The 72,089-nt window shown below is 34.9% G+C and overlaps 1 long non-coding RNA gene across 1 annotated transcript; it reads left to right on the top strand.

The window, feature by feature from the left end:
- The first annotated feature begins 47,383 nt into the window (after window positions 1-47,383).
- On the top strand, window positions 47,384-64,574 carry LOC126941027 (uncharacterized). The gene is made up of 2 exons (XR_007721054.1): window positions 47,384-47,505; window positions 63,774-64,574. It is a non-coding gene; the product is annotated as an uncharacterized LOC126941027 (long non-coding RNA).
- Window positions 64,575-72,089: the final 7,515 nt, after the last annotated feature.

Raw genomic sequence — 72,089 nt, 5'->3', positions numbered from 1 at the left:
GTAGTTATGGGGGTACAGGTGGTTTTTGGTTACATGGTAAGTTATTTAATGGTGATTTCCGATATTTTAGTGCACCAGTCACCCAGCAGTGTACACTTTACCCAATACATAGTCTTTTTCCCTCACCTCACCTCATTCCCAGCCTCCCCCTGCTGAGTGCCTAAAGTCCACTACGCAACTCTTATGGCTTTGCATCCTCATAGCTTAGCTCTCACTTACAAGAACACACAGTATTTGGTTACTTCACTTAGAATAATGGCCTCCAGCCATCCAAGTTGCTGCAAAAGACATTATTTTGTTCCTTTGTATGTCTGAGCAGTATTCCATGGTGTATATATACCAAGTTTTCTTTATGTACTCACTGGCCGATGGGCACGTAGGTTGGTTCCACATCTTTGCAGTTGTGAATTGTGCTGCATGTGTCTTTTACAGGCTCAACAACAACACAAGATCAGGACAGAGATGGAGTAATTTGAATATGTTAATCATTCGAACATTAAATAACATGCATATTTGAACTTAGCACTAATTATTCTCTTGAACATCGGAGCTTAGCACATTCATTACACAGAAGTGTGTTAAATTTGTTGTCAGCACACAGGGTTTCACTTCTGGCTGTACCACTTTTGAGCTTTGTGACCTTGAGCAAGTTGCCATACCTATAAAAAGATGATAGCACAATCCTTAGACGGAGAATGATGATGGCAGTTTTGAAATATTAAATAACACTAACGCTTATATATCACTCAGCACTACATTTTGTACACAGTAGACACTCACTTGATATTAAACTGTTGCTTACACACTAACCCACTGTGTATCTGATTTTATTATTTATATAGACCTGTTATGTTCCAAGCACTTTGTAGGGCATGAGAATACAATGCTGCATAAAATACAAAACCCTGATGTTGTCACAAAGCTTACAGTAAGATCGGAAGGACAGACAACCAAATAAGAAATTATAATTCAGAGTATGAAGTACCATAGCCTAGCAGTAAAAGACAAAGTACAATTTTACCTCAGAGTCATCAGACTTAACCTAAATGTATCAAGAAAGAAGTCAATATGAAGAGACCTTAACAAGGGAATCTGAAGGACCAGTGGAAGAGTGAACATTATCTGAGCGTGAAAGAAACGTACGGTCATGGAGGAGTACACATGTCTATATTTATGACAGGGCACTTTTTCAAAAATTGCAAAATTCAGAAAGCAGGGATATATAATATGGTTAAAGAAATGATAATATATTATTATATTTAACCTCTACAACAGTAAATAGGGTAAGTGCATTAATGTACTACATGATCAAGAAAGTAAAGTTTAAAATTATAATAAAAATGAAGAGCATTCCTGCCATTAAAAATTACAAAATACAAAAGTAATTACTTAAGCTATTAAACTTTAATAGTTTATTAACTTTAAACTATTAGTTTGGTGCAAGAGTAATTGCACCAACCTCATAGTTTTCATAAGGCAAGGTAGCAACATTGAATTGATGATGGAAAACTGATATGTTCATTATATTTTTATCTAACAATAATCTCTCAATTGTTTTGTAATATCAAATCTTAAATTATATTTTTTCTTTCCTTTATACATTCCAACTTCCTTTAGCTTAGTGATTTAATTATCTTTATTTCCAGAGACTACCTGACAGCCCTCAGCGGATACTTAGTTGTTAAAGAAGTGAATGAATGACTCCCTTTTAGTTAATCTCAATGGAGATAATGAAAGAGGCCCACAAGGCTATATGGCTTATAGCTTAACAAGTCTAATTATTGAGTGTGATATGAACATTAGATATCATTTAGATAGGGCATGCATCATGATTGAGTATAAAAATGGTTTTCATCCTTATCATACAATTTAAAGCAAAGTCTTTATAATCAGACACCTGTCATTCATGCACTGTAAGGACAGGCTATAATACAGTGATGTATGAAATTGCCAAAGACATCTGAGATTTAAACATGTATGCATAGAAGATAATGCAAAGACTTTCATTCATGTATTTTTTTTTAGGAACAGAGGTGCAAGATGAAAAATCGTATTTCATACCTCCTTTGAAGATTCACGTGATCATGATGTATGCCCCAGAGTTGCTCTGTAAGGACAGAAGCCAACCTGGGAGCCAGCCAGTGGAGGCACATATGTTAAAAGACTCAGAACATATGGATATTACTGAAAACTGAAGCAGTAAATAAATAAACCATAAAGTGAAAATCGTATGTGGAAATGAGATTTATTAATCAATGCCTAATGATATAGAGGATAAAACTGTTTATCATCATTAATACAAGCACTTCGACTTCTTAGGGTATCTTCAGTAACTGAGCTCCGCAAGTCAGAAATCATCTATGATTCCAGAAGCCACCAGAAAATTAAATTCCTAGAGTATTTTACGTTTGCCTAGATTCATGCATAATTCAACTATTTCAAAATATGCAATATTGAAAGCAAAGCACCTAGCTGTAAATCCAGTTAATTTCCAACAAGCAGCTTAGCGAATAAATGCATGCAATAATAAAATTAATGTGAAAGTGGTCAGGAGAGCTTTAAAAAGTACCTAACCCTCACATTCATTTGCTTATCATCATTCATGACTTACCGTCATGAACACCCACTTTGTGCTAATCACTGGGCTAGACAAAAAATAAAATAAAATAAAAACTAGAAAAAATTGCTAACAATTATTTAGTGCTTACCATACACACAGCCTTTTGATATTGTACGTGCATTATTTTTTAAACCCCTCAATAACAAAATGAGATGAATATTATTGTTATTCTTATTTTACAAGTAAGAAAATTGAGGCACAGCGCAGGTAACATGCCTTAGACGATGCTGGTCGTGGGCAGCGAAGCCTGGCTTTCCATTCTGATGATGGGATCACAGAATCTCCACTTTTAAACAGTGCTTTATCCTGATCTTCAAAGCCAAGCACAGAAAGACAAACATGGTATGGTCTCACTTATTTGTGAGATCTAAAAATCGAAACAATTGAACTCGGGGTATAGAGAGTAGAAGGATGATTACCAGAGGCTGGGAAGGGTAGTTGGGGGCTTGGAGGGAGGTGAGGATGGTTAATAGGTATAAAAAAACAGAATGAATCAGACCTACTATTTGAGAGCACAAGAGGGTGACTATAATCAATAACAACTTAATTGTACATTTGAAAATAATTAAACGGTGTAATTGGATTGTTAGTAACTGAAAGAATAAATGCTTGAGGGGATGAACATCCATTCCCCATCATGTGTTTGTTTCACAACACAGGCCTGTATCAAAACATCTCCTGCACCCCATAAATATAGACACCTACTATGTACCCACAAAAGTTAAATAAATAAATAAAACTTTAAAAGTATGTTAATGGGCAACTATGATGCCAATTGTTATAACGGAACTAAACACAGAGGGAAGAGGAAACATAATAAATAAAAGTTAGTTTATTTAACATTAATAAAAGAGTCAGGGAAGCTTTGTCAGAAAAGAGGAGTGAACTCATCCAGCTTCCTGCAAAACAATTAGACCATTTTTAGCCAAATGATAAAAATGGGAGTCAAGCTGGCAGAGGGGCATTTCAGCCCAGTGACAGAATGTGTGTGAAGGCTTAAAAGTAAGGATGGATTTGGCAGGTTCAAGTGAAAACAGCAGCTCCACTGACTGCGAGCCAGTCAAAGGAGAGGAATGCCTTCTGAGTGGGGTTAGGAGGGGCTGGACTGGACACAGGCAGGGACCTGGCCACTAATGGGCCAGGGAAATGCCAATGTCACTTCAGGGGTGTCAGGTTCAAGCAAAAGAGAAAGGACGCCACATTTGGATTTTAGGAAGAACAACATACTGTGCATCAGAATGGATCAGAGAGGGCAACAATAAAGACAGAAAAATGACAAATTGTGAAAAATCCAAGTGTAAGATATTCAAGTAGTGACAGGGGAAATGGAAGTGAAAGTGTAAACAGATGTTGGGGATTGGAGATGTCAATTTGTTAGGTCTTGGGGCCAGTATGAGATTATAGGAAAGAGGGAGGAAGAGAATTCAGATTTCTGTCATGCGAAGGGGATGCGTAGGGTTTTCGTCAAGAATGTTTAGGATTCAGAAGGAAGAAGAGATGGTTGGGAAATGTGGGGGAAAGGGAGGATGTCACCTGCTCTCCAGCTGTCATTCTGCCCTGAGAAACTTGGATGAATATATCCCGGAATTGTGTCTTAATCTGGTTGGAGTGTGTGCAAAATGCCAAAGCACTGGTTAATTCAGACAAAAGCGGTGAAAAAATAATTGGTTAAATATCAAGTGATTAAAGTCATTTCAATCATTGGAAGTAAAAATAATTAATCAATTTGTGTTAAATAATTGCCTCTATACCAGTGTCATGGACTTGGTATTGCGATTACTTTTAAGCATTTTGACCCCTTGTGATTATGGCCCAGGTCTCAGAATTCCTTATGTCTTTACAAAGTAATTTTGGAGCTGATTAAAACGCTAGTAAGTATTTTCACATCTGTTTTGGAGTAAAAGACACAAGCAGTTAAAAACTAATTTTTGTTTTGAGAATTTTTAAATAAAATAAATGTGTTGGTTTTTATAAGCTACAATATTAAACATTACACAGAGTTTAAGTTTTTATAAAGCATGTTCACATTTTCTTAGTTAATGCTTAAAATAAGCTGTTGAGAAACGTAGTGTTACAACCAGTTTATAAGTGAGGAAACCGACTTTCTAAGATTTTATCTTATAATTTTTTCTATCCAAAATCCATCGGCTAATATGCAGAGTCAGGACATCACTTTAGTCTCAGTATTTAGGTCATATATTCTATTCTCTTTTTCTACCTGAGTGAACCTTTAAAGTATTAACGTGTTTATTTGGTAGTAGGACTTTTGATTCAAAATATTGTCTTCTGAAAACTCTGGGAAAATTATGGCAGGGAACTAAAATGGGAAATACATCTATGATAGCAAAAAAAAAAATGAGAAATGAGCCACACGGAGGAGAGAGATATCAAAGCATTTATGGAACACAAAATTCCATGGAAATTTGGAATTAATGGTTTATAGTGAAGACAACACTGGAGAATCCATCAGCAATGGTGATGTCTGCCAAGCTTCATGGTGGGACCGCAGGACAACACTTCGAATTTCTAAGGCTCCAGCGAGAGAGGAAGAGTGAAGCATGGCTGAAACAGGGGCACTAAGTGAAGGTCTACCCACAAAAACCATCTTTACCCACTGCGCATCATCCCAAAGCATTCAGGATGAACACAGGCACAAAATGAAGATGCCACATTTTGAGCTTTCGATCACGATTGAAATATTCTCAGTCTTGAAAATGTCAAAACAAATCCACAGTTGGCTAGGGTTGGACAGTCAGAAAGGATCGATAGTTGTTACAAGTGAGGCATAAACACCTTTATTTTGTGCAAAGGAAAACCAAGAGATACTTTCTACTATTAATTTGCCAACAAATAGAGGGTTAAGTAAAAGCTTAAAGCTAAAAGGTAAGCCGTAGAACTAAAAATAATATAACTGGCCAAAATGAGAAGGAAGAGATAAAGTCGAGGGGGATAATGTAAAAAGAAAAGAATTATATTTCAAAACTGGAAAGGGACAGGTACTGTTAAGAATGATTACATTGAGAAATTGATGCATGCTTGTATTATTTACAGTTGCTGAAGCAGCAACCATGAGAAGTAAGAAAGAGGAAAGTGGAAAAGTGTAGCCTATGTGAATGAAAACGGCGTGGGCACAAGTGAGCGGGAGACCATTGCTTTTTACAAAAACGTATCATTTACATCAAAATATTCCATAATGTACAAAAGTTTTCCTCATGTGCATAATATATTTTGATAAAAATAAAGGCATTAGTCACTTTACAAAACATATTGTCCTCTGTATATTCTTCTTCGTTTTTGTCTTGTGATAGTATCTACTGCTTTCTAACTTTGAAACTTAAACATTTTATCAAAAGCATAATGCAGTTTAAAAATTTTCAAGAGTTTTAACTGATTGGAGTCAGAACACAAAACCAGCTTTTCATACTGATTTTCCTTGTTCAGTGATCTTCATATATCCAACTCATCTTTGACCTCGTCACATTGCATAATATCCTTTGTGTTGTCTTTCTTATATTCTTTTACTGGCAAATGCAGAAGAAGCCAAGGTAATTAAAATAAACAGAAAGAAGCAAACAGAAGCAGCAGCTGAGACCAAGATACCTGCAGGGGTTGGGAGGATCCTTTGCCAAGTGTAGCCTGGGCCAGGACCAGCACTCAGACCTCAAAGACCAGCAGGTCTGCATGCAAAAATATGAACAATCAGAAAAATGGTCTAAGCCAATGAATTTAGAAGCATGATTTGTTTTAGAATTTGTCATTTAATTCCTCATTTTTTTAATTAATTGGAATAGTTACTTTGGAATAAGAGAGAAAATCCCAATGTACAAATTTTTGTTCATTTAGTAAACAGTCATTTAATATATACATATGTAAGCACTCTTTCAGGTTCTTAGAATATCTCAGTGAAGAAAACAGGCAAAGATCCTGTCTCAATAATGAATTAGCAAGAACTATGGCTGTCCTCAGATTATTTGAATATAGAGTCAAATTGTTAAAGTCAAATTATTGTGTCTTTACTGGATTTATCATAAACATACACTCACGATTATTAACTACACAGATATTATATACAACAAAGAATTAATACAGCTTAAAAGGCATAAACCGCAACTGATAAAACAAGTGTAATGATACAAGTCTTAGAAGATTAGAAATGGAACCATCACACGATGTTAATGAGTCAGAACAGCTGCTACCTGTTAATGAGTTTAAGAATAAAAAAAGAAGAAGCAATACTGACACTCTATCAATAGAGTAAATGGCTCAATCCCCTAGTTATTAAGCAATACATAGTAAAACAGCAATTAGATGATGAAATTTATGAATTTATGGTTTTAAATTTATTCAACAATCTCAGCTGTGGCTGTGTTTAAAAATGCCAGACATTACTTAAACACTTTACCAATATTACTACATTAAGTCTCATAACATTCTGAGGATGCGGTATTTTACACTCCCACTTTGCAGATGAGACAATTTAGACACAGTTTGAAAAACTTGACCAGAACACACCTCTAGTGAATGATGGAGCTGAGATTAGAATCCAGGTAGTTTAGCTTTAGTGTATTTTTTTTTTTTTTTTTGAGATGGAGTTTCACTCTTGTTGCCCAGGCTGGAGTGCAATGGCAGGATCTCAGCTCACTGCAACTTCTGCCTCCCAGGTTCAAGTGATTCTCCTGCTTTCGCCTCCTGAGTAGCTGGGATTACAGGTGCCCGCCACCACACCTGGCTGGTTTTTGTGCTTTTAGTAGAGACAAGGTTTCACCATGTTGGCCAAGCTGGTCTCAAACTCCTGACGTAAGATGACCTTCCTGTCTCGGCTTCCCAAAGTGCTGGGATTACAGGCGTGAGGTACCGTGCCTGGCCACTTTAGTGTATTTTTAACCACAACACTATACTTGGAGGAAAAGTGGCCTCTGACTGGTTGCTCTTAGGAGCATAAATTGTTACAACTTTTAAAAAGGAATATAACAGTGTATATTAACATTTATAGTGCACATCTTTTGAACGAGTGGCAAAAAAAAATAAAAATAAAAATACACACACACACACACCCCACCTCAGAAATAGGCAGACTGTTAAGAACAGGTAAAGTTTAAATAAATTATATCCACTCAAAAAGACCCATGGGTCTATTAAAATAAAGCAGGTTTGATATAAATGTGTATCCCAAGAGGTCATTAATAGCATATGATCAAGGCCCCCCCAAAAAGCAAACCAGATGCTAAAAAGTAATATTGAATATAATCTATTCTTACAGAAAACAAAACATCTGTGCATATATATTTGTACTCTGTGCACGAGCATAAGTAAAATCATGTGACAATGCATGCTACACTGTTAACATTGATTATTTGAAAGTCTGAGACTGAAGAAAAGAGTATTAATCAATAACAATATTAGCTAAAGTACATTGAGTACCTACCATGTGCTGGACACTGCTTTAAGAGACCAGGATAGGCTGGGCGCAGTGGCTCACATCTGTAATCCTAGCACTTGGGGAGGCCGAGGAGGACAGATCACCTGAGGTCAGGATTTCGAGACAAGCATGTCTAATAGGGTGAAACCCCGTCTCTACTAAAAATACAAAAAGAAATAGCCAGGCGTGGTGGTGGGCGCCTGTAGTCCCAGCTACTCAGGAGGCTGAGACCGGAGAATTGCTTGAACCCGGGAGGCGGAGGTTGTATTGAGCTGAGATCATGCCGCTGCACTCCAGCCTGGGCGACAGAGTAAGACTCTGTCTCAAGGAAAAAAAAAAGAGAGAGAGAGAGAGACCAGGATAAATAATACAGATAAGGACCATAATCAGTGAATGGGAGACAAACAACAGACAACAGAGAGAAGATTAACAAAGGCAAAATGAAAAAGATAATGAAACAGAATGATCTGTGCCAAGACTAATTAGAAAAAGACAAATCACATGTAAGTATGACATAGAATAGATTAAAATGAATTCAGACACAATGGCAACTAATAAAATCATGAGAATATTTTAAAGCAATTTATACATCAATAAATATTAATGAATTCAAAAATTTATATAATAAAATATTTTTATAAATATAAGTTTGGAGAGATTAACAATCAAAAAATGATAACAGAAGAACTTTCCTCAAAATAACCCAACTCTGGATAATTTTACAAGTATGTTCTATCAAACTTCAAGGAGACAGCCAATATCTATTTTTTACAAGTTGTTCCAGAAAAAAATCAGACATAGTTGCCCAGTGAATTTTAGGAAGATAATATATACTTTTCAAAATCAGATGGCAGAATACAACCAAAGATGTATTTAAAAGCATTAATAAAATATTATATAATATAATTTAAATTGAATTCAACCATCATTTATCCAAAGACATGCATTAGAATGAAATGAAAATTCAGGGTAGTTTAACATCAGAAGATCTCTTTATGTAACTGACGTTATTACTGTCTGAAGAAAAAATTATGTATTTATCTTCAACCTTTGTTCGCAGTTGATGTAAAATGATGCGGCCACTATGGAAAACAGTCTGGATATTTCTCAAAAAATTACAAATAGAACTATCATAAGATGCAGCAATTTTAATCTTGGACATATTTCCAAAGGAATTGAAACCAGGATTTCGAAGAGATGTACACTGTAATGCTCATGGCAGCATTATTCACAAGAGCAAGATATAGAAACAATGTAAATATCCATCAATAAAAAACTGATAGAGAAAATGTAGTATATACATAGAGTGGAATATTCTTCGGCCTCTAAAAAGATAGAAATCTTGCTATTTGCAACAACATTGATAAACCTGGAAGATGTTTTATTAAATGAAATAAGTGAGACACAAGGTAAATACTAAATGATACTACATAGATGAGGAATCTAAAATAGTCAAACTCAGAATGTGGAAGTGGAACAGTGGTTGCCAGGTGCTGGGTGAAAGGGAAAATAAATATCTGTCAAAGATTACAAAGTTATAAAGATGGATAAATCCTGGGGATCCATGGTAGAGCATGGTGCGTATAGTTAGAAATACTATACAGTTCACTGTATATTTATGCCAGTATAAATACTGGTACAGTTAACAAAAGTGCTACAAGGGAAGATCTTGTGTTAACTGTTCTTATCACAAAGTAATAATAATAAATAGTAAGTAAAGAGGGAGGGAAGAAAATTTTGGAGATAAGAGATACATTTATGGCATTGATTTTGATGATTGTTTTATGGTTATATACTTACCTCCAAACTCATTAAGTTGTACACATTAAATATGTACAGCTTTCTGTATGTCAATCAGTGCTGAATAGTGTGTTTCTTTTGTAAATCAATAAATAAGGCAGTCTGACAAGACTTCATAAAGAAGGTGGCAATTGAAATACAACTATTGGCTTATTTTTCATATCTCCAGCCTAAATTAAGCTAGAATAAATTATAACATCTTTTTTAATCACCAAGTATGTGTTGTTATTGAAAAGCACTGATGCCTCATCAAAGACAATTTTGACTAAAGTATATTTAGGATTTAGAATATCCTAATTTTGGGGGGATAACTGATGTTTTTTGATACATACAAATTAAAAATATTCTGAAAAAAAATCCAGCTGGAATAGATTAAAAAAAAAGAATTAAACCTTAACTATATCCTGAGATTGTTTTAACGAATTATGTTTAATTTCTTGTTTGACCTTGCCATTAGCTATAGTAAAATGATTTTGAAAACTCTCAAGGTAACATGGATTTTCAAAGCATCTGCAAGAGATGTTAATGATGCCTTGAATCATTATTCGTCAACATAAAGATCAGCCAGGATGTTTGTCAAACTATTAAATAAATTAGTTACAGACATGGAGGAAACTCAAGGCAACTAGCAATTTATTTTGGATTCTGTACATTTAGCAGATTTGAGTATGAAGTAAAATGGGCAGAGGCTATCTTGTAGAATTATTCAGTCTGGCATTCATATTGAACTGGAAATCCCAGCATACATCTAGTTTACGTCTAAGATTTTTGCAGTAATGACTTCTCACTTCAAGTATCGCAGTCAGGAGTAGTGGAGTTGCTGTAGCTGAAGCTGGACACAGAGCCAGCACTAACATACATTTTCCCTTCTTCCCCCTTTCCCTATGCCCAGTCCTCTTCCTTTGACTCCCTCCTCATTCTTCTCCTCCCCATCCTCCTCCTCATCCTGCCACTCTTCTTCTTTGTTCTACTCTGTCTCCCTCTCCTCCATTCTCTCTCTCTCTCTTTTTTTTTTTTTTTTTGTTTTTTGTTTTTTTACAGGGTCTCACTCTGTCACCCAGGCTGGAGTGCAGTGGTGCAATCCTAGCTCACAAAGCCTTGACCTCCTGGCACAAGCAATTCTCCCACCTCAGGCTCTCCAGTAGCTGGGACTACAGTCATGCACTACCATGCCTGGTTAATTTAATATTTTATATATATATATATATATTTTGTAGAGACAGGATCTTGCTGTGTTTCCCAGGCTGGTATCGAACTCCTGGCTTCAACTGATCTTCCTTCCTTGGGCTCCCAACATGCTGGGAACACAGGCATGACCTCTCCTTCTTTTCTTCTTCTCTTTTCTCCTGCCTCCTCTTCTTCCTCCCCACATTACCATTATACAATCATTTTGAAGACCCACTTACAGAAGAGTAACTCCTGTGAGCTCTCTACACATGTAAGTGACTTGGTGGCTGTCATCTTTTCTAGTTTGTTCCCAAGGTAATACACAATGTGGAATTCTCAGAAATAGACATTGCAACTATCATAGCAAATGGCCTATGTAAGCTGAGCTTATGATCCAGTGGCCCTGATTGCTGAAGCAATGGAAGCATTCTATCATTTCTTTTCAGATGCTTCAATTTTCCCAACTTTAAATCTGAAGCTGGTGACTACTTCTCTTACATTTCTAGAATGAGATAATATTTTCTCAGATTTGATTTTTCGTGTTTGTTTTTCTTTCCATTTTGGGGAGTAAGATGCTCTAGGACATGTAGTGGGAACACTCTTCTGTTTTTCTTTTATTTTGAGAACCAGGAGATGTTTTCCTCTTAAGGAGAAAAAAGAAAAATGATGGGGGATAGGGCAGGCCCTCTGTAGACAATTTTTATTTCTCAAGGGACCATATGGTGAACAAAGCAGCCTCATGCCTAGAGCAGTAGTAACAAGACCAAGATAATCTAGGAAAAGAAAACAGAAAAATGTGACCTTCTTTACAAAGCTATGAAGCAAGGGCCCGTGCAACACAGAAGGGAGAGGTTCGGGACACAGGGGGAAGGGGCCTGGTCCCAGGCCTGGCTCCACCCTCAGCTCTCACCACACAAGGTCATGACATGTCTGGAACTTTGCTGCCTAATCAAAAAATGATAGGTTGGTAAAAGGGTCTAAACTAAAATGCCAACAGCTGACAGGAATGAATTTTTTTTTTTAATTTTATTTATTTATTTATTTATTTTAATACGGAATCTGACTCTGTGGCCAGGCTGGAGTGCAGTGGTGTGATCTTGACTCACTGCAACCTCCGCCTCCTGGGTTCAAGAGATTCTCCTGCCTCAGCCTCCCAAGTAGCTGAGGATTACAGGCACACACCACCACCCTCAGCTAATTTTTGTATTTTTAGTAGAGACGGGGTTTCACCACGTTGGTCAGGCTGGTCTCAAACTCCTGACCTGAGGGGATCCGCCCGCCTTAGCCTCCCACAGTGTTGGGATTACAGGCATGAGCCACCGCACTCGACTGACAGGAACGTATTTCTATGCGTGATGAAAAATATAAAATAACATGGAGTGATCAGGCTTAGGAATTAGAAATTATGTACCCCATGTGAAAGGTACTTAAATGAAAAAGCAAAAACTAATGTGCAGGCCAGTAAAGCATCAGCCACAGCTGTAGGACAAATAAAATAAAATGTATGCTTTGGAAGTCAATATCTTTTAACCTCTGTATAGGCTGTATTTTGTGTTTACGGAACTATTTGCCAAGCTTACAGTACAGATAAATTTTTTTTTTTCTAATTTTTGCTTAGGTTAGCCCCAAAGTCTATGTACTGTAAACCAGCTATCTCTTGTTATAGAAATGTTTACCAAAATAGCTACAGACTTAGCAGCTACTAAATATAATAAATATAAATCTTTAAAATCAATGTATATCTAACCCTATATATATATACGTGCATGTGTGTGTTTGTATCCCTAAATAGAGATTGTTTGACCACAGTGAAATTTATGAAAACTTGAAAGCAGGTGAAATTATATTTTTGTCTTTGAGATGATCACTGGGGTTAAATTAAATATAACTAATTTTATAGCACTTCATATTTTAGATAATTTGGCTAATTTGTATTTAATTTTGTATCTTGTATTTAATTTTTAAAAATTGATCTTGTATTTAATTTTTTTAAACACAAGATTTAATACAAAATTTAATTAATTTAAATGTTTTCACTTATTACTGAACCATTTATTACTGAAAGATTGTCAATAACTAAGTTGTTTAAATCAATGTTAATAATAATTAGACCACTAAATCAATGTGAATAATAATGACCACTATTATGTCGGTAGTCATCTGTCCATATTGATACCATGGGAATGAAGTAGGGAGGATTTTATTTTCTATTCCTAAGAAATCAAGAATTAATCTGTAGTTATGCTGCATGGGTCAGCTGTGACGTACAAGTACAAAGTCATCTGCTTCCTTTTACTTTCATCAGTTTATTTTTTCCCCATTCTAAATTTCTCTTCTCTCACCATGCTCTTACTCTTAATTTCCATTAGAAATTCCTCCTAAGTGATCTACATCCTAGGGCTTCACAGAATATTTGTGGAAGATCATTAGCATCTAGTTGAGATTTTCCTATAATAGTCACAATGTGACATTCATGTTTCAATAGAGATTTATGCAGAAATGCACAAACCAATATCTCCTTATGTAATTTATTGTTCTTTGCCAAGAAGAAAAAATCCAATGAGAATAATCACTGAAATATTTAAGAATATAACCTCATTTGAATAACATAAAACCTGCTTTTCTAAATACTAAAAACTTATGTTGATTTTATGCAAAACTGGGTCATTTCTACTCTCAATATTTTGCATATGCAATTATTCCCAAATGAAATGCCTTTTCCTTTAATTCAATTTTCATTTTCTTTCTTCATAACCATACTCAAACACCCCATTTACAAAAACAGAACAAAATATTTTGCTATTTACTCTAAATTTTATTACTTTTTTAATCACTGTCCTCTCAATGCTTTCAATGTTTCTCTTGTCTATTTACACTGGTACTAACTTGGAATTCTGGCACTCAATACTTGTAGAAAGAATGAATGAAAGAACACAAGATGTTTTGTGTGCATATAATTACATACTACCTTATTTTTCACTCAGGAGGGTAATTTCCTTCCATTGTTACTTTTTAAACGGATTGTAATGAATTTATAAGCCACATGGCTTTGTTTCTCACCAAATGGTAAAGCTATCTCCTTCCCTACTACCAGCTGCCTCCCCGAGTCACTGTCCTGTTTACAGGCACTACAGGAATCTGAAATCTGTTAAACTGAAGCACTGGAAATTATCTTAATTTGCTACACCAGTGAGAGCTGACAGATTGCAGGGCAATAAGGTCGATTTAACATGATGCTTCAAAATATACACCCACTTGATGAAAACATTGTACTGAAGATTGTGTAGTTACATTGAAATATCTGAAATGGAGGTTTTGATGCTTTGATAATTCTTAGGCATTTTTATAAAATATCTTCCAACATTCAAATATAATTTCTGAAACTTTTCAAAAATTTAAGTGTGATTCCCATGTTGTGGATGCTTCTGCAAACTTTTATTAAATTTCCTTGTGGAAACTAAAGTTAATCCTGAAGGTTGTCTTTACACGATTTACAAAAACGGTACTTAGGTTTCACACAAAAATGTGATTAAGTGATCAAACCGTCTGTAACAAACCTTTTATAGGAATTGCACTGTCTTCGTTTTCATTTTTCATTTCCTATGATCTTTCTTAATTTAAAATGGCAGCTATTCTCTGTCTCTAGGGCATAGCAGTACTACTCTGGAGCATAATCTTTTAAATTCTGCTTGTAACATATTTCCAACGGGCATATTGTTGCAGAAGTACCAATGACTGATAGCTCTGATGCTGCTGCTGGTGGGATGAATTTGATCAAGATACCAATTCTGAACGAGGGTTTTTAGCAACCAGAGTTAATTTTTCTAATGCTGACTAATGAAAAAGAAAGCAAAAGATGGATTAACTGTGCCAAATTCATTGACTTTTTTACTTCACAAGTAACCACAGGTATGACTGTTTTGGAGTTGATCAAACAGGCTTTCAATGACAGAGCAATAACAGGGTGACATTCTCCTCAGGGAAGGAGCTCTTACGTGTTCGCACCATATTATCTGCTTCACACGTACATTTCACACACATTTGAGAAAACGTGTAATTTAAGATGGATGAAAAGAAGTTAAAAAACAAATTTTGAATAAATTATAGATATAAACTTGATGATTGAAAATTCAGGATAATAAACCATTAAAGCATGGCACAATTCCTCAGTGTGTACACCATTTCTCTTGCCTAGCCCATCCCCTCACACAGCTTTGAATCACTCTTTGTGAAGCCATTGCCTTCATTTTATCTCCAGTTTTATTTGAAATCGAGGGCTGCATTTCTACCTGCTTAACGGGTGTCTCCTCTTGTGTTCTCCTGAGATGTCAACACCAGGATATCTCCCAAATCTCATTCATTCAAGGCCTTTCATTCATTTAAATTGAAATGTTGAATTTGTGATCAGTGGTAGGCTCTCGAGGACCCACATACCATTAAAATACTACCCTCTTGCTTCAATGCGAATGCAGCTGAGTCTAGGTTAGTATAAATAGCGTTTTTTATTTTATGTATTTATTTTTGTTGTTATTGTTGTTGTTTTTATTTTTGAGACAGAGTCTCGCTTTGTTTCCCAGGCTGAAATGCAGTGGCACAGTCACACCTCGTTGCAACTTTGACCTCCTGGGCTCTAGTGATGCTCCCACTTCAGCCTCTCAAGTCCCTGAACTACAGATGCAAACCACCATATGCTGCTAAGTTTTGAATTTTTTGTAGAGACGCGATTTCTCTTTGTTGTCCAGACTGGTCTCGAACTCCTGGGCTCAAGCAATCCTCCCACCTCAGTACCCAAAAGTGCTGGAAGTGCAGGTGTGAGCCACTGCACCTGGCTTCGGGCTCAGCTCTTGATGAGCTTCCAGGAGTTAGCAAAGTCTTCTGGAAAGAGACAGGTGAGTTCAGCGGTGTCCGGTCTCAGGTGTGAACATGCAGATGCCTGGATACGTGAGACAGCACAAACAGCATGAGGACTGAATGAAGGTTTGCCTTCATTATGGGGAATGGAGGGACAGGAGAAAGAAATTAGGCTGGAAGAATGGGCAGGAGGCAGCTTGTGTCTTCTTACTATGGAGATCATGGACTTTGAACTGTTAAGAGTGACTTCTTTACTGGTCTCTCCATTTTTAACTTTTCTACTGGAGTCTGCCTTACACATCACTGTTAACACTCCCTAATGCACTACTTTGATACCTTAGCTCTTCTGTTGATACATCTTTAAGAGTTCATAATGCTTAAACCTATAAAATATTAAGTATTTTTTATACCATACTTCCAGCTTCTTCTGCCTCTTTCCCCATACATATTTATGTATATGTCACATACAGTCCAAATGGCCTAGGGACTCAATAAATTCCCTCGACCCTCCTAAAATGTTTCTGCTCAATCTGTTCTCCAGTCTCATGACAAATCCTGTACTGTTGTGGGTCTCTCTTGTAATAGCAATAATAATAAAAGTAATAATAATAGCCAGCATCGATCACATCTAAAAGTTCATCTGCATTACACTTCCTCTAAGAACTCTTTCATAACTACTCTGTAAAAGGTGTGATTATAGCTTAGTCATTTAAAAAATTTCTTAAGGCATCCAATGTAAGTCTTTATATATAAAATGTTCACTGTACACTTATTGTATACTTTTGAATTGATACTCTATGAGAAAAAGATGAACTTAATAGTTGATGCAAAACTCTGCAGAATGTGTGTATTTTGGTAGACAGAGATGTTTCCTACATTTTTGAAATAATTCGAATTTTTCTAGGGTTTATATCAGATGGCCTCTAGGAAAAATAATTTTAAAAAACAAGAAGAGACAAACATACTACCAGTATGTGGCCTTAAATAGACTTATTATTTAATATATTTAGAAGTCTACATGTATGCACATAATATAATTTATAATATTATATATGTATATCTACATCTGTATCTATATTATATCATTTATATCTATATCTTTAAAGAGTAAAATAAAATGTAATTGAATTGCCTTAGAATTGCTTGGAAATCAAACATGATTGAACTCAACAAATAATTGGTCCATCAAACTCTGAAAGCCCATACCACCTTGTCAGCTAAGGTAACTTTTTATTATGTAGTGGAATGCAAAAGCCCTAGTGGGAACAAACCAATTCCATTTCATCCATGGAAATATACTACAACAATCAGTGCTGAAATATGGACTGTCCAGTCTCATTTATTGCACTACCTAAGTGGATTGAATCAGAAGGGAATGGGCTCTCTCAGGTCTCAACTGCAATAGGTAATTTTCAGACAAGCATGGAAGGTTTTGTGTATCAGAACCGTGGCGTGTTTAAAATAATAGGAAGGGATAATGTTTATTTATGCTGTGAGAGTGATTGGTTATTTGGGAAAGCCACAAGACCCTTAGGCTCCTTTTTAAATGCATATTAAAAGAAATTCCCTATACACTTTCAGATTCTTCGTTGTTTAAAACCATTTTGGAGGCAGGATGGTATATAGTTAAGAATACAGGAATGGGATGGGGAAAGAGTAGGACTTTAACAGACTTGAAAAAATGTTTTAATTACCAAGAAGCCTCACCCCTCAGGGACTTAGTTCAGTCTGTCAGTAAAAAATGTGATAGATAGCCAGAAGGAATTTTTTGAAAATCAATCATCACCACTATCTCACTCACCAGCCCAAATAAATAAACTCTCTTACCACTTCAGTCCTAAAATTCAAATAGAAATGGCAGAGCATATCACCTGGCCTCATGACAACAATGGTAAATTATATAATTATTTTAATAATTTATGTATATAATTGCGTAATACATTATTTATTTATAAAATTATATGTTATGTATTTATAATTATATATACTATATAATGAATTTAAAATACTTGCCAAAATACGATATCAGATATAATTATGAAAGGGCAATACATTAATTACACTTTAGCTTTGACAAACAAAAGAGATCCATGGATTTAATGCAGAACAAAATAACTTATGAACCTTGTTAGCATTAGCCATGACAATATCCCAACAGCACGTTGTTGAGCTAAGCCAGGATGTGTGTGATTTTCCATTTTCAATTTTTCACCAAAATGGCTCAAACAATGTAAGCAGGATTTTCATTTTTTAGTGAATAAATTATAAACATGGCTAACTCATAAATACGAAGCTTCAGCAATTTCCATAAAAATGGTGGTGGTGGGCTGGGTGCGGTGGCTCACACCTGTAATCCCAGCACTTTGGGAGGCCGAAGCAGGCAGATCACGAGGTCATGAGATCGAGACCATCCTGGCTAACACAGTGAAACCCCATCTCTACTGAAAATACAAAAATTTAGCCTGGCGTGGCGGCAGCGCCTGTAATCCCAGCTACTCAGGAGGCTGAGGCAGGAGAATGGTGCGAACCCAGGAGGCGGAGTTTGCAGCGAGCCAAGATCGCACCACTGCACTCCAGCCTGGGCGATAGAGCCAGACTCTGTCTCCAAAAAAAAAAAAAAGGTAGTGGTGAAAAAAAATGGTACATCAACGAGCTATTTATCAACCAGTAGCAATCCTAGAACCTGGTGAATAGAAGCCCTGGTTTTGTAGGTTTGTGGTGAAACTCAACAGGGCACAGTGATTATCACAAGCTCTGATACTCTGCACTTGGACGTAACCTGTAGAAAAATGGAAACTCCTGCAAACTCGGCAGCCTGCACTAATCAGTCACATACAGAAAGTAAAATGTCTTTCCATGTTCAATATCCACATGGTAGATGGTCGGGTATGAAGCCATTGGGTCCTCTGCCGTTGGTAGCCCGCATAAATGCAGAAGACAGAGAGATTCTCTGCAAGTCCACAGTTCTCTGGCCCTTTCTCATTCTCTCTCTTTCACTGATTTTCATACTTAGCTCTTCCAAATTAAATGTTTCTAGTACTGGCAAGAAAAAAATTATAATGAATTTATTGTGTTCATTATATATGTGTTCAAGCAAATGAATGAGTGATATATTTTTCTCTCGGCATTTTGAAAATAGTATTTTATTTCTACAGATTCCTATTAACTAGAGAGAATTCACCTACCAATTTCCTTTGAGGCCACTGATTTTAAATTTATTTATTTTAAGATTTTTACATCTGTCATTGCCTTTCTACTATTTAAATATAATGCTTTTAGAATACTTTTTTTTACCTAGTGATTTTATTCATGCAGCTAATCATATGACTTTTATCAATTGTAGAAAATACCCCAATATTATTTTAATATTGCCTAACATCCATATTATCTGTTCACTTCCTCTGAAATTCAAATCCATGAATATTAGATCGTATTATTTTATGCACAACTCTAGAACCATGGATAATTTCTCAAGAGATATCATTCTGAGTCATTAATTTACTATTCTACTGAGTTTAGTGTAAAGGGTTATTTGGCTGTTATGTTGAGAATCTATTTTTGGAGTGCAAGAACTTAAGCAGGGAGACCAGGTAAGAAACCCTCAGTGTAATCCAGATGAGTTGGTAGTGGCACAAATACAAGAGAAGTAGGAAAGTACTTACATTCTTGTTATATTCTGAAGGCAAAGCAGCATGGTTTTCTAACAGCTGGGGTGATATATAAGGGAAAGAAAGATGTCAAGAATAATGTTTAGGTTTTGACTGGAGCATCTATAAGAATGAAACTGTCATCGATTATGATGTGGAAGGGTTGAACTAAAGGAAAGGAGAATGGGAATCAAACTTAGACCTGTTGAGTTTGAAAATCTTTTGGGCATTCAACTGGAGGTGTTAAGTAGGCAGGTAGACATGAGTCTGACTGCTGGAGAAAGGATTTTGTCATTTGTCATTCTAAAATTGACAGGTGACTAAGTTCTTAGAACCAAGGTAGATAGTTCTGCATATAGCCAAGATGTTATAAAAAGGATTGAATTTCAACAACAAAAAGATGACAAGAAAAAACAATTTTTAAGAGACTAGATATAAAAACAATAAAAAATAACTCTGAAAGATGGAAAACAAGGTGAACTCTATACTTTTCCCACCCTAAAAGAGTTCCATCCATGATTCAGGGAGGGGGCTCTAGTCACTGCTCAGCGGACTCTCTGAGTAAATGTCTGGAGAGCCCAGGGCACCTAGAATTCACAATAACAGAGTGCCAAATAAGAAAGGAAGCAGCGAAAAAGGAAAATGGAAACAAATTGGAAAATACATGGTGAAGATGATACATGTAATCCTAACCTTGTCAATAAAACATTAGTTTTAAATGGTTTATGTAACCAGTTAAAAGGCAGAGACCAAAGATGGAATTAAAAAGTAAGACCAATCTATACTTTGCCCATAAGAAATACTCTCTGCATATGAAGGGATAAGTTAATTAAAAGTAAAAGAATAACAATTATAGTTTCTCCTCCTTTCCTGATGTAGAGCGATGGAAAGAGCATTCCTCCTACATTTACAAGAAAAAAGCTAAATAATTAGCAAAATTACAACATTCCTTAAATCAAACTAATCATAAAACTGAGAGTGCAGGGCAACCCTATATCCTGAAATCTGCAGAGAATCAGGAGGCTTCTGTTTAAGGCTGCCAGATTTAGCAAACGGGAGCAAGATACCAAGTTAAGTTTGAATTTCAGGTTAAAAAACAGATTTTTAGTCTAAGAATGTTCCAAATATATATAATTCAAATTTTACTTGGATTCTTGTGTTTATGTGGCAACCATACTACTGAAAGAAACAGGATCTGAGCATTGCGTTTTCTGAGATAGATTCTGCCCAATGCCATAAAGCTCATTAAAAATATTCATTTACTTTAAAACAAGTGCTAAAAGCCAAGGGTCGCCTAGCATGAGAATGTGAGGGCACTGGAGGTCACAGATATCTAAATGGGTTCCCAAAGATTTCTCTCCCTGAGTCTCTCTAGGCACTCACATGAAAGATAGGCAGAAAATTGAAAAGGTTCCCCTCACGGGGTTCCCAGCAGAAGAGCAACGCCACTCCTGAAACTGAACCTGGATCCACCTCCCTTGTCTTTTCTATGGAGAAAGCCTTAATCTCGAAGGGAAATAGTGACAAAAAACTGTCACCTTGAGTCATTTATGGAAACCCATTGCAACTCTGCGAAGGAAGCAGGAAGAAAAGGCTGTACATTCTAATTAGCACTACCTGAATGGTGAGAGAGTGGTGTAAATGCCCGTGAAGCCCAAATGTGTTAGATGCAGGGACACAGTATTGAACCAAGATTAAGTATTAATCAGGATATCAGAGAATGCCTCTCTCCTTCTATTCCACCTCCACGAGGCTAACAAGAATAGAGTACATGGAGCTGGGAGAATCATCACAGACAGATTCTTTTCAAGGTACAACACAAAGAGAAAACCCAAAGTCAAGCTCTGAGCATACACTGATAAAATGACCTCAGCCAACCCAGCCCATATGCTAAACACATCACTGGATGAACTTGAAACATGCAAAACATTGAAAGTAACTACAATAAGAATTCTCCAATGCAGACTGATTTCTAAGTTGATTAACATAATCGCCTATTCAAAGATCTAGCATTAGAAAAAAAGAATGACTTTCTCGATAAGAAACAAACAACACAAACTGGGAAATCATATCTAGAAGACTACAAAACATGTTGAAGAGTATTCTTCTAGTAGAAGGAATATCAGTCAGAAACACTGCCAAATTTTTGAACTCGATGAATACGATTATTACCCAAATTGTGATGATGATAATGATAACATGAGTGTGTACATATGTTCAGACTCACAAAATTGTATCCATTAATTATCTTTATTTTTTTGAATACCAATTAACCTCAATAAAGGTGAAGAAAAAGAAACTTGGATCTACACAAAAGATAAATAGCACTGGAAATGGAAAAAAAATGAAAGTAATAAATGTATTTCTTCTGATTTTAATTGTTTTATAAATACTGGTATTGTTATAGGAAAAATAATAGAAATACATTCTGTGTGTATACATTCGTAAAGATAAAACATGACAAAATTAACATGAAGGATGAGTGGGAGAACTTATGAGTACAGGGAAAAGTGGGGAAAAGTATAGGGTTTACCTCGTTTCTAATCTCAGAGTTGTTTTTATTGCTTATCTCTAGAGTTGTAATATGTTTACTCTTTGTTTTCATTAGTTTTCTATTTCTGCATAACAATATTACTACAAATTCAGCAGCTTATAACAACCCCCATTTATTGTCTCACAGTTCTATAGGACAGATGTTTACACATGACATTACTGAATTCTCTGTTTACAGGATAAGGTTAAAATATCTGTCAGGCTGAAATCTCAGCTCAAGCTTGGGGTTCTTTTCTAGGCTCATTCAAGTTGTTGGAAACACTTAAGTCTTTGTGGTTGTAGGGTTGAGATCCTCATTCCCAGCTTGCTGACAACTGGCCACTGTTTTCTGCTCCTAAATGCCACTAATGTTCCTTGCAAAATGGACCCCTCTATCTTCCAAGTGAGCAACAGAAAATTTCCCTTGCATCAAATCCATTCCACACTTTGAATCTCTTTCAAAAATAAAAGCCCCGTCTTTTTAAAGTCTCACTTGATTGTTAGGACCTGTAAAGACAATTTCCTTTTCTTAAGGTCAACTGATTTGGGAGTTTAATTTTAATTATATCTGCAAAGTCCCTTCACAGCAAGCCCCTAGATTCATATTTGAATAACTGGTAGAAGTTGTGTGCATACCAGGAGACTGGTTATCATAGGCACCAACTTGGAGCTTTTCCATGACAACATGTAAAATGGTAAATTATTTCACTGTAGACTCTGACAAACGAAATATACATATTGTAAAGTCTACAGAAAACAATAAAAATGTTTTGAAAAGGTAAAAAAATGAAATAAATAGATTATGTTAACAACTTAAAAATGTTCAATAAACACAAAGAAAAAGAAAAATGCAAACAAAAGGCAAATGCAACAAATAGAAAACAACTAAGTAGATTGTAGATTTTTAAGCCAACTGTATCATCCAGAAGAAACCTACAAGATGCCATCTCTAAAATCCTAGGTAGATTAAAAAAATAAGAGTGAAGAGAAATCTATCATACAGGCATACCTATCCGTACACACACAAGTGCTGCAGTAGCTATCTTAATATCATAAAAAGTAGACTTTTTAACAAGGAATATATTCATGAATAAAGAGTGTTAATACACAATGTTAAAGAATCAACTTTTAAAGAAAATACTAAATGGAAATGTACACAAAATAGAACTTCAAATACAAGTGGAAGAAACTGATAGATCTGAAAAGAGGAATAGAAAACTTTACAATTATAAAGAGACGCTTCAATACAGCCTTCTCATTAATTTAGAAAAAATAGGCAGAAAAGTATTAACTTAATATATTATGCCTACAAAAAATCTACAGATGATATTAACCTACTGGTAATAGGCTAAATGTTATCTTCCTATGATTGGAGATCAGATGCTCCACCTCACCATTTCTTTTCAGTATCTTGATGGAAAAGACAAGATAATAGGGCAAGAAAAGATAGACAAGATATCTAGACAAGATAATAAGGCAAGAAAATAACTAAAATGAATGCAGATTGCAAGAAAGAACACAGAAATCTTTGGTATGTTTATATAGAAAGTACTCAAAAATCCAGTGAAAACTTCTAGAATAAGTGAATTTAACAAGGTCATCAATAAAATATCAATATACACAGTCAATAATGCTTTTATATGCCAATATGAACAGTCAAATTTTGAAATTTAAATGTACATATGTGCACATCATCATGGGAGAGAAAGAGAAGTTTAAGTCTAACAAAGATATGTCCAGATCTCTACACTGAAAACTACAAAATATTGGTGAAAGAAATAAATGAATACCTAAATAAATGTAGAGGTGTACCACTTTCATGGATTGGAAGACCCGATATTGTTAAGAGGTCTACTCTACCCAATTTGATCTAGTGATATCACCATCCCAGTAAAAAATCTCAAGTATTTTTGTACATGTTGATGAGCTGATTCTAAAACGTGTTCAAAAGGCAAATGAAATAGAATTGACAAAATATATCTTTAAACAATTGACAGGCTCACAATGTTCAGTTTCAAGAATTAATATCAAGCTACAGTAATCAAGACAGAATGATATTGACAAAATAATAGGCACATATAGGTAAATGGAACAGAATCGAAATTCCAGAAATAGACCTGCAAAAATATATTCAGCTGTTATTGACAAATTGGCAAAGGCAATTGATTCCAAAAAAAGGACTTTTTACCAAATGATACTGAAAAAAATTGAACTTCCGTTTATAATTAATAACCTAAATACATATTTCAGACCCAATTCGAAAATTAAATTAAAATTAATCAGATACCTGAATGCAAGATGCAAAAATATAAAACTTTTTGGAAGTATGTGAGAAAAATCTGTCTGTCCTTGGGCTTGGCAATTAATTTTTATAAATGAAACCAAAATTATGAACCATAAAAATCAAGTTGATAAATTGGGCTTTATCAAAATAAAACATTCTGGTCTTCAAAAAACTAGTAGGAGTTTGAAAATAGAAATCCATTGGTGAAAGAAAATATTTGTAAACTATTTATCTGATAAAAGAGTTAAATAAGGAATATATAAATAAATCTCAAAATTCAGCAATAAGAAAACAAGCAACCCAATTAATTAATGAGCCAAAAGACATGCAAATGCCAAATAAGGATAGCAAAACATGTTTCACATTGTCTGTCATTATGAAAATTTTATGTTTTTAATAGCAGTGCTTGAGCTGCAGCCAGCATTCTGTAATAATTTTTATTTTGGACCTTATTTAAATTTATATTTGTTTTTGGTCAATTGCTATATAATGGATAAGGAAATACCCAGGTGAAGTATATATGTCCCTCAAAATGCAAATAGTTTCATAAGGCATTGTGCTTATTTCTTGTTGGTGCGGTTTAGTGGCCAAGTATCTCAAAGTATCCAAGTCATTTTTGAGCTACTGAATTTCTTGAGTAGTGAAAGCCACATCTACCTTGGTAGAGTCATCAATGAAAGTACTTTGTTCAAGCCATTAGTCAACATTTAGTCTCCAGAATCCACCGCAAACTGATGCATAAGAGTACTTGTATTGTTTATTTTTTCAATAAAGCCAAAATTTCTTGTTGACCTCCATTAATTTGGTACTGCTTAATATTTACTATTGGAATTATTTTCGACAATTCTAAAGGTTTCCATTTAAATACCAATTGAAATTGTGTAGAGAATAAATTTGCCTGACATTTGAGCCTGTTTATCACATCCATTAATTTCAATTATGCCTTCAGCTGTAGTTAATAAAACTATAAAGCATTTTAAAAAAAAACCTTCCCGCTTTCTAATTAGTCTCAGCAAAACCCTAATAATGTCTACCACAGACTCACTCCACCTTTCATATTGCAGCCATCTGATACTGCCCTCCTGTTTTTAAGCAGGGCTGGGATTACAGTCATGAGCCACGACACCTGGCCACAACATTTTATCCGTTTATCTGTCAGTGGATATCTGACTCGTTTCCACCATTTGGTCACTGTGAATAATGCTACCGTGCACATAGGTGCACACATACCAATCTCTTGCTTTCAGTTCATTGGAAACCACAATCAAGTATTTGCCCAAATGTTTTTTCACTACCCTCAGTTCACTCAACTTTAGTTGCAGCATTTGAACTTGGATTCCTTCTGAAGGCCAAATATGGCATCCTAGCTCTCATATCTGCATCTTTTCTTCTACCACTTTAATAGATGAGAAAATTCAGCACCCCACTGTAACAGTTTGCCTCAATTTCCTTCAGCAGGATGGGTTTACATTCATCAAAACTGAGATAAATAGAATTTTCTTCAGTGAGGTGGTTTCCCAAATAATAATGGATATTTATTTCCTTCCAATCAGCAATGGTGTGCCATCAAATCATTTTCTGAAATGTTGCTAATTGCTTCTATTTTTCTTTCTTTTTTTTCTTCCATTTTCAACCACCTGAACAATTCCTTCTGGCTTAGCTGTTTGTGCATATTTTTCTCTTATTATCTTTTCTTTCCTGTTAGACATTCGCCTTCTTTTGAGTGTCTTCAACATTATTTTTTTTCCCATCATTAAAGCCCATGCTTGATAGCTACATAACAAGTTGGTCCAGTCCCGTGTATGGTCTCTTGTCATACTAACAGGTGATTTCCAGTATGGGCCCACGCAAGAGCCTCCCATTTCAAAGTTTCTACCATTTTGGTCTGAAGAATATTATTTGAGGTGGCTAAACAGTCAACCACTTTAGAAAAGTGTTCCATTTTTCCAGAGGCATGGGGTTAGCAATAGTCTTTCTCAGCTTAAAGCGATCATAGTGTACCTTCACTAATTTCTGAAAATAGCAACTCAATTACCTGTAAATTCTGGGTAGTTGGGTGCTGACTACCTCCAGCAAGTAAGGACAGGTACTTATCCCTGCCAATGAATTATATTTTGCATTAAATTATTAACCCTAATTTATTAATTGAATAATCCAAGATAGGGAAGATTCATTGGGAGGTAACTGAATCTCTGGTTCAGCTGCATCTTTTCAACACCAGCTACTGATTATTACTCTATAAACAAAAGCTTTAAAAATGAGGTTATGTACGTGGTTGGTACATAGTAATATTAAATAGATTATCTTTACTCTTGGCTCAATTACTGACCTATAAATTTCTTGAGTTAGTGTTGCAAGAAAAATTGAATCAAAGTCAAGTGGTCAAATCATCCAGCATATCTGAAGCTAGAGAAAAGGATAGACCTTTATGAATCCTTTTCTAGGAAAAACTATCACCATTTGTGAATCATTTCCTTCCAGGAAAAACGACCACTGCCTTCATCTGAAATTGAACTAGAAGTCCTAGCTAATGTAGTAAGACATGGAAAGGATCATATTCAAGGATTGAGATTTAAAAGTAAAAAGTATTTTTATGTTAACTAAACTATTAATTTAATTATACATTGAATTAATATTTATTAATGTTAATTTGATAATAATCCTATTATTAATTTGAAGTTAATTAAATTTCTTCCAAGAATCTCCCTAAGAAACTATGGTCATATTATTAGAATAAACAAGGAAATAGTTAAGTCTTCTGAATAGAAAATAAATATACAGTATCAATTATACAAAACTATATAAAACAAAAAATTAAATGTAATAAAATACCTTATTGTTAACAGTGAAATATTTAAAATACTAGACATGACTCTACGAAGATGTGATAAAGGATTTTAGGAAAAATCATGGGTATACAAAAAATAAATATATGCATACAAATATATACCATCTGAATAACTTGTTCATAAATTTAAAATATTGACCCAATTTAATATTTATAGTTAATACAATTCTCAAAATTTTCCAACAGAGTTTTTAATAGAGCTTAAAAAGTGAATGATAAAATGTACATAGGTGAGCAAAGGGCCAAGCATTGGCAGGACTATTTTGAGAAACAGCATAATGTATATGTGTATGTGTGAGAGGGGTTGCCCTGCCAAATGTCAAAACTTACTATAAAACATTACCAGCAAAATACTACTCCAGTAATCCATCTCTGCATCAGTGGTGCTGAGATAGAAAAATAAAGTAACAGAGCAAAAATAATCCAGAATCAAATTCATACTTAAATAGAAATTTAATATATGAAAACACATTGTTATATATCACTTGAGAAATAATATATTGTTCAATAAATAATAATCAGATAATTATCCATAATAAAAATAAGATAAAACAAAATTGGACATTTATCTCACATTATATTCAGAAAAAATACAAACAGAATATAGCATAAATGTAAAAAAGATATATCAGAGAGTTTAAAGATTATATAAGAGTGAATTTAATAACTTCAACTTATGAAATTATATTCTAAACAAGCTTCAAGAACCACAAACTATAAAGGAAACGTTGATGATTTCAACTACATTATATTTCAGTTTTTGTTTAACATCAAAGACAACATAAGAAATGAAAAAAGAGGCCGGGCGCGGTGGCTCATGCCTGTAATCCCAGCACTTTGGGAGGCCGAGGCGGGTGGATCACGAGGTCAGGAGATCAAGACCATCCTGGCGAACACGGTGAAACCCCGTCTCTACTAAAAATACAAAAAAACTAGCCGGGCGCGGTGGTGGCGCCTGTAGTCCCAGCTTCTAGGGAGGCTGAGGCAGGAGAATGGCTTGAACTCGGGAGGCTGCAGAGCTTGCAGGGAGCCAGGATCGCGCCACTGCACTCCAGTCTGGGCGACAGAGCGAGACTCCGTCTCAAAAAAAAAAAAAAAAAGAAAAAGAAAAAAGAAAGCCAAGACCTGGGAGAAAAAGTGTTATGATATGGAAAATTGAGAGGCTTAGTAGTCAGACTACACTAAGAATTCCTAAACATCACAAGAAAAAACATAATAGCACAAATAGAAAAAACATTTTTAAAAACCATTTGCAGGATAAAAACCAAAAAGCTAATTAAATACAAAGTGTCATTCTCTAATTGATAATTGAAATTGCATTGAAATACCATTTTGGGCTCTTGAAAATGACAAAATTATAACACCTTACATTATCACTGTTCTTGAGAATAAAACCCAGGAAATTAGCATATGTTTAATGAGATTTCAAATTAATAACACAAATTTTCAACATTAAGTAAAGAATATAACAACCTATTGACTTGTAATGCAATCTACATGTATATCATAATTATATTTTAATCATGTACTGTATATAAGAAGTTATAACAAGGATATAATTTTTGGCATACTTTTATAATGAAATATTGGAAACCATCTAAATGTCTACCATAAAGGTATTTGAATAAATACATAACACACAAAATACATAAAATGGATAATATTCAACTACTTATGTCAATGTAGATTAACTTCAAAAATATAACATTGAAATCCTAAATCAAGTCACATGTATTTATTTAAAGAATAATAATATTTGTATATGGTTTAACAATAAGAAAAACACTATTACATTTCTGAATGCATATTTATAAAGTAAATGGGTACAGTTTGTGCCAAAATCGTAAATGTCAAATTTATGAAAGCAGTTACTTCTTAGAATATTAAAGATATTAATTAGATTAGACCATGGTGCATATGGGCTTCAGTTATTATTATATTTCATTTTTAAAATGTCAAAAATACACATGCAAATATGGAAATCTGTCAAACTTTTAAAAATTTAGAGAATGGTATTATTTCCTAAACGTTTTCTTACGGTTTGAATATTTCATACTTTCAATTGGCTTTTTTTAACTTTTAATGTGATTAAAGTACACATAACTTGACATGTAGCATCTTAACTATTTTTAAACATATAGTTTGCTAGTGTTGACTGCATTCATATTGTCATGTGAGCAATCTCAAGAACTCTTTTGCATCTTGCAAAACTCAGACTCTATATCCATTAAACACCTCCCTACTGCCGCCTCTCTCCTGCCTCTGGAAATCCCCTTTCATTCTACTATCTGTCTCTATAAAACTTCCCCGCGCCGCTGCCTCTTTGCAGAAAGCCCCTTCTCTTTTGTGCGTCCCGTTGCACCCTTACAAGGAATCTGTGTACTTTCTCTAATACATCTGCCTTTATTTCCCCACATTTATTGTGGTAAATTCCTTTACAACCTGCAGACACTGGCCCCCGCCAGTTGCACCCGTGACATGTGGAACTATATTTTTGACTGTGTTTTTGTGCATAGTAGAAATTTAAACAAGTTAATATTTGTAAAAATATATCATATATTTAAATATTTATAGATTTGATAGTCAATAAACTGTCTATGTTTAACAGACAATCTGTACTATTTGTCTTTGTCATAAGAGCACCTGAATATCCTTTTGGTAAATTTCAGTCAATTCACACTTAGAGTCCCACTTTCAAACTTCTTTGCCCCATTTGCTATATTTCAATAACAAATGTTGGTTATTATTTAGTGACATTTCAGGAAGGACCTCAAAACTTTGGATTCTTCTATTAGTGTAAAATAAAAATAAATTTTAATAACTAGAATTGAAGTGATGAAATTGGAAAATAATTATTCAGTATGAGATATTGTGGAATATTTTATATGGACAATGGAAGTTTAATTTACCTACTGGGAAGTCATCCTTAGTAGCTAACCTTTAATTAAAATGAGAAGATACACTTCTACATTGATATGATATATATATGAATTTTCAATTGTATGTATATCGGAAAGATGATTGTATAACCCATTCTAGATGATGTGAAGGAAGACAAGTCAAAATGGAATTAATTGCACACATCATACATTTGTCAGACAATGGTAATTACAACATTGCAATTACTCTTTCAGGTGCCCCCTGTCCTGCCTACATAATAGCTGGTGGTTATCCTACAATGAAACAAATTTATATGGAATTAAAAGTCTGTCTGGCTCAATACATTTGCATCCTATCTGACCGTTTCTCTTCCTTATGTTAAAATTTTAATCACATTCTCTTAAATTGCAACTCTGTGAGCCATTACTTGGAAAAATCAGGGGAATTTTTTTTTCAATGTATCTGACTTATAGAATATATTGATGTATACTTTATGGACTAACGATGCTCTGGAAATTATTTAGTGGATCAGATCCTGCTAATTTACCCACCCAATATTTTATTCAAGATTGCAGTAAGTTCAGCTAAAATACTCAATTTCCTTAGCTCCCATACAGTTAGGTGTGGCCTTATGACACAGTTTTGGCTAATAAGACTTAAAGAGTGTATTTCAGGCAGGGTGCAGTGGGTCATGCCTGTAATCCCAGCACTTTGGGAGGCTGAGGCAGGTGGATAGCTTGAGTCCAGGAGTTCAAGACCATCCTGGGCAATATGGCAAAACCCTATCTTTATAAAAAAGATAAAGATTAGCAGGACATGATGGCATGTGCCTGTAATCCCAGCTACTTACAAGGCTGAGGTGGGAGGATTGCTCAAGACCAGGAGGCAGAGGTTGCAGTGAGCCTAGATCATGCCACTGCACTCTAGCCTGAGTGACAGACTGAGACCTTGTCTCCAAAAATAAAAATACAGAGCATACTCTTCTGTCTCAAGATATCTATGAATACTCGAAAACCAGCAGGCATGCAACTTTGCCTTTTTTCCTTCTGTGATATTTAATGTTATTATTGATTTACATGAATTGGGCCACAGGGTGTCCAGACATCTGGTCAAACATTATTCTTGTTTTTCTCTGCAAGGATGTTGTTGGATGAGATTAGCATTTTAATCAGTAGAGTAATACAGATTGCCTCCATAACGTGGGTGAGCCTCATCTAATCACTAATTAGTTCAACCATTGTGGAGGACAGTGTGGCGATTCCTCCAGGATTGACAAGAAGAAATACCATTTGACCCCGCAATCCCATTTCCGGGTATATACCCAAAGGATTATAAATCATTCTACTATAAAGAGACATGCACACGTATGTTTATTGCAGCAATATTTACAAGAGCAAAGACTTGGAACCAACCCAAATGCCCATCAATAATAGACTGTATAAAGAAAATGTGGCACACATAAACCATGGAATACTATGCAGCCATAAAAAGATGAGTTCATGTCCTTTGCAGGGACATGGATGAAACTGGAAACTATCATTCTCAGCACACTAGCACAGGAACAGAAAACCAAACACTGCATGTTCTTGCTCATAAGTGGGAACTGAACAATGAGAGCATATGGACACAGGGAGGGGAACATCTCACACTGCGGCCTGTTAGGGGGTGGGAGGCAAGGGAAGGGATAGCATTAGAAGAAATACCTAATGTAGATGGCGGATTGATGGGTGCAGTAAACCACCATAGCAAATGTATACCTATGTAACAAACCTGCATGTTCTGCACATGTAGCCCAGAACTGAAAGTATTTAAAAAAAAAAAAAACTACATATGTTAAAGAGAAAGGATGAAGAATTGTCTCTCCTTGGGATGCTACACAAATTCTTATATCTTTGGCAAAAAATATATCACAGTAATAAGAAATATTATACTTAAATAAAAAGTGAATAGATTTTATGCCACAAACAACAACAACAACAACAACAAAAGGTTGACTTTTCCCTGAGTAATAAAATAATTCTACAACAGTCTGATTTCAAACTTCATCTGCACTCTTGGCCATCCTGAGTCTTCAGCCTGCTGTCCCACAGTGAACGTCCAGAGTTGCCAGTCTCCACAATAATGTGAACCAATTCTTCATAAGACATATATATTGATATGGTTTTGGTTTGTGTTCCCACCCTAATCTCATGTCGAATTGTAACCCCCAGTGTTGGAAGACGGGTCTGTTAGGAAGTGATTGGATTATGAAGGTGGATCCTTCATGAATGGTTTTGCACCATCTCTTTGGTGCCATTCTCTTGATAGAGTTCTCATGAGATCTGGTCTTTTAAAAGTGTATGACACCTTCTCCTCTCTCTCTCTTCTCCCTGCTCCAGCCACCTGAAAGGTCCGCTCCTGCATTGCTTTCTGGCATGATTCGAAGTTCCCTGAGGCCTTCGCAGAAACTGGTACCACCATGCTTCCTGTACAGCCTGCAGAACCGTGAGCCAATTATACCTCTTTCCTTTATAAATTACCCAGTCTCAGGTATTTCTTTATAGCAATGCAGGAATGGACTAATTCATATATCATCTGCTACTTGTTCTGTTTCTCTGGAGAACATTGACTAATATACCTTTCCACTAAAATCATTAATTCCTGATGGCATTGTTGGTGCTCCACGCCATTTCCAGACTATCTGAATCTTCACTTACATAAGAAAAACAAACCCCTATTAGTTTCAGCAAAACTGAGCTTGTTTTCTGTGACATGCAGACAAATACAATTCTAACTTTTATCACTGAAGGTATTTAAAAGCAAAGATTCTTTAAAAATCACAAGCATTTATTAATATAGAGATGTATAGTTAGCTCTGGGTATCATTAGCAGCTTACAGGGTGATTTCGGTACTATTTAGTACGATTTCACTATTCAGTACTATTTTATTATAGTCTGTGCTCTGGGATCAAATGCAAAGAGCCACATAAAGTTAACGCTATGCTACAGGGTAAAAATGGTTTTCATGGTATTATTCGCCATGGTTAAGTTAAGTACTATAGTGCAGTGTAATGTTTTACATATTTTGTAGATCAAAGCATTGCCCAGTATGCATGAATATATGAAAGCCTCTGTAGATCATAAGAACTTAGAATTGGTTCGTGTAATTGCATTTTCAATGCTATCATATTTTTACTGATATCTAGTTAATTTTTTTAGATCAGCATAAGCATAATTGACTTCAGTTGGAAATTATATATTAGTATTGAAGAATATCACCTGACTTCTTACTCATTCATGACCTTTATCTGTCACTCAAAATTCATTTTGATGTTTTCATTTTCCCTTAAACATTCCTTTCTAGATTTAATCCTGAGAATAGGATTAAAGCCAAACTTTAAACATTAATTATTTTGTTTCTTTCAATACATTGTTTAACTGATGATTGTTTATTGGCTCATATTAATGTGCATTTTATTTACTTTGTTTGTAATATGGATCACTTTTTATCAAAGGAATATTTTGTGATCCGGGTTTATCTACACATGTTCTTGTTCCTTTATTTATTTAATTATTTCCATAGGTTATTGGGGCACAGGTGGTGCTTGGTTACATGAGTAACTTTTTTAGTGATGATTTGTGAGATTTTGGTGCACCCATCACCTGAGCATTATACACATACACTGCACCCAATTTGTAGTCTTTTATCCCTCACCCCTTTTCCACCCTTTCCCCCTGAAACCCCAGAGTCCATTGTGTCATTCTTATGCCTTTGCATTCTCATACGTTAGCTCTCACTTGTGAGTGAGAACACACAATGTTCGGTTTTCCATTCCTGAGTTACTTCACTCATATACATCTAGTTTACTTAGTCTGAAGTTTGTAAAAAGGTGCCATCTGATGTTTTCTAGTGTCTTTCCTAGTATGACTGAAACAGCAGCTAAGGAATAAAATGCATTCATCACTGGAAATCTATTCAAGATATAAGAAAGAGGTTATATGAAGTGATAAAGTATACCAAAAAGCAACACAGTGTAAAAGGAAACCATAATAAACTTTAAGTCGTTAATAACTGTATGTATAATTATTACTGTATGTGCTTTACTGGTTTTATTTCATGGAATCCTTACATAGGGGTTTGTGTTAGACTCCATAAATAGCCACCAGTTTTATGAAAGAAAAAAGAAAAGCAGAATGATTAAGTGATTTGTCTAGAGATTACACAATTTGTGGAAAACTGGATTCACAAGTACTGAACATTTTGCCAGAGCATGTAAAAGACTTACTGACTCTTCTTAACTGACAGAATAACTGGATTTTTATCACTTATAGGTGCCTATTTTCCATTTATTCTGAATCAGTTCAAATCTTAATAGCAAGTACAATATTAATTTAAAAACAGTGCACATTTCAGGAATCATAAGCACATTCTTTGCATGTGCTGAGGTCAAGAAACTAAATTTTAGGAACCACTTAAAATTACAAATTTGCTTTGTATCTTTGGACTGTGTCATTAAGGTTTATGGACTTCTTCTGCTTAACTCTGTCTTGTAGCAATTGGACTAGATATTGTTGTCTAAGAACCATTCCTCTCGAAATATTCCAAATCTATATGTAGTGTTATCTTAACGAGTGCTCCAATGCCTTGAATGTTCAGTTTATTCTTTGGTGCTATCATTAGTTAATATCTTATTATGGAATGACCAGGATCAAAATCCTGCTGTATTATAAATCAAAACTGAACTTCAGTATTTTTGGGGGAGAAAGGTCTAAGTATACTCAACTCTACCATAACGCATCCAAAAATATATTCAGGTCTCCTTTTTATCAAATGACTCTAAAACTAGTCTTATAAAAGGAATATAAGTTTTAACAGAAGTCAGTATAAATCAAATGTATAGAAATAAATTGAGTAGCAGCTGTATATACAGAGTATTTATAATTCTTACTTCACATATTGTGGTTTCAAAAGATTTTATTACATATACATACTATAATGTTTTTATGATTTTTGTCATTTTAATTGAATTGTCACTATGATAAAAACTTTTGATATTAAAATTTGGTTTATATTCTTATTTATAGGCTTCTGATTGATTTCTTAAACTGAAATTTTTATGCAAATGATGTATAAATATCTAATTATTTTAATTCCTAGCCAAATATTCTTCCAGAAATATTATACAAAATGTCACTCCAAATCATAGTGTGTCTAAGTGATTCAATCCTCCATTGACAGCCATTAGTGAGTTGAGTATTAGTTTCTTAAGTTTCTGACAATTTGATGGAAAAAAGTATCTCATTTGAATTTGCATACCCTTGGTTTCTAATGAGACTACGCTTGTAAGCATCTTGTAAGAATACTTCTTGGACAATTTTATGACTGTTTTTATTAATTGTTGAAAACATTATCATTTTAATTGTTATGTAACTGATACAATCTAATTGAGATATAGATGTATATATTCAAGTCATATATATTACAAATATTTCCCAGTTAGTCATTTGTGATGTTATTCTGTTTATATAAATTTATGTTTACCTTTCACCAAGGCATAACTTCTATAAAATGCAAAACAATTAAGTACATAGCCTGAAGAATTCTTACCAAATCAAGAGTTGTACCAAATTAATAGGCCAATATAATTGCTATGTGATTCAATATATAGAATATATAGAATCATTGTTGTGTGCTTTGAGGTTATCCAGTATGTATATATGATAGTTTCAGCACAGTTTATTGAATAGAATATTGTTTCCTCATTAGTTACATGGTGTTATTTCTTGTAAATCAAACCACCATGGAAGCTGGGGTCTGTCTCTGGACTCCCAGTTGGTCTACTTATCCTTCCTCATACCAATGGTCTTAGTTATTGCTGTTCTATAGTATTTTTAAAAATCTAGTAAAGTAGGTCTTCCAATTCTATTCTTGTTCAGAATGGTCTTGCTATTCCTGACCCATTCTATTACTAAATTTGACGTGATTATTAATAAGTCACATTAATATGGTTTCTTATGTGCATCTGAATATGTTTGAGGTAATGCAGATGTGATGCAGAGAAAAGTAATGGGTTAAGGGAGAAAAAAATTCTGGCAGAACATTAAAATAGATAATATTTAGTACTGAAAATGTGGCCATTTTAATTTTCTTTTTTCAAAGTTATATGTTAGCAAACATGCATTAAATTTGAAATAAGAAAAGAATAATTTAAAAACTATATTTCTCTTTCTAAAAATACACCTCCCAGAGATATGATCCTTCATTACTGAGTAGCTGTGAATAGAATTCAGTATGCCTTCTTCATTCCTGGCATTCAAGTTCCTAGAAGCGATTTGCTCTATGATATGGTATACAGAAATACATTGTAAACGACTACACAGTTGAGATCATGAATCCAAACATGTCATTGTACTTTTTGGCAAGGGACAGATAAATGTTAATCATCACATCCGTTTGCCAAGCAAAGAGACCAAATAGAAAAAATATAATTACATATTTGTGAGTTAGATAACACCACAGCAGTCCCCTCTGGGATGGTGGAGCCTAACGTAGCCAATCCCTATTTATCTCTGCCAATGTTTATTTATTTGTCAGTTGGTTCTCTGGCAGTCAGTAAGGTAACGGGCATACAATCAGGAAATGGAGATAAATATTTCAAATTTCAAGTCCCTTGAATGCTTAGTGAAATTAAAACACCTGAGGGGGAAAGAAAAAAAAAGGAAACATCTTGACATGAATAATTGGGAAAAAAGGACTGGCCGAGTTACATGAGAGGAATGCTTGCCATGGGCATGTCCCAGGTTCCCTACCTGTCCTGTAAACTCCCTCTTTTTATCCCACTGCCTGATTGGTCAGTTTGGCACCCACAACAGCACCTACTTTCCATAGAATGGATTGATCTTACACGTTAGGTCAAGTCCATCTAGAAAAATATCAACAAGAGGGTACTTAATTATCCCTAGTTATTGGTGAGTGTGGACTTTATAAGCCTGGACACCCACATTGAAGATAAAATAACTCTAAGATAATGAATGGACAATTCTCAAAACCTGTAACAAGTTAGTCATTTGAAAGTAAAGAAACGGATGAAGAGAGGGCAATTTCTTGCCAATACCTCAACAGGATAACATTGAGGCAGAGATCTCCTTCTGAAGCTACATGAATGGTTAAAGCAAAAATGTCTTTAAATCACTGCGCATGTCCCCTGACAGGGAAAAAGAAATAAAATTATTTTGGGACTACATAAAAATTTCAGAACATATAGGGGTTAGGAATCCAAATTGGAATGTAATCAGGAAAATGTGCAATCTGGTGGATATCTGAATCCTAGTTTCACAGAAGTTGCATTCTGTCCAATTTGGTGTCAAACTTTTAAACTGTAGGTTTCAGTGAATGATTGTAACAGTCTACCTTAGCGATGTCATGAAAACTTTGGAGTAAAGACGAGGATGATGGGAAAATGAACAGATTATGGCTCATAATCCAAAATAAAGAAGTCCTATTCTACACTGTTAGATCTATCCTCCTAGGACAATTTGATTTGCAATAGAGAAATGGATAAATTAAAACAACCATCCTGTTTTGGCTAATTTTTATTCTTGTCAGTATCTCCTCAACCTTTAAGAAGTTCAGGTCAGATTTTGCACATTGATTTTGTATCCTGAGACTTTGCTGAAGTTGCTTATCAGCTTAAGGAGATTTTGGGCTGAGACAATGGGGTTTTCTAAATATACAATCATGTCATCTGCAAACAGGGACAATTTGACTTCCTCTTTTCCTAATTGAGTACCCTTTATTTCTTTTTCTTGCCTGATTGCCCTAGCCAGAACTCCCAACACTATGTTGAATAGGAGTGGTGAGAGATGGCATCCCTGTCTTGTGCCAGTTTTCAAAGGGAATGCTTCCAGTTTTTGCCCATTCAGAATGATATTGGCGCCGGGCGCGGTGGCTCAAGCCTGTAATCCCAGCACTTTGGGAGGCCGAGACGGGCGGATCACGAGGTCAGGAGATCGAGACCATCCTGGCTAACACGTTGAAACCCCGTCTCTACTAAAAAAAATACAAAAAACTAGCCAGGCGACGTGGCGGGCGCCTGTAGTCCCAGCTACTCGGGAGGCTGAGACAGGAGAATGGCGTAAGCCCGGGAGGCGGAGCTAGCAGTGAGCTGAGATCCGGCCACTGCATTCCAGCCTGGGCCACAGAGCCAGACACTGTCTCAAAAAAAAAAAAAAAAAAAAAAAAAAAAAAAAAAAAAAAAAAAAAAGAATGATATTGGCTGTGGGTTTGTCATAAATAGCTCTTATGATTTTGAGATATGTTCCATCAATACCAAATTTATTGAGAGTTTTTAGCATGAAGGGCTGTTGAATTTTGACAAAGGCCTTTTCTGCATCTATTGAGATAATCATGTGGTTTTTGTCTTTGGTTCTGTTTATATTCTAGATTACGTTTATTGATTTGCGTATGTTGAACCAGCCTTGCATCCCAGGGATGAAGCCCATTTGATCATGGTGGATAAGCTTTTTGATGTGCTGCTGGATTTGGTTTGCCAGTATTTTATTGAGGATTTTTGCATCGATGTTCATCAGGGATACTGGACTAAAATTCTCTTTTTTTGTTGTATCTCTGTCAGGCTTTGGTATCAGGATGATGTTGGCCTCGTAAAATGAGTTAGAGAGGATTCCCTCTTTTTCTATTGATCGGAATAGTTTCAGAAGGAATGGTCCCAACTCCTCCTTGTACCTCTGGTAGAATTCGGCTGTGAATCCGTCTATGAATGAACTCCCATTCACAATAGCTTCAAAAGGAATAAAATACCTAGGAATCCAACTTACAAGGGATATAAAGGACCTCTTCAAGGAAAACTACAAACCACTGCTCAGTGAAATAAAAGAGGACACAAACAAATGGAAGAACATACCATGCTCATGGATAGGAAGAATCAATATTGTGAAAATGGCCATACTGCCCAAGGTAATTTATAGATTCAATGCCATCCCCATTAAGCTACCAATGACTTTCCTCACAGAATTGGAAAAAACTTCTTTAAAGTTCATATGGAACCAAAAAAGACCCTGCATTGCCAAGACAATCCTAAAGCTAAAGAACAAAGCTGGAGGCATCATGCTACCTGACTTCTAACTATACTACAAGGCTACAGTAACCAAAACAGCATGGTACTAGTACCAAAACAGAGATATAGACCAATGGAACAGAACAGAGCCCTGAGAAATAATACCACACATCTACAGCCATCTGATCTTTGACAAACCTGACAAAAACAAGAAATGGGGAAAGGATTCCCTATTTAATAAATGGTGCTGGGAAAATTGGCTAGCCATAAGTAGAAAGCTGAAACTGGATCCTTTCCTTACTCCTTATACGAAAATTAATTCAAGATGGATTAGAGACTTAAATGTTAGACCTTAAACCGTAAAAACCCTAGAAGAAAACCTAGGTAATACCATTCAGGACATAGGCATGGGCAAGGACTTCATGTCTAAAACACCAAAAGCAATGGCAACAAAAGCCAAAATTGACAAATGGGATCTAATTAAACTAAAGAGCTTCTGCATAGCAAAAGAAACTACCATCAGAGTGAACAGGCAACCTACAGAATGGGAGACAATTTTTGCAATCTACTCATCTGACAAAGGGCTAATATCCAGAACCTATAAAGAACTCAATCAAATTTACAAGAAAAAAACAAACAACCCCATCAAAAAGTGGGTAAAGGATATGAACAGACAGTTCTCAAAAGAAGACATTCATACAGCCAACAGACACATGAAAAAATGCTCATCATCACTTGCCATCCGAGAAATGCAAATCAAAACCACAATGAGATATCATCTTACACCAGTTAGAATGGCAATCATTAAAAAATCAGGAAAAAACAGGTGCTGGAGAAGATGTGGAGAAATAGGAGCACTTTTACACTGTTGGTGGGATTGTAAACTAGTTCAACCATTGTGGAAAACAGTGTGGCAATTCCTCAAGGTTCTAGAACTAGAAATACCATTTGACCCAGCCATCCCATTACTGGAGATATACCCAAAGGATTATAAATCATGCTGCTATAAAGACACATGTACACGTATGTTTATTGCGGCACTATTCACAAGAGCAAAGACTTGGAATCAACCCAAATGTCCATCAGTGACAGACTGGATTAAGAAAATGTGGCACATATACACCATGGAATACTATGCAGCCATAAGAGAGGATGAGTTCGTGTCTTTTCTAGGGACATGGATGTAGCTGGAAACCATCATTCTCAGCAAACTATCGCAAGAACAGAAAACCAAATACCGCATGTTCTCACTCATAGGTGGGAACTGAACAATGAGATCACTTGGACACAGCAAGGGGAACATCACACACTGGGTCCTATTGTGGGGAGGGGGTAGGGGGGAGGGATAACATTAGGAGATTTACCTAATGTAAATGATGAGTTAATGGGTTCCTCACTCCAACATGGCACATGTATACATATGTAACAAACCTGCATGTTGTGCACATGTACCCTAGAACTTAAAGTAAAATAATAATAATAATAATAATAATAATAAAGAAGTTAAGGTCAGAAAAAAGAATTCTAAGATGTTACTTCTACCGAGTCACTACAGGAAGAGGGATGGATAACTGATTAATAAAAGAGCCAGAAATCTGCTTTGAAAAATTAATCCATGCCACTCCTCCTGAGTTTGTATTAAGAGGTTAATGTTGGTTGATTCCAGCAAGTTTTATGTCAGGAGCATTCCCTAGGTGGGTCCCTCTGTGCCATCTTCTTCAGTACCATGAAATATCGTTCATATTTCTTTCCCAATAAACAACTGACAGACATTTTGAAACACTTAAATCATCCTCAACAAGTAACACTCTTCTAACATCAAAGATAATTCTTGCTAATTGCTGTGGGAAGAATTAACCCTTGAATCAGAAAACCCTCTGAGGCAAAATTCTGAAAAATTCACTCCTGTGTAGTTTCAGTAATCGGTTGGTGAAAAAATAAGAGAAAATGTTCGGCCAGAAGATAAATGTCTATATCTTTCTTTTTTCATTCTGCAGAAAATCCCTTCTTTCTGGTATTATGAAAAGAAGTGAACTAAAAGAAAACAATAAATGTAAGATAATCCAAAACTTAAGGGATGAAAACCAACTAAATAAAAAAGTGATGACAAAATAAAGAATGATATGAAGTATAAAATTAAATAGTTAAATAAAAATACTGAATGTATTAAAACTAAATTCAGTATCTATTTATTAAAACTAAATTCAGTAATTGAAAATAAAAGCTCATATACAAAGAAAAACATAAAGAGTTGATGAAATAAATGAGTTTTAAGATCAGTGATAAAAAATGTGAAATGCCACAAGTCAACTACTTTGAGAAAAAAAAAATGAGTTGCAAGCACAGAATATAAAGAATTAAAATAATTCATAATAAAATGAATAATAACCAACACTTTTTAAAGTAACACAGATTATAGTAAAGAAACTTACTAGATTTTAAAGAAATAGAACACCACATATAAAACTTAAAGAATAAAAAATATAGTTAAAATTAGTAAAAAGTAAGAAAATGATCAAATTAATTGAGATCATATAAAGAAATGGAATGAATATCATTTTCATTCCTTGACATTTATCCTTAAGTTACACTTCCATAAATTAAAATAAAAAGGTTTTCCTGTAAAACATTAACATTTATGTAAATGCAAAACCATATTTCTTCTTCAACTTAACGCTACATATGTTATAGAATACATTTATATACAAGTATATGTGATAAATACGTGGGTGTGGGTATTCATGGAGAAATAGAATGCTAGTGGAATTCAGAGAAAAAAGAGACAAAAACCAAAATAAGCTGAATAAAATAAAACAGAATACAAGGGGTGACTTTAATGGACCTGTGGCATATTATACGTTATGAATAGAATATGATGAACTCAACAATGCTCTTCAGGATTGATCAAGCAATTTATGTTTACAGTGTATTTTTCTTTTTAATTAATGTGCATGGATTAATTATGCTATTTGAGTAGACAAATATCAACTACATATAGCCTGTACAATATGATGCTTTGAAATATGTACACATTATGAAATGGTTAAATTGAATTAATTAACATCTGCATTACCTCACATATTTATAAAAAATTGTGGCGATAATACTGATTATACTATCTACTTTTTAAAGCAAATTTCAAGAATACAATACATTGTTATTAACTATAGTGGCCATGGTATATTATACACTAGATCTCTTGAACTTACTCCTCCTGTGTAATTGAAATTGGGTATCCTTTGACCAATATCTCCCCACTCCTCTCTCCATCTCTCAGCTCTTAGTAACCACCACTCTACTTTCTACTCTATGAGTTCAAGTTTTTGGATTCCACACAGAAGTGAAATCATGGGGTATTTGTTTTTCGGTGCCTGGATTATTTCTGTTAATATCATGTCTTACAGGTTCATCCATATTGTTGCAAAAGAAATGTTTTCCTTCTTCTCTAAGGCTAAATAGTATTCCATTCTAAATATATACCACTTTTTCTTTATTCATTCATACACTGATGGACATTTAGACTGATTCATTATCTTAGCACATAAATATAATATATAATCTATTATATAAATATGCCAAACTATGTGTATGTATAGTTGATTCTGGATTGTATGAATGCTTTATATAATCAATAAAGAAAGAACAAAAATATTTTTAAAGAAAATCTAAAATTGAATAAAAGTAGATCAGTAGAGATAAAAAATTGATAATTTACCTTCACTAAAAAATTAACGAAGTCAAATATATTTGGGATACATATTTTCATGATGTATTATAAGATATAAAGGACTGCAACAAGTATTTAACTTCATCTAATGGGTTTTTTTTTTTAAGTATTTTGTGGACATTCTACAATTATTTTTTGAATCTCTGAAACTAATGTAGGACAGAGTAAATGAGAAAAATACATTGATGTTGATGGGAATTAAGGTTGTAACTATGGGAGTAGAAAGATATCAATATGAAATTTTAAAAAGAAAAAGAGAGCACTGTGGCATTAGGTTTGAATTTGAGATGTCAATATGAACTTATAATATCTTAAAATAAAACATGTTTCTAATCTTGGTGCACGGAAAAATCTGGGCTCAAAGATCCCAGATAGTGTCCAGATCTTGATTTTTTAAATACTATTCTTCATTAAAAGGACACATGGCTTCTTGTTAAAATGTCTGCATCTACATAGGGGGCAGTGAAAATTTGTGAGTCTCAACATCTTGTTTTGGCAGAAAGAATTAAAGTACAAATATACAGATGGTGTAGTTTCAAAAGAAAACAGGAACTAGCTTGGAGAGTCTCACAGTGGCCAAATTTGAGTATATTGGAATATCAGAAAGAATATTGATAACAATGATTTATTTCTTTCTAAATGCTTGAGTTCACACTGACTCATAAAAAGTCGAGAGAGGGGAAGAGGTAGGAAAGAATGTGTTATATAGAAAAATTTCAACTAACTCCATGTAAAAAAGAAAAAAACAGAATAGGAGTATTGTACCAACCCTTTTACAACTATTAATGGAGTAATTGATAAAGAAAGGGATTGTTAATAAGTGTTAAAACCATCAGTTGAAGGTGTGTTAGGGAACAGGATCTCAAAGTATCATCTTGTAATTACAAAGTACCAGCCTGATAATTACAAAGGAACTTTGCAATGTAAATGTCTGATGGATTAGCACAGTGATCAACATACCATCATTTTACTGGGACAAACTGACATTAACACCCTCCAGATGCTATGAATTGAGAGGCTCTCAATACTACATATGAAGAATATTTTCACAAAAATAATATCTTTAACATTTTTTTCATGAGAAAACAGTTATAAAAGATCCTAATTGTGCAGCAGTCTATACTAGTCTAGACATCTCAAAAATATCAATGTCATGAAACATTTTTTTAAATGTAGGTTTGTGTTCCAGGACAAAAATTGAAGAAACTTGATAACAAAATGTCATGTATGATCCGTGATTGAAAAATATAACTTTTAAAGATATTTTCAATTTTGAAAAAATATGAGCTGTGTAACGGTATTGCTAAATCAAGGTTGATAATGTTATTGTGGTTATACAGGAAAATGTCATTTTTAGTTGATACTTGCTGAAGTTTTAGGAACGTAATGTCACAAGGCCTACAATTTATTTTCAAATGGTTCAGAAAGCACATACACAATGGAAATATATTTTTAAATGTCTACAATTGAAGAATCGAAGTGAAGGCAATTATACATTTTACTGCTTATCCAACTCACACGTAAGTTCTAAATTGTTCAATACAAGAAGTTAGGGAAAAACAGAAATGAAAAGCCCGAATACTCCTACAGCCACAAATTAAAGTTATTCTACTTCTCCAAACCTCACACATGCAAAACAACACGCAGCAGGTATATAGGCAAATTCTTCCAGATTTTCTGTAAGCAAATACATTTGACCCTTGAAGAACACAGGTCTGAACTGTGTAAGTCCACTTATGCGCAGATTTTCTTCTGCCTTTGGCACCCCGAGACAGAAAGACCAATCCTTCCTCTTCCTCTTCCTCAGTCTACTCAACATGAGGACAATGAGGATGAAGACCTTCAAAAGAATCTACTTCTACTTAATAAATAGGAAACATGTATATTTTATTTCGCTTATGTTTTCTTAATGACATTTTCTTTTCTCTAGCTTACTTTATTGACAGAATACAGTATATAATACACATAACATACAACATACGAGTTAACTGTTTATGTTATTGGTAAGGCTTCCAGTCAACAGTTGGCTATTAGTCATTAAGTGTTTAGGAATTAAGAGCCTACACAGGGTTTTTCAACTGTAGAAGAGGCCAGAACTCCCCTAAACTTCACATTGTTTAAGGGTCAATTGTGCTTCCAAATCCACATACTTCAAGAGAATAGAAAAAGAGAAAATGCTTCTCAATAATTTTTATTTTACTTAAATGCTTAATGGAAAAACTTAAAAAACAGTATGAGATTTCAAATGTAGGCTCCATCTACTCATGAATATAAATGTAAATATCTTAAACCTAAGTTAGTAAGATGAATCCAGCAACATATAATAAATTGGTAATATATTAAAACTAATTAGTTTCCTATTAAGAATGCAAGATTGTATATTATTAGAACAAATTCACTAATTCAAATTATAATAGAGATTACGTCAGTAGGTGCTGAAAAGCATTTAATATAACTTGGAATAAATTATTTAAAATAACATATAAACTATAGAAGAAAAATCCCTTAAACTAATATAGGTTATCACAAAAAATCTATCACAAATGTCATAAATTAGTGGTCAAATTGAAATCTTACTTGTTAGAGGTCAGGAATCAGCCAATTGTATCTCTTATAACTGTAATGAAAAGATTAAAAAGTAATAAATCAAACTTATTTTTATAGATAACATGGTTGTTCATATAAAAAACAAGTTGACTGATAGGTTATTAGAACTAATGAAGATGGTAAAGCAAAATAAAAATCTTGTTTTAAAAAGTGTATATAGTTTTACAGATAGGTGTGTGTGAAATACAATTATACAGCTGTATGTAATTATAAGGTTAAACAGTTATACAACTATATCCATATAAAAGTATATATAACCATACACTGTGTATTAGTCTGTTCTCACACTGCTAATAAAGACACACCTGAGACTGGGTAATTCAATTTATAAAGGAAAGAGATTTAATAGACTCACAGTTCCACATGGCTGGGGAAGCCTGACAATCATGGTAGAAGGCAAAGGAGAAGCGAAGTCACATCTTGCATGGTGGCAGGCAAGAGACAGCTTTTATAAATCTGATGATTTAGAAAATCATCAGATCTCGTGAGACTTGTTCACTAACAGAGAACAACACGGGAAAGACTCGCCCCCACGATTCAGTTACCTCCCACTGGGTCCCTCCCATGACACATGGAAATTATTACAATTCAAGGTGAGATTTAGGTGGACACCCACAGCCAAACCATATTATACAGGATTGTTAATTTATGTGTAAACTTGTTCAGCCCACGGTACACAGATATTTGGTGAAACAGGTCTACATGTTGCTGCGCAGGTATTTTAGATGCAATTAACACATAGATAGAATATGAGCAAAATATAGTACCCTCCATAACGTGGGTGAGATTCATGCCATCAGCTGAAGGCTTAAGAAAGAGAGAGACCTTCCCTAGGAAGAGGACCTTAGGACTCCAGCAGTGACATCTGCTCTTCCTTGTGTAGGCATCCAGCCTTCTGGCCTGGCCTGCAGATTTTGAATTTATCAGTCTCCAAAATTCAGTGAGCCAACTACTTAAATAATCTGTGTGTATGTGTGTATTATATATATAATATATGTATTATCTATTATATATATGCATTATATATTATATATATTATACATGTATTATCTATTATATGTGTATTATCTATTATATATAATATATGTATTATCTATTATATATGTACTATATATAATATATAATATATATTATCTATTATATATGTATTATATGTATTATATATATACTATATGTATTATATATAATACACACACCTCTTTCCCTTTCTCTAAAAATATGACTTCTAATCAAATTGATCTATAGATCCAATGTAATTCCTATAAAAAATCTTGTGAAAGTACACATACACAAGTGTATGTGATTGTATACAAATTGACAAGAATATTTTAAAATATATGTAGAAATGCAAACGACTAAGAAGAAATCAAGATGAGGTGATTTTTCTTAATCTATATCAAGAATTAATGTGTCATTGTTTAAGAATTAAGGTAATGGGGTATTAGAACAGGAATAGTCAAATGGATGGAAAATAAAGAGTCCAAAAGGAACAAAGCACAGATTAAATCTTGATTAATGACAAATACACTCCATTACATTCTCAACTTGGATTTCAAGAGAGTAGACAAATACAGCCTATAAAATGAATGTTATTGAGTCAACTCAGAATCCACATGGGAAAAAAAATCAAACTAGTGCCAAAATTAATGCCTATTAATGTGTATTAAAAATCCATTGCAAAAAGCACATTTTCAAAGGCAGTGTGGTAACACATTGTTATAACTTTAGATAGGATTTCTTCAATGAAAAAATAATAAATGTAGTCTGTATGAAAGGACATTACATAAATTCAACTGCATTAAAATCAAGTGCTTTGGCTCCTGAGGGACCCAGAAATATTGACTTCTGAACTATTCATTGTGGTTGTTAACTAAGAAAAATATATTTTACACCTATCAAATAAAAACTTATTTTGTCTTTTATGCGAAGTCTGTTCCTTCTTCCCTAGAGACCTTGAAGACCTATTGTTCAAGAAGGAGAAACTGAAGAGCGAGAAGGGAAGTGAGAGCCAGCAGTCCAGACAGAACCAGGCCTGAGCTGGGAGAAAGGGAGACAGTTTGTGAAAGGGAAGTAAGACAGTGGTTCTAAAAGATACTGAGTCCTGAAATTGAAAAGAAAGGTTTAGTTATGCCCAGATGCTGTTAAATAGTAGTGAAGGACACTTGGAAAGAGCAAGTTTGAAAAATGTAATTATAGAAAAATAAAGAGAGGTGCCCTGCTAGTGCTTGGAGTCTTGCTCCATTTAATAATTGGTTACATATATTGACAAGCTGATTCCCAGAGAACGAACTTTCTGTAAGTTAGAAGGAGGGGTATCATAATCACAAATGATGTAAAGCAGACCTCTATGTTCAATGGCTCATTAGTTAACCGTAGGTATGTTTGCTAATCAGCACAAGAATCTACTCTAAAAACACATATTGAATGTGATGTATTAGGAGATTTAGGGATTATATAATTAAAATATTTATACCTTCAGGCTTAAGGAGATTCATTCTTTTGAAGATCTCTCTGCTTTTTATGTTCTCACACTTGTAGAGTTTATTACTGCTTTTTTTTTTTTTTTTTTTTTGGAGATGGAGTCTGGCTCTGTCACCCAGACTGGAGTGCAGTGGCACAATCTCGGCTCGCTGCAACCTCCACCTCCCAAGTTCACGCAATTCTCCTGCCTCAGCCTCCTGAGTGGCTAGGATTACAGGTGTGCGCCATCACGCCTGGCTAATTTTTGTATTTTTAGTAGAGATGGGGTTTCACCATGTTGATCAGGATGGTCTTGAACTCCTGACCTCGTGATCTGCCCGCCTCTATTACTGCTTTATAGCAATGCAGCTGAATCCTAAAATCTTCCCCAATTTGACTCCATTTGTGTAATCCCCCAGAAGCATCATTGGATCCTAGGTTATGCACCAGGTTGGAGGTATGGAATGGAAGGATGCTTGGGCCTCACCTATTCTGATTGGTTAAATGGGGAGCCTTCCCTCAGAGAATTCAACAAAAATCAATTGGAAATTGGACATTAGCTAAACGGACAAGTACAGGTGGACTGAACACAAAAGGGAATTCTACAAACACATTTACAAGATTAAGAAGTATCTTTTTGTCTTGTTTTAAGAGATGTATTGCTATGTTGCACAGCCTGGCCTGCTTGAGTAACACAGCAGCGCATCTATGGGCTCAAGCAGTCTTCCCACCTCAGGTCTCAAATAACCGGGACTGCAGGAATGTGCCTCTGTGCCTGGCTAAGGTTTCGAGTTTTGCTACTATATCTTGTCATTCTTGTATCTAATTACAAGAAATTTGTTGGTAAATATAGGTAAATATTAGGAACACTAATACTGCTCTGATGTTCGTCATGTGTTTCTCTGTATAGTATTAACTAAGCAGCACTGGGAAAAATGCATTAATCGCTGCTTTGTATGTCAAGCTTGATATTATAAAAATCCCTGTTAAAAAAGAAAAATACATGCCTCCAATATCCCAGAGGACTTAACAGGTTTATGGCTTGCTTCCTAGTTTGAAAAATGCTGACCTATAAAACTAAATTATTATTCTTTTAAAATGTGTTTCCACAGGAAGTTATCATTAAAAATGAAAAAAAAAATCTGTATAGTTTAATACTTTATTTTGTATCAAAGAACAAATTTTAAAACATCCTCAAAGACATTGTGAACTATTTATAAATCTTCATGAAACTTTGTGAAAACTAGTTTGCCTTATTCTCCATTTAAAAATTTCAGATATCAGTATTAGATATCCAATGTCCCCTTAGTGACCTAGAGCTGTAATGAGCATGACAGACTGATTCCAGACAATTCAGACCTACTTTCCTATTTCACAGGTGGATATTTCAGCCTATATAACAGCTCCATTTTAAATTAATGGATATATTTTTGGTAGTAAATGAAAGACTCAATTTTAATTCACCTAATAGTCTCCTTAACGATATTTAATTAGGACAGCTGTTAAGGGTACATGATCGTACATACTTCATTTGGTTTTCCCCATTAAATTAGCACTACTATTATTTCACTCTTTTATTGGAAGCTTACTAATGGGGCTACATATTTGTGTGTGTGTATACATATACACTCTAGATAGATAGATAGATAGATAGATAGAGAGAGAGATATAGCTCTAAGAAACTTTTATAATACTAGAATATGCTTCCTGATTAGGTCGAACAGTGATTCTTTTTCCTGTTAATAATTGGATTAACCTTATTAAGAATTTAGAATCTCCTATTCCCTTTTCTCAGAAAAATCTCTGAATTGGAGGGCCTCCACAGAAGTTCTATCATTAGCTAGATATATCAGCTGACAATGATTCAGTGATCAAAGTGATGATGTGATAAAGATGCAAATATTTGATGGTTTTTTCCCCAAGAATTCTACTTTGCATCAATATTACAGTGATGTTACTTTGAAATACACTCTTAAGAAATTAATTATCCCTGTAGATATTATACATGTTTTACTTCTGATAGCTGTTTTCTATAGTCTGGCAAATTATTATAAGATAGAAGATTTCAAATTGAAGTTCTGTATTTTTTAATCACATAAAACTACCACAGGAATGTTTTCATTTCTAAATATATACCTAACTCCAATGTGTATCTGCTTTTCCAGGGAACATTGATTATAAATTCAGCCTTAGTCCAACCTACATATGTATCTAGTTCTCCCAACTGATTTTATAGGCCTTCGGAATTATTCCATTTATTAACTACTCCCTCATGTAAGTGAAGTTTATTAGGCAACAATTTAACTCATTCTGGTCACTGGCTTATCAGTTCTTTGATTTAATAGTATTACACAAATATCACATAATCCAATATTATCATATTTTCTATAAATCTATAGAACCAAACCAAACAAGACACAAAATCTAAAGAAGAATGATGAGAGAAATGCTATTTGTTAAAATGTCTATGGAATGTCTTCTTTGTGTAAAATATGACAAATTCAGGAAACTAATTATAATATCTCAAATAATCAAACCATAGGAACACTTAGAAAAAACAGGTGGGTCACATTTGAATTACTGATAATGTAAAAATGCTCATAACAATCAGGAAGAATTATTATAATTTCCAGAAAAAAAAGGCTTTGGGCTGAACATAGTAATAATTCAATAGCCTTCCTGAATTGGTATGCATTTAGAGAAAAGGTTTTAAAATTATGAGAAAATGCAGTGGAGTATATTTGCTAGCATTAATAGTATTAGTAATAATGCTGATTTATACAGATTGTATTAAACAAATAAATATAATGTATTTAACAATCCTCCCATTAAAAAGTGGGATATATTTCTGTTCTCCTTGAATTTGGTCTTGCCTATGACTTCTCTGATACTAAGGTAAAATGGAAAGAGTGGTACACCATTTCCGGAAATAGCCTTTTTGAAGAGTGGCAGTTCCCATGCTGGTCTCAAGCCTAGAGATGTCATGTAGAGAATAGACTGCTCTATTAGAGAACCCTCATGAAGCAGCTCAGAAACTACATGGAGGGAGAGAGATAGCAGTCAGGGCTACCTTTCCCACCAAGGTAGCAAGCCTGTCAGTGGAATCATCTTGAACAACGTGGCCCTGCCCCCAGCTATCAGCAGAAAACCATTGAACACCAGACAGAGCAAGGAAATTGACAAGACCCTCCTCAATTTCTAACCCACAAGATCATAAGAATACATTCACCATAGTTTTAAACTCCTAAATTCAGGATGACATGTTGAGTGGCAATCGAAACTAGAACAGGATGTTTTATCAGTGCAACATTTTGTATTTTAAAATTGAGTGATATATGCTGTTAGTTTTCATCCAAATAGCAGATTATGAAAACTCTGCAGTGAGAAAATTAGCTGGCATTTCCATGCAGGCAAACTTTGAGGCACAAATTGAGCCAAAGTGGCCCAGAAAATACGGAATCTGTCTTCTTAAGTGAATACTGTTACTTAGAATGTGACTGAACAAGCACAAGATTTGATATATGGCATCTTTTAATATTTATAATTATATGAAAGTTTCTCTACGTGCCAGTAATTTATGCTATTTTCTTAATCTTTACAAAAGTTATGTTTATTTTTAACTGAAAATAAGAACTGATTAACATCTTTTTGAGAAATGGAAAAATTTCCCTTACCAGTACGTTAATGTAAGAATATGGTGATGGCTCTAAAGAAATCAGTTATGAAGGAATAACTGTTCTATGGCAGGCAAAACAGTATACGGAGTAATACAAAATAAAAAAAATATGTTTTCAACCATAAAGTATAATCTATTGTACCTGAAATAATATAAGATTCCAGGATAAATGAAACACTTCAAAAAAATCAATTGAACTTGACAAATTTTGAAGATATTTCAAGAACTGCTATTTCTCAAGCTGACAATCTTTTTTATAAAGTAGAAAAATTAGCAACATTTTAGCCAAATGCAGATCTCCTGCAAGTGTCCTGAAAAATAAGTGAATAATGAATTATTTTTAGGAGAGCAATCATGGTAATTTTCTTCACGAGCTAAAAATTGTAATCACTGTTGATGTGATACAAGGAGCTATGACTCAGAATTCTTACATTAATTTTCTTTATTTGGTTGAGAAATAGGCAAGAGAAAAAGGTAGCAGCTACCAGGATAAAAGCTGATGAGGGGCATTGGGAGTTGCACAGCACTGCAGAGACAAAAATTACAACTCTTGGCTCCCAGGGCAGACAACCTTGAGAGTGAAGATGACAAAGTTGGCAAGTATAGCCATGGAAGCCCAATATTTGATGCCACGTTTCCCTCAGGGTATCTGCAAATTTCTCAGAGCCTAGAGGCTGAGAAGCCTAACAGAAAGCAGCAGCTGAGTCTAAGAAGCTAATTAGAGTTTTCACTGGGCTCAAATGCATGGGAGGAAAAAAAAGAAAGTTCAGTGCCCAGAAATGAGTAAATTATGAAAAGTAGATTAGAAGGAAAATATAAAAGAAAACAGAAGAGATAGATGGAACATAGCATAAATTTGGAATCCAAGAAAAGCAACCATGAGAGAATAGATGAGAAACACTACCTGATCATGATCAATAAGTTTCTAAAACATCTGAACAATATCAAGTCCCAGAGTCACAAAGGGCCACAAACTAAAGCAAGGTCAACAGATCTACGGCAATACCGATGGTGGGTGCCTAGGAATGGAGCTAGAAATGGGAATTGACCGCAAATGAGGGATTTCTTTGAGGTAATAGCAATATTCTAAACCTGAATTCTAGTATGAGCTGCACAACTCCCTAAGTTTACTAAAAATCATTGAGTTGTACATTAAAATCAGTGTATTTACTGTATGCAAATTGTGCCTTGATAAACTAAAAAAAAAAAAAGAATAAATATGAAGAAAACCATATCTAGAAATATTGAGTGAGATGCTGCAGAAGAACAAAGAGAAAGAGATATTCAAAGCATCCAGGCTGGGTGTGGTAGCTCACATCTATACTTCCAGGGCCATGGAAGGCTGAGGTGGGAGGATCACTTGAGGTCAAGAATTCAAGATCAGCCTAAGCAACATAAAGAGATCCTTATGTCTACAAGCAATAACAACAACAACAAAAAACAGGAACAAAGAAATGAAGATACCAAACCTTCATTTAAAAAAAAAACAAAACTACTAACCACTCTTATAAATACATAAATATATAACTAAAGGATAATAAAAAAGTAAAAGAAATTCACTTTTTCTCCTCTTTTTTTTTTTTTGAGACGGAGTCTCGCCCTGCCGCCCAGGCTGGAGTGCGGTGGCGCGATCTCGGCTCACTGCAAGCTCCACCTCCCGGGTTTACGCCATTCTCCTGCCTCAGCCTCCCGAGTAGCTGGGACTACAGGCGCCGCCACCTCGCCTGGCTAATTTTTTGTACTTTTAGTAGAGACGGGGTTTCACTGTGTTAGCCAGGATGGTCTCGATCTCCTGACCTCGTGATCCGCCCGCCTCGGCCTCCCAAAGCGCTGGGATTACAGGCGTGAGCCACCGCGCCCGGCCGACTTTTTCTTTCTTTATTCAAAATAAAATGTCTGAAAGAAAAAAAAGAATGAAAGTGGAAGTTAAAGAGCATTGAAAATGAATATTAGATCATAGATTTAAACACTATATTTGTCATTACATTAACAATAAATTGATTAAATACTTTAATTAAAAAGCAGATTGTCAGATTGAATTTTAAAACCTGTTGTATGTGAATTGTATACATTTTAATAATTGGAGTACAAAAAGGATGAAAGTTATGACTGGAATAAGAAATACTATGCAAACATTAGCTAAAATATGGTTAATATATTACAGCTGAGATTATAAATGGGCTCAACAGTTTTAGCATACAATAGATCACTAATAATAATATATACACTTTTTTTATATCCTCTGACCTGGAAATTTTACTTCTAGGAAATTATCATGTAGAAATAGCTGAAAATTAAGCAGGAGAATGTTCTTTACAGCATTATTTACAATAATATTTTTAAGTTGGAAACAATCTTGTCAATCTTGTCACATAAAGTTAAGTAATTTGTATACATTTATAAATGAATACCTGCATGTAACAGGTCATAGTCTGCAGTTATTTAAAGAATAAAGTAGATTTCCATATATAGATGGGAAAATGTATATGCAATGCACTTTTTAAAAAAACTTTGGGATAATTCAGAGAGCATATTCTTATATTTTACAACAAAATATGTGTCTGCAAATGGATATAAAAATCCAGGACACTACCCACCTGCTCATTAATAATAGTGATTTCTTATGAATAAGATTAAAAATAATCATAATTTTTTACTATTACTTAACAGTTAAATATTTTACAATAATAAATATAAAAAAATAGATTAAAGTAGAATTCATGCTATAATATCATACCAGAACAGAATTTGTGCCATACTAGTACTTCTGGAGTACTGAAATCAAGTATCAAAATAATATCTAATGCAAAGGACATTTTATTGCAACTTCTTAGGGATGACATTAGTTGAATTTTAAGAATGATGTGTTAGATTCAATTTATAAATCACTGTTAGATAATCCTTAATCCACCTGTGTGTAGCAATCTAGAAAATAACATCAGATGTAAAGCCAATAGGTAGATTTATTCTCAAAGTCTCTTTGCTTAGTGGAGTGCTTGAAAATTTCTTGGTAAACTTGTCCAAGGGTATTTTATTGCTTTTTTTAAAAAAAATATGTCATTATGTTTGCATGCACTAATAAAAGAGCAGCTGTGTTCCCTTCAGGTCCACAGTGAATGAACATGCAGTGTGGAAGGACTGAAGTAGACTCTGTGGTAGAATAAGTGGTGAACTATACGAACTGAAGCCAAGAAGCAAAATGTTTCATCAAGATCCTGGCCAGAAATAAGGACTGCAAAATTTTTAAGAGCACCAAGTACTCCAATAACGACTCATCCTTGAGGCCGGGAGAAAAATCAATTCCATTAGTGTGTATACTCCCAGAAAAGTGCCCCGTGAGAACCATGTGAAGTAGGTTTCGTAGCAATACAACTTCTATTAGCAGGGCCCTCGGAGTTAGTCAATAATTTATCATTACGTGAACTGAGCTTGGGAAAATCATATTAAGCCTAAGCAAATAAGGAACAGAGTTTGATCTGACTCTTGTCCTTTATTAATCCGGAATTGATTTTTGGGTCAGACACCAAATTTTAAGTGGTTGTATGTGTTGTCACTCAGATATGTTTTTTTCATTTTGGTGTTCCAATGAATCGTAGAGACATGAACCTTGGCTTAGAATATTTGCATTTGCTAAGATGAAAGTCAAACCATTCAACTTTACAGAACAAAGGAAAGTTAAGGGCAGAAACAAGAGTATTGGGAGTTTGCTTTGTGCATGAGACACTGCTTGAGTATTGCACTGGAGGATATGGAAAGGTTCCTTAATCAAGTGCCTCAAACAGCAAGTCTGAACTTCTTCATTAATGTCAGAGGACAGAAAAGTTACCCTTATCTTAGCCTGTTATGTTGATATAAGAAATTCACACACAGAATTTTCCAAATTCGATAGATTTTCGAATTATGAGACACTTAAATTCTTATTTTAAATGTATTTGCCAATGAAATTACCCATGATTATAAGCATGATTTCAAGCTAACTGTAACAGGAATAAAATCCTACATTACATTTTAATAAGGTAGTAGCAATCTTGAGTTATTAAGAAATGTTGTATATGCTGCACACTGTTAGAAATATGTTAGCATGGTATTGTTGGCCACCCACGGATTATCACACAGATAAGGACACCTTCAGAAGCAAATGTTCACTTCATGTTACGCTCACAAAGTTTTGAGACTGTAAAATGTATGGCACAATTTGAAGTATTTGGCCACTGTCCGTGACACGAATGGGTTGTATAAACTGCATTTACATCCAGTGAAAAAAGTAAACTACCACGCTGATGAAGATAGCTGAACAGACCTTAGAACACTACCCTAGAACTAAATGTATGATCCTGTGGCATGCTAGTGGATCCCCTGAACACACTAAACCTTTGATTAAAGATTTGTAAGAAGAAAATAATAAACTAATTTCCAGAACTATATATATATTTACATTGGAAAGAAAATGAAATGGAAAATAAAATAAGCAACAGCTTCAAATTTATTTAATTACATTGATTTGAAACCTTTTTTCAAAAGCCAAGCAATGCTCAGCACAGAGAATTAGAATTCAGACAAAACCATGTTCAGTATTAGTTTGTAAAATCTAAAATGTGATTAGGACAAGAGGTTAGTACTGGGAAATAATTTCTACTAGTCATAGTGAATAAAACTGTGCAATTTTAGTAAAAATGAAACTAGTGGAGATCTTTTTACATATTTACAAATATCTGTGAACACTGGGGCATCCAGTTTCTCCATCATGGCATTAGAAGCAGTATAATTCAATGGTAAGAATATGCACCCCAGAGTCAGAGAAAGACCTGGATTGAAGTTGCTCAGTTGTATATTCACTTTGGAAAAGTATTCAATCTCTCTGAACTTTGTGATTATCTCATGTAAAACTTAGTATTAAAAATAAAAAAAAAGTTATTGGATTGGTCAACATTAAAGATAGTGTCGTATATAATTCACATCAAAAATTTTGCACTATAGGCTGTTGAATTAAATGTCTCCTAAAACTGCCACCTTATATATTTTAAGTCCACCCCAAAGGTTTCTCTGTACACAGTGAACCGTAACCTAAATGGAGGTGTAAGCAGACCATAACTGAGGTTGTACCAATCACTGAACTTCGACCAATCAAAAGGGACCACCCATTCAAGCTGTGTTCCAACAAGGGAAAAGCTGAGCTGTCACCAATTATTCTATGTGACTTTTCACTTTTCCTGTCCATGAATCTTCTTCCACCACACGGCTGTACTGGCGTCTCTCTGAGCATACTCTGGTTCCAGAGGCTCCGGATTGGTGAAGTGTTCTTTGCTCAGTTAATCTCTGTTAAATTTAATTTGGCTAAGGATTTTCTTTTACAAGGTCAATGTAAAACCCCTAAGGGGAGACCACGTACTTTTACACGGTTCAGTATTGACAGGAGGGAAGCCCACAGACAGAAGGACCCAGATCTCAATCTAGGGTTTGGGCTTTGCCTCTCAATGAAACAAATCCATAGGTTTTTGAATGAAGACTTGATAGTAATCGGATTATATTAAAAAAGATTTCGCTAACTTTTTCATTCTGAGTATGCTAGAGGGAGGGAGGAGGGAAAGGGCAGAGCCATGGAGATTGTTTAAAAGCTATTTCCCAAAAATCTTTAGCTCACAGGACACTAGGAATAGGAAAAGTGAGGTAAAGACATCATATTTAAATATATTTTGAAAGACATCAGGGTTTTCTGATAGATTGGATGTGAACTGTCTGAAAAAGAGATAAATCAAGAACAACTCTAATTATTTGACACTCTAATTAAAAGGATATAACTTTCATCAATTTAATCAGGAAAGGCTGCCGTTGAAGCATTTTTTTTTTTTTTTTTTGACGGAATCTCACTCTGTTGCCCTGGCTGGAGTGCAGTGGAAAGATCTCAGCTCACTGCAAGCACTGCCACCCGGGTTCAAGAGATTCTCCTGCCTCAGCCTCCTGAGTAGCTGAAATTACAGGCGCCTGCCACCACGCCAGGCTAATTATTGTAGTTTTAATAGAGATGAGGTTTCACCATCTTGGCCAGGCTGGTCTTGAGCTCCTGACCTCATGATCCACCCACCTTGGCCTTCCAAAGTGTTGGGATTACAGGCGTAAACCACCGCGCCTGGCCAGTGAAGCAGATTTATGAGGAAAGACCAGAAACTCAATTCTGGAGAGGTAAAGAATGAAATGTCTATCTATGAGAATGAAGTTAGGAACGTCAGGTGTACAGATAACCTTTTCAGATGTTCGTGAGAGTGGTGGGCTGATGAGATGTACTTGGCAGTCATCAGCATGAACATGACATTTAAAGCCATCGCTAGGCTCCCCAAGGTCAGCATCCAGAGGAGAGCTCAGCAACAAAGACAAAAGTGATCAGTGAGGTATGAGGGAAACCAAAGCAGCACAACAGAAAGGAATCCTAGAGATGAAAGTATATTGAGGAAGAAACGACATTCTACTGGGTCAAATACTGCTGTTCATTGGCGTCATGCATTAAGAATTGTTGAGTGAAGTGGAAAATGTCACATATGAAAGTTATCAGTAACTGATAACATGATGACAAACATGGCTTCAGAGAAGTGGTGGAAAAGAGTCCTGACTGCAGTGGGTTTGAGAGAGAATGAGGAATAGAAAATAGGAGAAAGCAAATATAGACACCTACCTGTTTTAAAGCATTTTTTGGTTTGCTTTTACAGAAGCAGATAAGTGCTGTTGTTTCATTATGTGGGGGAGCTGGCAGATTGTTTATAAGCTAAAAGGAGTAAACTCATCAGGAAGAGAAAATTATTGATGTAGGTAACAGATAAGTGAATACTTTTTTCTAATTGTTTATTATGGAAATTTTGAAAGAAAGAAAGTAAAGAGAATATTATCGTGAACACCCACATATCTAGAAACCAGCTTTAATAATTGTGAACATGCTTTCAATCTTGTTTACTAATCACCCCACTTGTTTTTATTGTGTTTACTTATTTATGTATTTTAATTAATTTTTGCTGCAGGATTTTAAAGCAAATTCCAGATATCATACAACTTCTCTACTGAAGCTGGTATGTTGTCCTAAATGAAAATGATATTACAATTTTACATAACAATATGGAATTAACCTAACAATTTTGACCTCAATCACTTAGTATTATTTGAATAGTATTTAATATCTGGTTCATATCTGAATGTTTCCAATTGAATCTAAATATTTTTCTTATAGCATATTTGTTTAATTCAGCATTTAAATAAGCACAAGCACTAATTTTGGTTGTTATGTCTTCTATATCTATTTTACTCTCCACTTTTTTCTTCTTTAATCATCAAAACTAGCCCTAAAGAATATCCAACTTTCTGCATTTAGTTTATTGCTTCTTCCTAATATGAGCTAACTTGTTCTTCTATTTCTTCCAGGTGTTGCAAAAGTACAGTTAGACCTCGAAAGTTAATTAGCTAACAGTTCAATTACATCTATACATGATGAATTTTAGAGGCCATGCCTCACACTCCCCATTTCATCACATTTTGAGGCACTTATGCCTACGTGGCCTCTTTTGATGATGCTGATATCACTGGGTAATGTGCAGTCTGAACCTTTCTCATAACATTCCCCATCAACTCTTCACCTAATGCTTACATCATTGACTGAGCCATCGAATGTGGTCTAAATTCATTATTACATTACAGATCGCAATACAGTATTTTCCTAATTTTATCATCCCTTCTGGAGTCTTTTCCAGAAATTAGGAAGTTAACCTAAAAGAAAAGTCAGAGATGTATGGCAGGATTAATGCAAATTTTGCCAATTTTCCGAATCATACATGGGCACCTTAGCAAACTCTGGTTGAAAACAAGGAGCTGTTTCTTTAAAAAAAAAAAATCTTTTATCAGTGCAAGGATTTTAGATATATTTAATGCTTTCAATCTTTTTTGTTCGTGCTTGAATTCTCTCCCTTGAGTCAGAGTGAATTTATTCAAGTTTTCTGCTATACATTTTCTAAAAATTAATAAGCAATTCTTTGTTTAGGTTTGTGGCAAATTTGAGCAGAAAGTACAGAGTTCCCATAGCCCTCTGTCCCCACCCATGCACAGCCTCCCCTGCTGTCAACATTCCACACAGCACTGGTGCATTTGTTATAATCGATAAATCTACATGGGCACATCATTGTCATCCAAAATACATAGTTCACATGAGGCTTCACTCTTGGTGTTTTACATTCTGTGGGTTTGGACAAATGTGTAATGACATAGATCACATTATAGTATACAGAGTGGTTTCACTGTCCTAAAAATCCACTGTGCTCTGCCTATTCATCTTTCTCCCCTCTAACCTCTGTCCTCCACAAATCTTTTCACTGTCTGCATAGTTTTGTCTTTTCTAGAATGTCACATAGTTGGAATCATGCAGTGTGTAGACTTTTCAGACTGGCTTCTTTCACTCGGTAATATACATTGAAGTTTCCTCTATGTATTTTCATGGCATGTGTATTAGTGAGGGATCTCTAGAGAGAGAACCAACAGGGTACACAGATGATAGATAGATAGATAGATAGATAGATAGATAGATAGATAGATAGACAGACAGAAAGTTGACAGCTAGATGGATGGATAAATGAATAGATAGATAAGAGGGGATTTATTTGGAGAATTGACTCATGTGATTATGGAGGCTGAGAAGTGCCATGATAAGACATCTGCAAGTTGGACAACCAGGAATGTCAACAGTGTGGTTCAGTCCAAGTCTAAAAGCCTCCAAACCAGGGAAGATAAGGGTGTGACTCTCAGTCTGAGGCAGAGGGCCTGAGAACCTGGGGGCTGCTGGTACAAGTCTTGGAGTCTAAAGACCAGAGAAGGCTGGAGTTCTGGGGTCAGGGCCAGGAAAAGAAGGGTGCTCCGGCTCCAAAAATGAAAGAGTGAAATTGCCTTCCCTCTATCATTTTATCCTATCTGGGTCCCCAGTAAAGTGGACGGTGCCCACCCACTTGAGGGAGGCTCTTTCCCACTCTGTTCAAGGACTCGCATGGAGAAAATTTATCCAATTTTCTCCGGAAACATCCTCACAGACACACCCAGAAATAGTGCTTTACCAGCTGTCCAGATTAACTTTATCCAGTCAAGTTGACACCGAAAATTAACCATCACAGCATGATAGCTAATTTGTTTCTAATGCTGAATGATATTCCATTGTCTGGATAGATCCCAGTTTGTTTATCTATTTACATACTGATGGATATTTTGGTTGCTTCCAAGTTCGGGTCAATGTGAAAAAAAATGCAGCTATAAATATCTGTGTACCCATTTTTATGTGTACATAAATTTGCAATTTATTTGGGTAACCTGCTATTTTTTTTACGCACCACAGTAGTTTTTGATGGCTTCCAGGTAGTCCTAGGCTCATCATGCATATTTCCCTTCCCAAATCCACCGTGAGAATCTCTCTAATCATCTTTGGTTCTGTGCAACATGAAATGAGCAGGAAACACAAACTGTGATGTCATCTCATGGCACAGTTAGACTGTCTCTCAAAATTGGCCATCAGGCCTTCTGCTATGTTCTATTCTTTCTCTTGAGCATATTATTTCTTTTCTCAAATGTATAAATTTAAATGTTCAATTTTTAGAAAAAGCAATTCAAACACACAAAAAATGACATTTCTAGTTGCCTTATGAATATTCCTAGCTCATTTTGGTCAAAATAAGATCAACATTCTGCTTTTCAATTCTTTCATGTGTCTTATTTTTATTAACTCCAAACTGTCTATTATGTGGATTCAAATCATTGTGATTCTTCCCAGTTTATCCACCTTCATTGATGTCTATTACTTACAGAGTAAGTGCAACTGCTTAGCCTAAACCTTAAGTATTTGTCTACAACCTTAATTTATACTCCTTCTTTTGTAACATAAAAGCATACATAAACTCTGTGATTCCTGGCAAAACAGATTCAAGCACTGAATACTTTGTGCCTCAAATGTAAACAACATGATCAGGAAATATGACCAGACATTAAAAAACTATTTGAAAATTGTCAGTGTTCCCTTTCCACAATAAAGTGATTTTTAATGTCATTTTATTTTTATAGTACCTTTGAATCTGGAAGAACAATATATAAAACATTAATAGATAAATGTTAATCATTTTATACATTAAAAAATGAGTTAGATATTAAGATTTGCTTGGGTAATGTGGGTGTTTCATTGGACTATTTAGCTTAAGAGTAGTAAAGGTATTTTTGACTAAAAAGTGTGATCTTTTTACTTGAGTGCCACACTTCATTTTATATGTAATAGACACAGTTTAAGGTTATGCAATTCAGTAGGTCAAATTTTACTTACTCATATAAGATTCTGCATTCATAATAGTTAGAGCCTTGTCTTTTCTGCAACGACAAAAAAAATATGTGGGTAACATGTTAATACCAGTTCTTTGGTTGCATATCAGGATCATCCTGTATAGCTTTTAGAAATGTAGTCTGGGGGCAGTGGCTCACACCTGTAATGCCTGTGTTTGAGAGGCTGAAGCCTGAAAATTGCTTGAACCTAGGAGATGGAGGTTATAGTCAGTGGAGATTGTGCCACTGCACTCTAGCCTGGGTGACAGAGTGAGACTCTGTCAAAAAAAAAAAAAAAAAAAAAAAAAAAGAAAAGAAAAGAAAAGAAAGAAAGAAAGAGAAGAAGGAAGGAAGGAAGGAAGGAAGGAAGGAAGGAAGGAAGGAAGGAAGGAAGGGAGGGAGGGAGAGAAAGAGAAAGAAAGAAAGAAAGAAAGAAAGAAAGAAAGAAAGAAAGAAAGAAAGAAAGAAAGAAAGAAAGAAAGAGAGAGAGAGAAAGAAAGAAAGAGAAGGAAAGGAAGGAAGGAAGGAGGGAAGGAAGGAAGGAAAGAAGGAAGGAAGGAAAAGAAAGAAGGAAAGCAAGCAAGCAAGCAAGCAAGCAAGCGTAGCTGGCATAGCTGGGCCTTACCCTACAGCTACTAGATTTGATTCCCCATGGGTGGTGACAAATAATCTGTTTAAAAAAAAAATTCTAAGTACTCTAGTTTTCACAGAACACTTGAAATTAAGATTTTTGAGGCAACAATTTGATATATTAAATAGAGAAGTAATATTTTGAACATAACACAGTATCATTTCTAATTTATGGTCAAAACCTGAGGCACAATAATCACAAAAGTAACCAAACTGTTTATCACAATGTGGTTGGAAATAAGGAAAAATGTGGAAATTACCTCAGTGTCAAACTAAAGGTGATTAATTAAATGCATATTGTTCAGTGAGCTACTCAAATGCATTATGGCCATTATATGACAATTTAGATCTAAATACACTGACACATAAAATATCTACTGTATACATTCTGTGTGAAAAAGAAAATCCTAAGTAAAAATGTGTACCATAGAATATACATATACGTATTTTTTCTTTTTCTTGTTTCAAAGTAAAAAATATATATGTTATATATATATAAATATATATATTTTCTTGTATATATGTAAAAAATTTAAGTCTAGGAATATATACCATATCGGTAATGTGTATTTTTGTCTGAGTGGTAGGATTATGTGATCGTTCTTCACAATTTACTTATTTCTGGATCTCTTTTGTAGTAACTGTTGTTGTTGTTGTCACTTACTTAATGTTTTCATTTAAAAATCCACAGCCTATTAGCAAAATAATAATGAAATAATTGACAACAATGAAATATGAAGAAAGGTAAGAGAAAAGTTTCTGGGGAAACTAGAGACTCTGTTGTCAGAGGGCACAAAGCTGATAAAATGTCTAGTACTTCCAAGTTGCCACTGTTAGAAGGCTGAGGTTACCCTGAGAGAATCACAGTACTTGGAGCACTGCTTTAGAACTCAGTAGTACCTCGTTTACCTGCTTCCTGGTGCAAAGACCACATCTTGCCATCAGTTCATACAGAGTCACCTCTGGCTTTGCCATGATCCTGAACACCACCAGCAAGCCCAGAGGATACACGGGAAGTAAATACCAACTAAGTTGAGTGATCTAGAGTGTAGAAGAAAGGGGAGGAAAACCACCACTAAGCAAACTTCCCCTAGGAAGAACTAGTAGAAGTAACCAAATCACAGAAGTAATTAGACTGTATTAATGTTTACCATATGCTTAATTATGACCACCTCAATGAACATAAACATTCATATAGGTCAATTTCAAATGTCTAATTTCATCTTTAACGTCGTTGTTTCATTTTTGGCAGATCGGTGAGCTGGGCTCCTTATGTGCCTGAAAGAGTTTGAATTTCCTGTTAACTCCCAATCAATAGTATTTTCAACAAGAAATGTGCAATTGAGATCAAGTGCTGTTTAAGTGCGGCTAGGGTTTCCACGGGCAGACACTTGTAGTGAACACAGTTATGGATCAGCAAAAGTACAGATCTATTTGGAGAAAGAGAAAAAAATGCATTGTATTTTGCTTCAATTATAAAATACCATCCTCTCAAAGGTGGTTCTAAATTACAAAGGACTTTGATTTCTAGGTAGATTCTGGGTAGAGAAGACTTCCCTTCATATTGAGGCATTAATGATGCCTTTTAACCTGGGAAGCAATATGACTGGAGTCGTACTTTGAGAAGATTAATCAGGTTTGGTTGCAGAATGAAAGAGAAAATGAAGTCAAGAGATTGGTTTAGAGGCTGTAGCAGAAGCTTAGTCATATATCAAAATGATCAAATATCAAGAAAAACAATTCTGAACTGCATAACTTGTATAAAGTAATTTTCAATGATTTTTTTTCATGGTTATGATAAAAGAACTGGATTGGCAGAAACCTTTACCCTGAATCAAGAGTTAATTTGTCTTCGAGCTCATCTTAACGATATCAGAACATAGGGAGCAAACAATGGGGTGACTGCCCTCAGTGCTTGATTTTTAACGGTTTTGAAGAGAATAGTTAATTTCTTCTCCTAGTAAGAAATAATAAATACATTAAAAGAAATGAATTCCCTGCCCCTTTGTACACCTGTCTATTTCTTCAAAACATTCAATACTATTGATGAGATATCACCTTTTATAATTCGTGTTCATTAGAGTTCTCTTGTCAGGAAATGCAAATGAAATGTAGTATATACCAACAACTTTTACAGAAAGACGAGATAATCCTAAGAGAATAATATTTTCAAATTTGAATGTTAATAATTATGATGTACATTATGGTTCCGATATATGTATATGTTGTGGGATGAGACATGCTCTTAGTTTTTCATTTCATTTATTCATTTTGCAGTTTACATTATTGTCCCCTTTGAAGTAAAATGTAGTAAGATGTTCTCAAATTTTATTGAGAGTTAACAGATGGCCAAAGAAAATGTTTCTTTTTATTTTTTCATCAAAATACAACTTGCGTTTTGATTAACCTTATATTCTAATAAGAACTCTTTCAGAATGCAGTCAGAAAGGGCAAATAAGTATCTTTCATAGAAATGATAAAAATTTCCTTTAACAGACAAAGAGATCGATGGGAAAGTCATGTTTTTGCATTTGTCGCAGCTGCCAATAAACCAAGAATAAATCAAGTGAGACAAGGCAGGAGCCATTTTACATGTAATTCCTGATAAGATTATCTGTTTCAGCCTCTCTCTCTTCCCTTCCTCTGTGGAATTTTGCATTCCCTTACTGCTTTTAATGTTACCGTCCTATTGCATATGTATTTTTACCATGCAATAACTCATATTTATTTTAAAGAACACTACACTTGAAGTCAGCGGATCACAAGGAATGAGGGGGTTTGGATGTGAGACCTTCTAAATATAATGTAAAGCTTATTATGATCTTTATGGTGGGTAGAGAGATGGAGGATAATAGGAAAGAAGTATTTGAACTACATTGCTGAAAGTAGCAAAAATATCAATCATTTATATATGGAAATTTGAGTAATACATGAACTACATGGTAAATTATTTGGGAAGGTTACATGGCTCACGTTTTATTATACCTTCTCTATCCGATGCCGTTGAATACACATGATGGGCCCAACAAGTTAAATAACCCAGTGAAATGTGAACATGCTTCTTTGTATTGAAGTTAAATTTAGTGAAGGCCACCCACTTTCAATAACATTGAAACACATATATTCTGTTGTTGCTGTCCATTAATAATTTATTTTTTCCCGTACAATGAAGTATGAAGATATCAAAATAGGTTTCAAAAATGTCCTATGAACTGTTATTTCAAAGCACACAAACTATATAAATTGGGAGTAGTAATTATATCTTTTACAACTAAATTCCTGTGTCCTGCATTATCAATTTAATGGAGCGTTTTTAAGAACTCAAAAAGAAAATAATCATGTTGTTTAATATTGGACATTCTAAACTTTATCTGAATAAAAACAGTGAAACAGCAAATGCTAATATTTTTATATTATTAAAGGCTAATTAAGAAATCCCTACTGAAAACTTTACATCTAAATGCCTGGTTCTTTGGAGAGACATCTGAGTCAGGCTGAATTAAGAAACGAAGCATAATATTTATAGCCCTAAGAACTATGCAATGGCTCTTAAATTTGTGATTAACAGAAAATATAATAATTCTCTAAGGGGAAGAAATCATTCAAAACCAATTTTCAATTCCCCAACATGTTATTTTTTAAAGACCCAATGAGCCATGTTGAATATTCAACTTAATTAATAATTATCATAAAGTGTACTGCTATGATGCATTCTGAGATAATTCGAAGAGGAGTTTCACCTGGCAGATGGAATAAAATTTCCATTCGTTTAACTCCTAGATGTGTAAACAACATTATTAAGTCAATTTATCAAATGAATAAATACTATCATGTGTGACAGTGTGGTTAATGGAGAAATTAAATATAAAGAGTAAAATTATGCTTTAAATATGGAAATTGCATTCCCTTTGGACTGGTATAATTGTAGCCTGGTGGTCAAAAAATACAAATCTAGAAAGAGAATGACAGAGGCTTTAACTCAATTGCCCCAGATTTTGACTTTTGGTTGTCTCAATTAATATAATTTTCTGTTGCCTATCACTTAACACATGGCTGTAGCTATTATTGTTTTTGATAGTTTTGTCTTTTAGGCTTCATACTAGTTATAAGTGGATTGCACATCACAATTGCAGTGTTGAACTATTCTGCAGTTGTCTTCATTTTACTTATGAGTTTCATACCTTTGAATGTTTTCTTTTTTCATGTTAGTGTCTTTTTCTTTCAGAGTGAAGCATTTTCTTTAGTATTTCTTATACGATTGGTCGGGTGGTGGTGAATTATTATAACTTTTGTTTGGAAAACTTTTAACTATGTTTTCAGTTTAGAAATATATTTCTCGGTTTGAGGATTTCCATTTGATTTTTTAATTATTTCAATCTCTTCATTAAATATCTCTGATAAATTTCTGAATCACTTTTTTGTATTATCTTGGAGATCACTGCATTTCTTTAAAATTACTCTTTTGAATTACATGATACATGATACATGAGAGAACTCATGTGTCACTGTCTCTTTATGGTGGTCACTGGTTCCTTGCCCTGTCCATTTGGGGAGGTCGTGTTCCCTGTTTCCTGTTGTTTCTTATGGATACATGCCTGTATCTTTTCATCGTAGGATTATTTGCTGTAGTCTGTGGATTGTTTGGGGTTTTATTGGCTATGTTTACTTAGAGAATCTTCATAATTTACCTATTGAACTTCTTATATTTTTTCACCAGTGCCTTTGTTTCAGCACTAGATGATGCTTAAAGCCCAAGTTTGCCTCAGCTCTAGCAAGTGATCAGAGAGCACTGCAGGACCAGAATGGGGGAGGTCCCCAAGGGGATATCCCAGTGGCGTGGAAGGCCTTGCAAGGGGTTTGTGCCCAGAGGACCATGGCACATACCTCCTGCAGAGTGTTGATGCTGAACAACCACTCTGATTTGGTATCTCCTTTGGCTGAGTGACAGAGCAGAGTTTCCAGAACTGCGGATGATGGTTGCACTTCCCTCTTTGTCTCTAGATATGTCTCCTCTCAGGCACTCAGAATATTTCCATGGGTGGAGACATCACCAGGTCTCCCAACCAAAGAACCCAAAATTCTGAGGATGCTGGTTGTCACTGTAGCTCACTTTTTGCAGCATAGAAACCATGAGTTGCAGGAAATTTTCTGCATGCTTGGTGCCAGGCAGATTGGGGTGAGATATGTCAGGGTATAAAAACTGGGTATCTTACTGTTTGCCTGGTGATTTTATTTCTCTGTGACCTTGGGAATTAACTTATATTTGAGTTATGGGATATTATTGGTGAGGACCTCAGTGCCGTATATTTGGCTTTGGTTTTCTGGGGTAGGGGACAGTGAAGCCAGCTTTTCATGTCACCACGTCAGAACCGGAAGTCTGTATTGTATTCTTTATATAGACATATAAGAACATTTCTAATATTTAATGTCTATGTTTTCCCAATCTGACACTAATTTTGTATTAATATTGGTATTTACAACGTAATGACAACACTTATGTGTCTATCAGAATTCTAATTACTTTATGTTATTTAATGCTCATAATAATATGTTATAAGTAGTGATATTATCTCCATATTACTGATAAGAAAAATGAAACATATGATATTTAACTGTCTACAGTTGTCTACAGATTATCTACATAGCTAATAATTATGCAAGTTGGGATTTAATCCCAGGCTACAAGTCTCCATAATGTATATCCTTAATCACTGTGATGTTCAGGTTAATAAATGGCCCTGCTTCTTTATAGTCATCACTGTTTGACACATGGCTTACTCCAGCCTGACAATCGCCCACTGCAGTGGTTTCAAATCTATGATTTGAATATCCTATTAAAACAATGTGTAAAAGTAAACTTATTTCAGATAGCATTATTTGAGTTACTAAACCTAATTTACTAGTCACTAGTCTAAAATCATCTGTAAAATATTTTATTAACCTTTATAATAGTTATTTCCATTAGGGCATGACAAGCATCTCTAATCCCATTATGTATATTATGAACTAAAAGAACAAAAAACTTGAGCTATTGTCTATATTTTTAGAGACCAGGTGTTAAAGGAGGATTTAGAAGCAAATATTCTAAGTGACATTTCCATGATTAGCCTGAAATCCTGCACTGCCTCCTGTACTTATCAAAAATATTTCTATCACCCTAAGACTTTAGAACCTAGCATAGGATTTATTGATCTGCCTTTTCTAATTCTAGTCCTGCAATAATTTTCTCTTTAACCATATTCTTTAGTCACTTGGCTTTGTCTCCTTTTATGTTTCAGAGCCTTATAAAATTCCTTCCTTAGCAAAAAGCCTTTTTTTCAACCTACCTTAATTCCTAAGCAAAGCTTTCCTTTTCAAGATTTATTGTTGCTTCCTTGAAGGACACTATCTTTGAAGACCTTTTCCAACTGCTTTGGTGTGTCTTTGAAGAAATCTTACATCTCAAACATTTTAAAGATCTACAGATTTTTTATTTTGCCGGCAATGTATTATGTAATCCTCATACTGTATCTTAAATTGGAAAAATGCCAGCAACACTGAACTTGCCAAAGTAGTACTGAAAGTTCCATTTTTCACATTTCTCATTCTATTTGCTCTTTATTTTTTTTCCTTACAGACACCTGAGGTACAAGTGCAACAAGACTTCTTAAATTTTTCCACAATTTTATCCAAAACCCAAGAAATATTTTCACTATGGATGTGTGCAATCACATATCCGTATTTATTATAAGTATCTGTGGCGGGGCACATTGGCTCATGCCTGTAATCCCAGTACTTTGGGAGGTCAAGGCGGGCAAATCACTTGAGGTCAGGAGTTTGAGACCAGCCTGGCCAACATGGTGAAACCCTGTCTCTACTAAAAATACAAAAATTAGCCAGGCGTGGTGGTGCAGGACTGTAATCCCAGCTATTTGGGAGACTGAGACAGGAGAATCTTGAACCCGGGAGGCAGAGGTTGCAATGAGCTGAGATTGCACCACTGCACTCCAGCCTGGGGGACAGAGCAAGACTCCATCTAAAAAAATTAAAAATAAAAATAAAATTAAGTATTTATGTATTGATGTGTTTATTAATTTATTAATTTGCAAACATTCTCCAGCACCTAACCTGCTATTTATTAGGCAATTTGATAACAGGCATGAAATCTATGGTACCTTCTTTAAATCCATCATCTATTAAGAAAAGATACATAGGTAAATAAATGAAATAATGTGCAATATGTTTTGAGTATGCAAATAAAGGTGCAGATATAAGGATCAATTATATTTAGAAATGCAGGAATGGCTCATAAAATATTTCAAAATAGTTCATAGCAAAACCAAGTCTTATCATAGACAGCTAACACAGGCAGAGCCACAGAGATTAAAAATGAATATGATACAGTTGAGAAGTTGCTAGTGAGTCAAAGGGTGAGATTAAGTTCAACAATGGAGCAAAGCACAAGACAAGAGCAGATCTTCAAGGGCTTTCTGTCCAATGTAAAAATTTGGACTCCAGTTGAAAACCTAAGCAGGAATGAGTCATGATTTTTCTGGAATCACAAAAAATTCAAACAATTGAGTATGTATTATCAAAGAATGCTCAGTATTTCACTTAGTCTAATAAAGTGATTAGTTCCAGTATCAGTATATCTAATTGAGCTTAAAATGACAAGCAACAGAGACTAGGTAAAATTGGAATGTCCAAAGGTTAATTGTCAAAATAATATAGATCCGTCTAGACTTAGAGTAAACAAATTAAATGCATGAAACACAAGTGACCTTCTGAAAGGTATTTTCTACAGGAGCCACCTGAATACAATAATGAATTCATGGTCTTTAGAGTCAGAAAAACCTTGTTCTCATTCTGCCTCCACCAGTTGGTTGAGTATGACCATGGCAGATGACTTAGTTAATTGAGTCTTGGTCTGTTCATCTAGTATTCTGAAGAAAAATAATTACACCATTGGTCTTCATTGTGGGTAAAATAATTGACATATATGAAGCACTTGTACATTGCGTGCTCAATAAAATTTCACTTCATATTGCCTTCTTACAAAACTTGGATCATTTCCCTTTGTTTCACTGAGAGGATGGGAAAGGAAATATTACTACAGAGAGAAAATTCCCTATAAACTTTTACTCATCCTAATAAAACCTTTCAATGATTCTCTATTGCATATATGGTGAGAACTGTTTCTGCTGCATTTCTTACATCATTGCTTCAATACAGAAAATTATTACCCATTATTAAAGACAAAGTTCTTTACCATAACCCAGAAAGTCATCCTTGATACCCAAGGCTGAAGAAAGCATCCTCTTATTCACCCATAGCACCTTGTATCTCTACCATATCCCCTCATTGTGTTATATCAAAAACATCGTTTATGTGTATTTATTTTTCACAATAAGCTCTGCGTAGCAAGTAGCAGTCTTTATTCTGTTCCCCAGAGAATTCTGAGTATGCAGTACAAGGACTATCATTGTATAGACTCCTTAAATACTCTTGAATAAAACAGTATCTTCAATTCTTTACAAAGGTAGAAATTTATAAAGAACAAATAACAGATTTACATATTTTTCATTGATAACCAATATTACATATTTTCAAGATAAAATTATTTTCATTCAGTTGTTTAAAGTTAATTTGCATGCTTTAAACTATGTTTAAAAATCTATAAGTGGGGCCGGGCGCGGTGGCTCAAGCCTGTAATCCCAGCACTTTGGGAGGCCGAGATGGGCGGATCATGAGGTCAGGAGATCGAGACCATCCTGGCTAACACGGTGAAACCCCGTCTCTACTAAGAAATACAAAAAAAACTAGCCGGGCGAGGTGGCGGGCGCCTGTAGTCCCAGCTACTCGGGAGGCTGAGGCCGGAGAATGGCGTGAACCCGGGAGGCGGAGCTTGCAGTGAGCTGAGATCCAGCCACTGCACTCCAGCCTGGGCTACAGAGTGAGACTCTGTCTCAAAAAAAAAAAAAAAAAAAAAAAAAAAAATCTATAAGTGAAATTATTATTTGTCAGGAATTTTATGTCCAGCATTATGGTAGACAAGATAGCCTGAAAATTCTTTCTAGTAAGAAACACCTAAAATACTAAAATGTGTGTATGTGTGCACGCGCGCACACGCACACACATATCTATACATCTATACCTGTCTGGGAAAAAAAGTAAGAAAATCCTAAGAACACTTGCCCATAAAAAAAATTTCTAAATCATGACTCCAGAGATGCATACCTGCACTAAAGCTTACATCTGTTTAATATACTTCTCATGACCTTCTGTGGCTTAAAGGTTTCATTTCAATGGGGTAGAAACAAAGTCTAGCTAGGGCGCCTCAACAGGGATCCCCGCATGGGGTTAATAAGTCTGTCAGAAAGGGAATTAGAGAACAAGCAATCAAACAAACCCCAGGCACTTCAAAGATGGATAGCATGAAACCAGTTGCTATGGTCTGAATGTTTGTGTTCCCTTAAAATTTACATTTTTGTAAATCACCCAGTCTATTTTGTTATAGTAGCCCAAACAGACGAAGACACCTACATCTCAAATACCGTTTTGGGGTATAGAGGCAGAGGTCACTGTTTGG

Source organism: Macaca thibetana, chromosome 18, assembly GCF_024542745.1.
Source record: "Macaca thibetana thibetana isolate TM-01 chromosome 18, ASM2454274v1, whole genome shotgun sequence".
NCBI classification, from domain to species: Eukaryota; Metazoa; Chordata; class Mammalia; order Primates; family Cercopithecidae; genus Macaca; species Macaca thibetana.
Note: the sequence above shows the minus strand (reverse complement) of the source record. Positions and strands in the feature narration are given on the sequence as shown.